The following is a 71,733-nucleotide window of genomic DNA, read 5'->3' as shown; positions in this document are numbered from 1 at the left end:
AATAATATCAACATCAACATTATAAGAATCACCCGAGATATAATGCTTGAGTCTTTGTCCATTCACCACTTGCGTGGCATTGCCTTGGAGAGAGCTAATTTTGATTGCTCCTGAACGATACACCTCCTCGACAACATATGGTCCTTCCCATTTCGAGAGTAATTTCCCTGCAAAGAGTCTGAGACGAGACCGATACAATAGGACTTTATCCCCAACATTAAACTCTCTTTTGATGATCCTCCTATCATGCCATTTTTTAACTTTCTCTTTAAAGAGTTTAGCATTTTCATAAGCTTCACTTCTCCATTCATCTAGAGAACTCAATTGCAACAACCTCTTATCACCAGCTAGTTTAGGATCTTTATTTAGTTCTCTAACAGCCCAATAAGCTTTGTGCTCTAGTTCTAAAGGTAAATGACAAGCTTTCCCATAAACCATTTTATAAGGTGACATTCCCATGAGATTTTTATAAGCAGTTCTATAAGCCCATAGTGCATCCTTCAATTTACTAGCCCAATTCTTTCTAGTTTTATTAACAGTCTTTCCCAAAATAGATTTAATCTCTCTATTTGATAATTCTACTTGACCACTAGTTTGAGGATGATAAGCGGAAGCAATTCTATGATTAATACCATACCTAGCAAGAGTTTTTCTAAAACCTCCATGAATAAAATGAGAACCTCCATCAGTCATAATATATCTAGGCACTCCAAATCTAGGAAAAATAATGTCTAGAAGCATTCTTAAAGAGGTCTCACCATCAGCACTTTTTGTAGGTATGGCTTCCACCCATTTAGTAACATAATCAACAGCAACAAGTATATGAGTGTTACCTTCTGAAGACGGAAAAGGTCCCATGAAGTCAAATCCCCAACAATCAAACGGTTCAATAACAAGAGTATAATTCATAGGCATTTCATTACGTCTGGAGATATTACCAACCCTTTGGCATTCATCACAAGATAAAATAAACTTTCTCGCATCCTTGAAGAGAGTTGGCCAATAAAAACCTGATTGTAGAACCTTTTGCGCGGTTCTTTCTCCGGCGTGATGTCCTCCATAAGCACTACCATGACATTTACTCAATATCTCTTGTTGTTCATATTCGGGAACACATCTTCGCATAATACCATCCACTCCTTCTTTATATAAGTGTGGGTCATCCCAGAAATAATGCCTCAAGTCGTAAAAGAATTTCCTCCTTTGCTGAGCTGAAAAAGTTGGAGGCAAATACTTGGAAACAATAAAGTTAGCATAATCAGCATACCAAGGATTGTCTCGCAAGCTCACCTTTATTACAGCCAATTGTTCATTTGGAAAACTATCATTAACAGGAACAGGATCATAAGCAATATTTTCCAATCTAGACAAATTATCAGCAACAGGATTATCAGCACCTTTCCTATCTACAATATGTAAATCAAATTCTTGCAAAAGAAGTACCCATCTAATAAGCCTCGGCTTAGCATCTTTCTTTGTCATAAGGTATCTAATTGCAGCATGATCAGTATGAATCGTAACTTTTGAATCAACAATATAAGATCTAAACTTATCACAAGCAAAGACTACAGCTAATAATTCCTTTTCAGTAGTAGCATAATTTATTTGAGCAGCATCAAGAGTTTTACTAGCATAATGAATAACATTCAGTTTTTTGTTTACCCGCTGTCCAAGAACAGCGCCTACAGCAAAATCACTAGCATCACACATAATTTCAAATGGTAAGTTCCAATCAGGAGGTTCAACTATAGGAGCAGTTGTTAAGGCTTTCTTAAGAGTTTCAAAAGCTTCCTTACAATCGTCATCAAAAACAAAAGGTACGTCTTTTTGAAGAAGATTAGTAAGAGGCTTTGAAATCTTGGAGAAATCTTTAATAAATCTCCTATAAAACCCAGCATGACCAAGAACACTACGAATACCTTTAACATCCCTCGGATAGGGCATCTTCTCAATTGCTTCAACTTTAGCTCTATCAACTTCAATACCTCTCTCAGAAATTTTATGTCCCAATACAATTCCTTCATTAACCATAAAGTGGCATTTCTCCCAATTAAGAACAAGGTTAGTTTCTTCACATCTCTGCAAAACTTTATCAAGGTTTCGCAAGCAACTATCAAAAGAATTCCCATAGACGGAAAAATCATCCATGAATACCTCTACAATACTCTCGCAAAAACCATGAAAAATAGCAGACATGCATCTTTGAAAAGTAGCAGGAGCATTACATAAACCAAAAGGCATGCGTCTATAAGCATAAGTTCCATAGGGACAAGTAAAAGTGGTTTTCTCTTGATCTTTAGTTTTAACAGCAATTTGTGAAAACCTTAATAACCATCAAGAAAGCAAAAATGAGTATTTTTAGACAATCTTTCTAGCATTTGATCAATAAATGGTAAAGGGTAATGATCTTTCTTAGTAACTTTATTAACTTTTCGAAAATCAATGCACATTCTATACCCTACAACTACTCTTTGAGGGATGAGCTCATCATTATCATTAGGCACAACAGTCATTCCTCCTTTCTTGGGAACGCAATGCACAGGACTAACCCATCTACTATCAGCAATAGGATATATAATACCAGCTTCAAGAAGTCTTAATACCTCATTCCTTACCACTTCCTTCATCTTCGGAATTAGACGACGCTGATGTTCAACAGCAGGCTTTGCATCATCTTCCATATTAATGGCGTGTTGGCAAATAGAGGGAGAAATCCCCTTCAAATCATCAAGAGTGTAGCCAATAGCTCCTCGGTGTTTCTTCAATATTTCCAATAACCTTTCTTCTTCAAACTCTGTAAGCTTAGAACTAATAATAATAGGATATATTTTCTTATCATCGATATGAGCATATTTAAGATTATCAGGCAAAGGCTTTAATTCAAAAACAGGATCTTCCTTTGGTGGCGGTGTTGTACCCAGATCTTCCACCGGTAAATCATGCTTAAGAATAGGTTGGCGAAGAAAAATTTCCTCAAGCTCATCTCTTTCTTTCCTAAAAACTTCACTCTCGCTATCCTCCAAATGTTGCTGCAAAGGATTATTAGGAACAAGAACAATAGATGCACACTGCTCCATTTTAAAATCATCACTAGGCAAATCAGCTTTATAAGGGGTTTTGGTAAATTTAGAGAAGTTAAACTCATAAGATTCACCAGCAAATTTAGTCAAAATTTTCTCTTTCTTGCAATCTATAATAGCTCCACAAGTATTTAGAAAAGGTCTACCAAAAATGATAGGACAATAATCACTAGCAGCAGAACCAAGTACCAAAAAGTCAGCAGGATATTTAATCTTACCGCATAAAACTTCCACATCTCGAACAATACCAATTGGAGAAATAGTTTCTCTATTAGCCAGCTGAATAACCACATCAATATCTTCAAGTTCACAAGAATCAATTTCGTGCATAATCTCCGTGTAAAGCTCATAAGGAATAGCACTAACACTTGCACCAATATCACATAATCCATAATAGCAATGATCACCAATTCTAACAGATAGCATAGGAACACTAACTTGTTTGGGTTTATTAGGATGTGAAACAATATTAGAAGCATCTTCGCAGAAAATAATATGACCATCCTCCACATTTTCAGTCACAAGATCTTTAACTATTGCAACAAAGCAGGTTCAACTTTTATTTGTTCTTCGGGTTCTACGGGTTTCTTTTCACTTTTATGAACCGCACTATTTATAACAGTACTCCTTCATTTTAGCAGGGAAAGGAGTTTTTTCAATATAAGCTTCAGGAATAACATGATCATCAGTTTCAACTACAACGCATTTATTAATAGATGAATCAATTTTATCTTTATACGGTTCATGATACTTATCAAAATTCTTCTTTGGCAATTCATAATGAGAGGCAAAAGCTTTATAAAGATTTGCAGCAACTTGAGAATCAAGACCATATATAGCACTCATATTACGAAATTTATCAGTATCCATAAAAGCTTCAATGCATTTATAATCATAAATTATACCTGATTCTCTATCCTTGTCGTTCTCCCAACCTTCAGTATTTTCTTGGATCCGATCAAGAAGGTCCCTCTTAAACTCTTCTTTGTTGCGTGTAAATGATCCAGAACAAGAAGTATCCAGCAAGGTCTTGTCTTGAAAAGAAAGTCTTGCATAGAAATTATCAATAATAACATTACCAGGAAGCTCATGAATGGGGCATTTGAGCATTAAAGACTTCAATCTCCCCCAAGCTTGGGCAATACTCTCTCCATCATGAGGCCAAAAATTATATATGCGATTCCGATCCTTGTGAATTTCACTTGGAGGATAGAACTTAGAATAAAACCGGGGCACAATATCATTCCATTCAAGAGAATCCCCATTATCCAGTAATTTATACCAATGCGCCGCCTTACCAGACAGCGATAAAGAGAATAGTTTCTTCCTCACTTCATCCATAGCAATACCTGCACACTTGAATAAACCGCATAATTCATGCAAGAACAATAAATGATCTCCAGGGTGGACAGTTCCATCCCCTTCATAGCGGTTATCCATAACACGTTCAATAATTTTCATAGGTATTTTGTATAGTATCACTTCCTCACCTGGTGACAAGGTATCAACTTGTCAATGCCTATGGATTGTAGGTTAGGGTTTAGTTGGAAGTAGAGGGTAAGTAGATCTCGAAGGTTTCAGCCGAAAAGTACTCGACGATTATGAAAACTAGGGTTTGTAGACAATGATTCGATTCCTTCTTCGTCCCTCGACTCCCCCTTTATATAGGAGGTGGAGCCGAGGGATTCGTGCTATACAAGTTATAGAGTCCGGGACGGTTTCTAACTCATCCCGCCAGATTACAAATAACACTTCCTATTACAACTCTTAACTTTCCTTAATATAGCTTGGGCTCCCGGATCTTCTTATTCTTCGGGTAGTGGGCCTCCAGTAAACCCCGGGTACCATCTCCGGCAGGCCCATTTGGGATGCCTATGTCAGTAGCCCCCGAGATTTTGCTTGAATCGTAGAATCAGGGAAAATCTCCACTGTTTATTTTTATTCGAAAGCTTTAACTTTTTTTTTATATTTCCTCACATAAAATTCTATATTGTACAGGGATAATGGTAGTTGGGGCTAGTTCATCTGACGGATCAGGTACTAGTTAACTGCTCTAGTGGCAATCCGCAAAAACCTACTTCAAAATCACGTCCCTGGACATGATCTCGGGATACTGGTGTAAACTTCGACAGGTGCCGCTTAAGGTCTTACCATTCTGTCGAGTCCCAGTCAAATTTATCGGGTACCTAACGCGTCCGTTAGGATTTTTCTTCGTATCTGTTGATACGGATAAAAGTAGCAGAGCGCAGTCTTCGGCGATGCCACGCCCAGCAGAACGGATCTGGGGTCTTACCTTCGCAAATTTGCGGCATTCAGAAATTGATCGCAACTTTGGCGTTCTGAGAATATATTGTCGAGTGCTTTTCTGGCTGTTGGAATGGCACATTTTATCGAGTCAAATATGATTTATATTGCTCTCCCGATGGGAGTATATGTAGAGTTAGTTATAACTCGAAATATACTCTCTTGCTTTTCTATTTTTCCTTTGTTAATTTCGTCGGGCACGCGAACAGCGTTCCCGATGGGAGTAGCCCCCGAGGCTACAACCAAGAACTTGTGCTTGGTTGTAGGCTCGACATTTTAGTCCACCTTGTCGCTATATTGTCATTATTTCCCAATATGATCTCTCTCTTCTTTTTTTATCTCTCGGGTGCGCGAACAGCGCTCCGATGGGAGTAGTTTCGAGGCTACAACCAAGGACTTGTGCTTGGTTGTAGGCTCCCGCAATTTCTATATTGCCATACTCGAAATTTTACTTTTTATCGAAGTAGCCCCCGAGCGTTTGGGCAAAAACTTGTATTTGATCAAAGGCTCCCGAAGTATTTAATAATTCCTCCTGTCGCCAATCTTCTTTTATTTTTCTTGTCGACATGCTTCCCTTAAACAAAATTGCTTCATCTCTGTTAATAGTCTTGATTTTTCTGCCTTGTGGGTCCATTGTTTCCACCATGTTGACACGTCGTGCAAGTGGGGGACACACGTCCTCCGCTTTTTCTGGCGCACGTACGGTAACGCCTATCTCAGTAAAAATACCTTTTTACCCTTGTATCTAGAAGATCTTTTTTCACCACACGATTTCTTCATCCAACGGCGCACTGCTTCACCCGATTCTTATATAAACCTTTCTTCAACCTCCGTTCACTCCCTCGCTTGCACCGCTCATCTGTTCCTCTTCGCAAAAGCTTCCTCTGCGCCCAACTCTCTCTGATCTTCCGCACTCACGAGCATTGCTCTGCCCATTGCCGTTGATGCCACCACGCACGCGACTCACTCGCCACAGTACTCCGGAATCCAAGATGGCCGCCGAGGATCTTGAGTGGGAGAGATCTAAAATCTCCAACCAGGACACCAACATGTCAAGAGGCTTGGCCTCATGAAGAAGGAAGACGCCATCCGCTTTCCCAGCGAAGAAAGCTACCCCAAGCCTCCCATGGAGTACCGGGTTAGTTTCGTTGATCACCTCATCCGCGGCCTTTCGGCCCCAATTCATGATTTCCTCCGCGGCCTTCTTTTTGTTTACGGGATTCAACTGCACCAGTTGACCCCCAATTCCATCCTCCACATTTCCATTTTCATCACACTCTGCGAATGCTTCCTCGGAATCCCTCCTAATTGGGCTCTGTGGAAACGCATTTTCTGCCTCCGCCGCAATGGCTCCCACAACGTCACCTATAACATAGGCGGCGTTGTTATCTGTGTCCGAACTGATGTCGATTATTTCGACGTCAAATTTCCTGATTCTGTCCAAGGATGGCGCAAAAAGTGGCTCTACATTCACGAAAAAAGCGCTAACTCTGTTGAACACAACATAATTCCTTTCGACGGAAGTGCCAGAATTCAGCGTCGCCGCTCCTGGGATGCCGAAGCTTCCGAAGAAGAGAAAAAGGCGACAGAGGCACTCATGTCTCGTATTCATCAGCTTCAAAACACTCGAGGCAAAGAGCTGTCTGGTGTTCAAATCACTGCCTACTTCCTTAGGATTAGAGTGCAGCCTCTTCGGGCTCGCAAAAATCCCCTTTGGACATATTACGGTGAAAACGACGCCAACGAGAATCTCCGGTGATCTTTTCTGCAAAAGACTTGGAGAAGTTGATTCGAAGAGTTTCTCGCCTGGGTAAGGACCCTATTCCTTCCTCTTGTCGCGTGGAACCATACAGCTCCGCCAATCCACTCCCCGAGGTATTTTGTCTTCTCGAGTTTCTGTCTTGTTCCGCACTTTCTCTGCATCTCATTGTATTGGTATCTCTTTAATTTTCCTTTTGTCATTATTTTTTACAGAACCATCCTACTATGACTTCCCTTCCTCCTCTTCCTGAGGATGGAGAAGTCGAAGAACAGGCTATCGTTGCCGAAGATACTCAAGGTTCTTCTATTCCCGAAAGTGAAGTCGCGGGTTCTCACAAATCTGCGGCTTCCCGTGAAAAAGAAATTGAGTCTGAAGCTAGTGAGTCGACGCAATCCCTTCCTCCTGCTGTTTCTCCAAGGAACAAAAGGAAAAGGAATGATGCCGAGGATTCTGGCACCTCTAAGGCTGAAGAAGTTGTTCCTTCTCATCCGAAGGCAGCTTATGATCCTTATATTGAATCCCTCGTCAGCTCGTAAGTCGTCTTTATTTCTCCCTATTTTTGTACTCGAAATATTTATCTTGCCTTGCTTTTTATGCTGCCGATTTTTTGATCAACAGTGATGACGAGGAAGAAGTACCAACTACTGACGTGGCTCCTCGGACAAGCACGTCACGTACTGTACTTGCCTCAGACACGCTAGTTGAAGGAGAAGAAACCTCGCCTCCTCAACAAAACGTCGTCACCACAACTCCACCAGCAAGCCCCCTTGCTCCTTCACCAAAAAGGTCAAGGGTTGAAAAGATTGTTGAACCTGCCCCTCAGTTGGGCAGTTCGTCGACTCTGCTCTTAGATGATGTAAGCTTGTCGACATCTATATTTTCCTTATTTTGTTTTTTTACGCCTTCACTCTCTTTTTCATGCCGATGTTTCTTTTTCTTGTGTTCGTCTTGAATAGCCCATGATCAAAGAGCTTCTCCGCATCGGATCCCAATTTATTGGGTACCGTGAATATGCTAACAGAGCCGAAGGTAACGACTTTTATACTTGCCGTTTTTCCTTGACTTTTTGCTCCTGTTGCTTGTCGCGATTTTTGATCTTTCTTCTCTCTTTTTTTCATATCTTTTCAAAGAAACTTGCAGAGGCCAACGAACGTGCCGACGCACTTGCTCAAAAACTTGAGCAAAGTGAAGCGGCTCGCAAGAAAGCCGAACTCGCTGCTAGCGAAGCCAAGGCCGAAGCTGATGAAGCCAAGGCGAAAGCTGCTGGTGTCGAGGATCTGCAGAAAAAACTTGAGGATGCTACATCTGCCTTAGACGAGCACAAAGCTGCGCAAGCTTCTCGTGAACAAGGGATCCTCAAGCGCCTGAAAACCCAAAGTCGCCGCACTTTCAGTAATATTGCTGACCCCTTCTATTTTTATGAGAATCATTGTTTCTTGTTGCTTGACCAACGCTTTGTTTCCTTGACAGCCCAAACAAACCAAGACTTTGATCTGACGAATCCTGTCGATGACCCTCTCCTTGACGCACTTTCTTATCTGGAGCTTCATGGGTCCGAGATTCGTGAGGGCGTGTCAAATGCTAATGCAGTATTGTCGGCATTGTTCCCCTACTTCTTCCCGAAGAAAGAGGAGCCCGCGACTTTCCTTAACCTTGCCAAGATGTTCAATTCACCGGAAGACCTTGGACTGAAGATGCGCCAAGAAAATATGAAGGTTGCCATTGAAAACACTGTCGCTTTGGTTGCTGACAGTCAACAGACTATTGACTGGATGAAAGTTGGCGACACCGAGCAGATAGAGCAATCAAGGTGGAAGTCGCTGATTAAGGCAGCCAAGCCCAATACAAAGAAGATCTTGGCCTATCTCGGGATTAAACCAGCGTCGACTCCTAGCTCATCAAGGCCGGAGGTCTAGTTGCATGCCTTTGTTTTTCTTTCTATGTTTCTTTTGCTCTTGTCGCCAAAGTAGTCATTTGGCGACACGTACTTCCTTAGCTCTTCTGTAATGCCTTTGTAATTATTCCGAGAAATTAATGAAAAACTCTATCTTTGCTTGCTGTTTGATGTTGTCTTGTTTAAATTTCAGTTGATATTTGATAACTATACTCCATCTTCCGCTCCTCCCAATATTTCGCCTTCTTCTTCTCGCTCGAGGAGAGCTTTTGCCGATCTGCACTGTCGACGATACCTTGTTGCAAGAACTGGATGAACTTCGACAAGAACTTCGGTATGCGAAGAAGCAAACACTTGTGATGATGGAGCAATCTCGTAAGTCATCTCGAAGCCGAAAAATTGCTCTTCAAAAGCTCACGAGGCCGTGGCTGCTAAGGAAATTGCTGCTTCCGAGGCTGAAAAGGCAACTACTCGAGAAAATTTCATGCTCGAATTAATGAATGAGGCCAGTGCAGATATGTCGGGTATGCTTGTTTCATCCTCCGATATCTTTCATTTTCATGCTATGTCTCTTAAAGGTTTCCACTTCGTTGTTTTGATAGGTTCCTTTACTGATGCTGCTGCCGAGGAAGAGAGGGTAAATGCTAGGACGAACCTCCTTGTTAACCTTTCCCTGGACCATGGTTCTTTGTTTTGGGCTACCCGCAGAGGACCCGCCAAATTGTCAGATTTCAAGATCGCACCTCTCAAACTCGCGATTTCCTTGACTTCTGTACCAAGACCTTGTCCATGGTTTACAACTCCATGTTTCCTCGGAACGTCCAACCAAAAACTCTTCCTGAATTGATGGAAAGATTCAAGGATGCTCGCAGTATCCATGATTTTGTCAAAGCTCAACTGGTAGCTGGCGCCAGATTTGCTCTTATCATGCTCCGGATCTGCCACTCAAATCTTGACCTTACCCAAGTTGTCGCGAAAGTTCATCGAAGGTAAAACGTCGAAGAGTTGGTATTGACCGAATTAACACGAAGGTTTCGCCGTAGCCGAAGAAATGATTGAAGACCTTCTTCGGATGGACGCCGACTTTTTGCCGATGGTCACTATGCTGATTTTCTTGGCGCTGCTCTGAAGAAAACGAGTTACCCTTGATGACATCTTGAATCAAGACTAGTTATTTTCCTCCGTAGATAATTCTTCTTTGTAACCCATGACTGTGATTATATTGTGAAGCAATCATTATATTTGTATGTTTGTCTAGCCCCGAGTATTTCGGTGACTCTTTCTTGTATTTGTATATTGCGAGGTTTTGAACCAAGGCATTTATGTATTTATGGCGAATATGAGCCCCCGAGCTTCTTTATTGAGTACTATTTTGTATTTTTACCGACTCACGAGGTATTTTAATACCAAGGCAAGGTTTTTCTTTTTGATGAATCGTATTGAAATTCGTCGGAGCGAAAACTTTGAATATGTCGATAAAGAGAAAGGTATATTGACACTATCTTTATTATATTGCAGCACCGCGAGCCCGCCTCATTAAAAACCTTTCCCGGCCCCACTCGGTGCCCCGAAAAAGGAAATGAGTGCGTACGAAAACTCGCGGGCGTTTCAAGACATTGAAGTTTTACAAGGACTATATTTCGACTCTAGGCATAGAACCGCCCGAGTTGCGCCACGTTCCAGGGGTTTGGCTCCTCCACCCCTGTCTTCTTGTCCTTTATCCGGTATGCTCCTCCACCGATTACTTCCGTGACAATGTAAGGGCCAAGCCACGGTGACTCGAGTTTTTCATGACTTTTTTGCGTGAGCCGAAGAACTAAGTCTCCCACCTGGAAAGATCTTGGCCGCAAACGTCGACTGTGGTAATTCTTCAAGTCCTGTTGGTATTTGGTTACCCGAGACAGTACTTCATCTCGAGCTTCATCAAGTGCGTCGACATCATCTTCTAGCGCTTTTCTCGACACTTCTTCGTCGTATTCGACGACGCGTGGAGAATTGTGCTCTATCTCGATTGGTAATATCGTTTCGCTCCATGAACCAAGAAAAACGGAGTTTCTTGTGTTCTTGTGTTTGGTGTTGTTCGGATGCTCCACAACACACTTGGTAGTTCTTACGGCCAGGTATGTCGAGCTTTCTCCGAGTGGTCCTAACAAGCGTTTCTTGATGCCATTGCAGATGATGCCATTGGCTTTCTCGACTTGCCCATTGGTTTGAGGATGTGCAACTGACGCAAAGTGCAACTTGATACCCACCTCTTCGCAATAATCTTTGAATTCACGGGATGTGAAGTTACTGCCGTTGTCTGTGACGATGCTGTGGGGCACTCCAAATCTGAAGACGAGGCCTTTTATGAATTTTACTGCGGATGCTCCGTCTGGTGAATTTATCGGCTTCGCCTCTATACACTTTGTAAATTTGTCGACAGCTACTAGCATATACTCCTTTCCTCCTGGCCAGGATTTGTGTAACTTGCCCACCATATCAAGTCCCCATTGAGCAAAGGGCCATGACAATGGTATTGGTGCTAGCTCTGCTCTTTGGAGAGTGAGGTTTTGCGGCAAACCTTTGACACGCGTCGCAAGTTCTTACTATGTCCTTGGCGTCCTCGATTGCTGTCAACCGGTAGAATCCGCCCGAAAAACCTTGGCCGCAATAGCTCGACTACTTGCGTGGTGGCCACATATTCCTTCGTGTACGTCCTTCGTAATTATTCTTCCTTCTTCGGGTGTAACACACCTTTGCAAGACGCCTGAAATACTTTGCTTATACAATTCTCCTTTGACCACCGTGAAAGCTTTGGAGCGTCGAATTACTCGTCTTGCCTCAACTGGATCGTCGGGTATTTCTTTCCTGAGGATGTATGATATATACGGCTGCATCCACGGTATCTGTATCACCATGACCAGGTCCTGATCTTCTTCTTCTTCCTCTTGCTTTTCCTTGGTAGCCCCCGAGGGTTTCTTCTCCTTCTTTTTTGATTTTGTCGACTTGGTGGATCTCTCTGTTATCTCTTCCCAGAATACACCTGGCGGGACTGCAAGGCATTGCGACCCGATGTTTGCAAGAACGTCGGCTTCGTCGTTGCTCAATCTACTAATATGATTTACTTCGCATCCATCGAACAACTTCTCGAGCTCGTTGTACACCTCCTTGTATGCCATCATGCTATCATTGATCGCGTCACATTGGTTCATAACTTGCCGAGCCACCAACCGTGAGTCGCCAAAGATTTTTAGTCGAGTTGCACCGCAGCTTTCGCCATCTTCATCCCGTGTATGAGAGCCTCATATTCTCGCTTCATTGTTGGATGCGTTAGGGAACGTCATCCGAAGGATGTACTTCAACTTGTCGCCTTCAGGTGATATGAGTACTACTCTGCGCCGACTCCTTCTAGTCTTTTGGACCCGTCAAAGTTCATGGTCCAGGTTCTCGACAAGTCTGGAGGTCCTGTGTTTTGCAACTCCATCCACTCTGCGATGAAGTCCGGCAAGATTTGCGACTTGATTGCTTTCCTTTTTCATACGTGATGTCCCGAGGGGAAAGTTCTATTCCCCAAAGGGAGACACGACCCGTAGCTTCTGGATTGTTCAGTATATTTGACAAGGGAGCTTCATTGACCACTATGATCGGGTGTGCCGAAAAATAGTGGCGCAATTTTCGTGCTGTTGTGAACACTCCATATGCTATCTTTTGGTACCGAGGGTACCTTTGTTTTGAAGGTGATAAAACTTCGCCGACGAAGTATCTTGGCCTCTGCACGCCATGGAGTTTTCCTTCTTCTTCCCTTTCGACAACTAGCACCGTGCTCACCACTTGGGGCGTGGCTGCGATATACACAGAGGGGTTCCCGTTCTTTTGGCGCCACCAAAATTGGTGGTGTCGAGATTGTGCGCTTCAAATCCTCGAAAGCTCTGTCGGTTTCTTCGTTCCACTTTGGAATTTATCTCCTTGCTTTATCGTAGCGTAGAATGGTAACGCTTTTTCTCCCGACCTAGCGACGAATCTGCTCAAAGCTGCGACTCGCCCCGTTAGTCGTTGTATCTCCTTCAACTTTGTTGGCTTCCTCATTGTTACGATAGCTTGTATTTTGTCGGGATTTGCTTCAATCCCTCTTGCTGAGACTAGAAACCCCGTAAGTTCTCCTGCTGGGACGCCAAAGGAACACTTCGTCGGGTTCGGCTTCAGCAGAATTTGTCGAGGTTGTCAAAAGTTTCTTTGAGATCCTCGATCAGTGTTGTCCCCTTTTTGACGTTATGACGACATCGTCGATGTATACTTGCACGTTTTTTCCGATCTGTGTCGCCAAACACTTCTGCATCATTCTCTGATATGTTGCTCCCGCATTTTTTAGACCGAAGGGCATTGTTCTGTAGCAAAACACGCCGTAAGGTGTAATAAACACGGTCTTTACTTCATCTTCTTCTTTCAATCTGATCTGGTTATAACCAGAATATGCATCCAGGAAGGAAAGACGTTCACATCCAGCCGTGGAGTCGATAATTTGATCGATCCTCGGGAGGGGAAAGTGATCCTTTGGACAATGTTTATTGAGACACGTAAATTCGACGCACATGCGAAGGACCTTAGTGTTTTTCTTCGGCACCGACCTTTGGGTTTGCTACCCATGGGGCTTCGTGAATATCTCTTTGATAAAACCAGCTTCTCGTAGTCGATTGATTTACGACAGCATGGCCTTGCGGTTTGGTTCGAAAACGCCGCAAAGGTTGTTTGATTGGCCTCGCTCTTTGGATCCAAGTTTAGGTGGTGCTCGGCAAGTTCCCTGGGTACTCCTGGCATGTCAGCTGGACACCATGCGAAGATTTTCCAGTTCTCACGGAGGAACTCGACGAGCGCGCTTTCCTATGCGATATCCATGTCATTTGCGATAGATGTCGTCTTTTTCGGGTCTGTCGGGTGAATCTGCACTTCTTTTGAATTTTTCTCGGTACTGAAAGTTGATTCTTTGTTTGGCCTTCCAACGTCCGCGATGCGTCGTAATCGGTCATGCTTTTTGACGCTAAGTACTCAGCTTGCATCCCGAAAGTTTCGACGACCGGTGAAAATCCTTGTCGCACTTATCGGCTAAGGCAAAGCTTCCTTTGACTGTGATTGGTCCCTTTGGTCCGGGCATCCTCCACAACAGGTATGTATAGTGTGGCACCGCCATAAATCTAGCATATGCTGGTCGTCCCAACAGAGCGTGGTATTGCGACGGAAAATCCACGACTTCAAATTCGAGCCTCTCGATTCTATAATTTTCTCGGGTCCCAAATTGAACGTCGAGATTGATCTTCCCCAAAGGATAACTTGGTTTCTCCGGTGTGATGCCGTGGAACGTTGTGTCTGTTGGTTTCAAGTTTGCTAGGGATATGTTCATCTTCCTCAATGTATCTGCATAAATAAGGTTTAAGCTGCTGCCGCCGTCTATGAACACTCGAGAGACATCAAATGCCGCGATAATCGCGGGATAAGTGCCGATCGCCCTGGTCGAGGAACTTGCTGCGGATGATCTGCTATTGTGAAGCCGATATCTTGTCCCGACAAATTAAGGTACTCAAGCTGTTGGTGGAGGCATTTTCTCTGCCATAAACACCTGTCGTGAGATTACTTTACGAGCTCTATTGGACGGCCTTCCTTTCTGAATCATCGACACTGCTCCGTTGGAGTTAGGATCAACATAAGGTGGTGGTGGAGGTGCTGCCGCTATTCTGAGCTGATGCCGATTGTCCTCTGTAATCGCGGGAGGAGGCGGCAAGTGAATCTCGCTTCTGGGTTCTCGAGGATTTCTCTGTGCTGCCCGCGCGTTAGCGTTCTCTGCATACCGCAACATTGCCTGAAAATTTCGACAGTCTTTCTGCAAGTGCCCTGACTGTCTGTTACCGTTCTTTGTCGAGGAAAAAGTGCATACGGCACGGTCCATTCATCATCTCTTCGGGGGATACGAAAGGCCTTGGGAACCTAGGCCCGCTATTTTGCCTATTGCGTGAATCATCCACTGTTATCACCTCGCTGTTCATTGCTTCTCTGGTAATCATCTCTGTTGCTTCCTCCCGTATTTGTCCGAAAACCTGCCGAAATTTGTCTGGAGCGTCATAGTTCGGTACCGCCGAGGAAATCTTCGCCTCGGTTGATAGTTTCGACCACGGTCCTCCTCTGGCGACCTGTGCCGTTTGTTATGGACAGCGTCTTCTCCATCTGCCCATTTATTTGCTATCTCCATTAACGCGGATACTGTCTTTGGATTGGTCCTTCCCAAGTCCTCGACAAAATCTCCACGCCTGACTCCTGCGACAAACGCATCTATTGCTCTCTCATCAGATATACTTTCTGTCGAGTTTTTGATGATATTCCACCTTTGGATGTACTTTCTCATTGGCTCATCCGGCTTTTGTCGACATGCTCTCAACTCTTCTAACGACGCGGGTTTTTTGCACGTGGATCTGAAGTTCTTGACGAACACGTCCTCGAAACTTTCCCAGCTGTCGATGGATCCTGGAGTGAGTTTCTTTATCCAAGATCGTGCGGCTCCACTCAAATGCACCTGGATGCTTTGCATAGCTGTTGCCCTGGGTCCTCTGTCGGCTTCACCGTCTCCGGATAGTCGACTAGCCAATCCTCGGTTCTTGGAGGCCGTCGAACTTCTTGAAATTATCGGGTAACTTGAATCCCGAGGGGACTCGAGTTTTCGGACTCTCCTCGTGAAGCATGGTAAGCCGCACATATCCTCGTCGTTAAGTTACGGAGATTGCCGATGATCCCTTCTCGCTTTGCCGTGCTCTGTCGACCCTTGCTTGTGCTGCTGTGTCCCTTGCTCCACTTGGTCCTTCAGTCTTTGCCGCCGTTGCTGCTGCAGGTCGTGGACTATTTTGCCTTGCCGCTCCTTCGGGAGGCGTTGATACAAACGCTGTCCCCATAGCTCCAACTCCTGCTACCGCCATATTGTACAGTGTTTCCCTTGGATCACCTGGAGGTGGTTTAGATGCAAGGATAAAAGCATGTGTCGCCATATACCCAGCCTCTGGTGTCTTAGGGATGATGTTTCCTCTTGTATCTATCGACATGAAGGACATGTCGAGGTTTTGGACCAAGTGCTCTCTTTCTGCTTCGGGTATGTGTTGCAGCCTTGATCTTGCTCTGTTCCGCGCCTCCCTGTGGCTATCACCCGTAGTTCTAGATTGTCGACTTAGATCTGCCCTTCTCCTGCTGGATGCGTAAGCTGCCTCCTTTCTCCCGTTCAACTCAGTTATCTGTTTTCCAATTCCCTGGCAGCTCGTGCGAGCCTATATTGATATGCTTGTAATTCCTCTGGTGTGGCCGTGGTAGCCATTGGTTCTGTACCGTTCATAGCTCTCGCGGCTCTGTCCCACGCTGCTTGTGAAAGTTGAACTCTATCTCGCGGCTCTGGCCCGACGTATTTGTTGCCCAGGCCTTGTCGCAGATTGGAGGGATCGACGTATGGATTTCCCAGACTGTCGAAAGCCTCAGATGTTTCCTCTTGATCTTCAATGGCATAAATCTGATGATACTTTGTACTCAGATCTATGTTGGGTTTGGTGACATCATCGTTGAGATTGATGAAGACCTTGCCCACTGTGATAGATTTGTCGATGAAGTCATAGCTGTCGACATCGCTGGAGCCATCGCTTATATATGAGTCCGCAGATGACTCAAACGACATGTCGCTGAAGATCTTGGCGAGTTTCTCTCTTGCTCTGGTGCTGACGTAGCGTGTCGCTGAAGTTTCTTCTTCTCCTGACTCGGTTGACGATGCATAGCTTGAAAAATCAGAATCGACCGCCGACGATCCCGACGAAATCGGAATTTCGACACGATACGATCCCTCCTTCTCGACGCGAAAGTGAAACCTTCCGAACGTCATCTCCATGGGCTCCGCCAGATACGCATATGCATCCAAACGGGAGGGTGGGTGAGGAACAAAATCGACAAGACCAGCAGCGATCTGTTTACCTCGATCCATTGTGTTGCTTGCGGTTGACGATGTCGAAGATCTTGAGCGTGCCATCGAGATCAGATCCTTACGCCTCTAGTTCCCACAGACGGCGCCAATTGACAAGGTATCAACTTGTCAATGCCTATGGATTGTAGGCTAGGGTTTAGTTGGAAGTAGAGGGTAAGTAGATCTCGAAGGTTTCAGCCGAAAAGTACTCGACGATTATGAAAACTAGGGTTTGTAGACAATGATTCGATTCCTTCTTCGTCCCTCGACTCCCCCTTTATATAGGAGGTGGAGCCGAGGGATTCGTGCTATACAAGTTACAGAGTCCGGGACGGTTTCTAACTCATCCCGCCAGATTACAAATAACACTTCCTATTACAACTCTTAACTTTCCTTAATATAGCTTGGGCTCCCGGATCTTCTTATTCTTCGGGTAGTGGGCCTCCAGTAAACCCCGGGTACCATCTCCGGCAGGCCCATTTGGGATGCCTATGTCACCTGGTGCCTCATCCACTACCGTTGCAGTAGTAGTAGATTTCCCAAATAGAAATTGAAGAGAAGATCTCTCCATAATGACTCATAGCAGCAGGCAGAAATAAAATCAGCACAAACAGTAAAGGTTTTCCTTACCAATTCCACTTACCAAAAGCGCTTCACTCCCCGGCAACGGCGCCAGAAAATAGTCTTGATGACCCACAAGTATAGGGGGTGTATCGTAGTATTTTCGATAAGTAAGAATGTCGATCCCAACGAGGAGCAGAAGGTGTTGACAAGCAGTTTCGATGAAGGATTCCCTGTTAATGCTCACAGACAAGTATTCAGGGGGTTTTGATGTAACAGTTGAATAAAGTACGAGTAAGTAAAGTGCGAGAGTAACAATTGCAGCGAGTGGCCCAATCCTTTTTAGCACAAAGGACAAGCCGGTTTGTTTACTTATAATGACCAAACGTTCTCGAGGACACACGGGATTTTAGTCTAGTGCTTTCGCTACATACGGCTAAATAATCTTCATTGTTATGATAAGTGTTGTGTGGGTGAACCTATGCTAATGTACCGCCCTTCCTAGGACTAATACATATTTGTGATTATACCCCTTGCAAGCATCCGCAACTACAAGAAAGTAATTAAGATAAATCTAACCACAGCCTTAAACTCTGAGATCCTGCGATCCCTCCTGCATCGATATACCAACGGGGGTTTAGGTTTCTGTCACTCCGGCGACCCCGCAATTGGCAAACGAGTACAAGATGCATTCCCCTAGGCCCATAAATGGTGAAGTGTCATGTAGTCGATGTTCACATGACACCACTAGAAGAATAACACCACAACTTAAATATCATACCATTGAATATTACTCAACCATAGTTCACTACTAACATTTAGACTTCACCCATGTCCTCAAGAACTAAACGAACTACTCACAAGACATCATATGGAACATGATCAGAGGTGATATGATGATGAATAACAATCTGAACATAAACTTGGTTCAATGGTTTCACTCAATAGCATCGACAACAAGTAGAAATCGATACCGGGAGAGTTTCCCCTATCAAACAATCAAGATCAAACCCAAATTGCTACGGCGGTGACGGTGTCCAGCGGTGGAGACGGCGGTGATGATGGTGGAGATGATGATGATGGTGATGGAGATGATGTCCAGCTCGATGACGGTGACGATGGCGTCGATTTCCCCCTCCCGGAGGGAATTTCCCCCGGATTCACGCCGCCGGAGAGCTCTTTTCTCTCTGGTGTTCTCCGCCCCGCAGAGGCGGCTGTAACTCTTCGTGAGGTACCCTCTGTGGCTTAGGTTTTCGGGACGAAGGGTTTCGCGAAGAAAAGGAGGCGAAAGGGGCTGTGGGGCCCCCACACCACATGGTGGCGCGGCCAGGCCATGGGCCGCGACGCCCTATGGTCTGGGCCCACCTTGGGTCCAGCTGGCTCCTCCTTCTGGCTTTCTTCGTCATCTTGAAAAATAGGATTTTTGGTATAATTTTCTTCCACAGTTGATCTTCCGAAATATTGCGTTCTGACGGTGCTTTTTCCAGCAGAATCCTGGCTCCGGTGCTCGATCCTCCAATAATGATGAAACATGCAAAATAGATGAAATAACATAAGTATTGTATCCAAATATGAAATATATCAATGAATAACAGCAAATTATGATATAAAATAGTGATGCAAATTGGACGTATCAGGTTGCAGGGTTGCATGAGAGGGATATCTTTGACCTCTTCCTCCCTGAGTTCGATAAACCTTGGGTGATCCACTTAAGGGAAACTTGCTGTTGTTCTACAAACCTCTGCTCTTGGAGGCCCAACACTGTCTACAGGAAAAGGAGGGGGCGTAGACATCAAATATCTATCAAGTTCATCCCCACTATGGTGCATTTAATGTTTGCAAGCTGAAATCTCATGCAGCCACATCATCTTAATTGCTTCTAGCCGTCGGATTTCAAATATACGGTAATTGGTTGTCCGTCCTGGCACTGCCCAGTTCTCATCTTTTGTGGGATGTATGCATTTGTCAAAAAATATGAAGTGTTTCTGTCAGGCCGTTCTACCTGACTTACTGATACGCGTACAGCACGCGTCCGTTGGGAACCCCAAGAGGAAGGTGTGATGCGTACAGCAGCAAGTTTTCCCTCAGTATGAAACCAAGGTTTATCGAACCAGTAGGAGCCAAGAAGCACGTTGAAGGTTGATGGCGGCGAAATGTAGTGCGGCGCAACACCAGGGATTCCGGCGCCAACGTGGAACCTGCACAACACAAACCAAGTACTTTGGCCCAACGAAACAGCGAGGTTGTCAATCTCACCGGCTTACTGTAACAAAGGATTAGATGTATAGTGTGGATGATGATCGTTTGCGTAAAAACGAGAACAAGATTGCAGTAGATTGTATTTCAGTAAAGAGAATTGGACCGGGGTCCACAGTTCACTAGAGGTGTCTCTCCCAAAAGATAAACAGCATGTTGGGTGAACAAATTACAGTTGGGCAATTGACAAATAAAGAGGGCATGACCATGCACATACATATTATGATGAGTATTGTGAGATTTAATTGGGCATTACGACAAAGTACATAGACCGCTATCCAGCATGCATCTATGCCTAAAAAGTCCACCTTCAGGTTATCATCCGAACCCCCTCCAGTATTAAGTTGATAACAACAGACAATTGCATTAAGTATTGCGCGTAATGTAATCAGTAACTACATCCTCGAACATAGCACCAATGTTTTATCCCTAGTGGCAACAGCACATCCATAATCTTAGAGATTTCTGTCACTTCCCCAGATTCACGGAGACATGAACCCACTATCGAGCATAAATACTCCCTCTTGGAGTTACAAGCATCTACTTGGCCAGAGCATCTACTAGTAACGGAGAGCATGCAAGATCATAAACAACACATAAATATAAATTGATAATCAACATAACATGGTATTCTCTATTCATCGGATCCCAACAAACACAACATATAGAATTACAGATAGATGATCTTGATCATGTTCGGCAGCTCACAAGATCCGACAATTAAGCACAATGGGGAGAAGACAACCATCTAGCTACTGCTATGGACCCATAGTCCAGGGGTAGACTACTCACACATCACTCCGGAGGCGACCATGGCGGCGTAGAGTCCTCCGGGAGATGATTCCCCTCTCCGGCAGGGTGCCGGAGGCGATCTCCTGAATCCCCCGAGATGGGATTGGCGGCGGCGGCGTCTCTGGAAGGTTTTCCGTATCGTGGCTCTCGGTACTAGGGGTTTCGCGACGAAGGCTATTTGTAGGCGGAAGGGCAGGTCAAGGGGCGTCACGAGGGGCCCACACCCTAGGTCGGCGCGGCCAGGGCTTGGGCCGCGCCGCCCTATGGTGTCGCCACCTCGTGGCCCCACTTCGTCTCCTCTTCGGTCTTCTGGAAGCTTCGTGGCAAAATAGGACCCTGGGCATTGATTTCGTCCAATTCCGAGAATATTTCCTTACTAGGATTTCTGAAACCAAAAATAGCAGAAAACAGCAACTGACACTTCGGTATCTTGTTAATAGGTTAGTTCCAGAAAATGCACGAATATGACATAAAGTGTGCATAAAACATGTAGATAACATCAATAATGTGGCATGGAACATAAGAAATTATCGATACGTCGGAGACGTATCACTTACCCGCTCACCTTCCCACTGTAGAAGAGGAAGCGATACTGCAGCCCGCATATATGAGGAAGAGGAAGCGGCGACATAAACCGTAATGGGTTACAGGTACTTCAATCGTCTTTCCTCTCCGCTTCCGAGTCTTCCAGTCTTTATAGCGTCTCCGGCTGTGTGTGTGTGTTGCCTCCTACTGGATGCACATGCCACCGCCCTATCCATTGCTATACCAGGGAAGCCTGTGTTGTGTTCCATCATCCAGCACGATCAATGGAAATCTGTAGCGATCGGGCGTCTCCATGTGGTCTCAAACGAGTAATCGCTGCCCCCTTTTCACTTTGTCTCATATATCCTATATTGCTGCCGTATGATCCATTTCTGTATGCTTCATCTATCATCTCATGGTATGCTCCCCAAATCCCTCTTATGTTAACTAATTAGATTTGACTATTTTTTGGGGTCAATGTTACTGTGTTCAGATCTGATTAGGTGCTCAAGAGACAGATCTGATTAGGTGCTCAAGAGATGGAGCTTGATTTTATTAATTGTATTTATATAAAAAAATTAACATACCCGTACACTTCTGTTGCCTGCCAAAACCCATCGGCGAGCAGCGACGGGCAACACGGAGAGCCGGGAGGCTCCCAGGACTGCTGGTGGGTCATGGTCCCTCGGGCGACGGCCCGCAATGCTCCGGCACACGTCCGAGCTGGTGCAAGGGCGTGCCACCTGACCTATACCTGGTCAGGAAGGTGATGAGTTGCTTCGATTAATTTCCTGCATGGTAGACAAGTAAACATTAAATACGAGTCTCGATCGGCTCTCAGGTTATCCTGTGAATCGGCTCAGGGAGCCGATCCACCCATGATTCGTATTGGATCTACGATAACATGGTGGTCCTGCTTGATCAATACTAAGCTAAAACGGTCTACGACGATTTAGGGTTTTCACCACATAACCGGAACGTCCTACACGTAGTTGAGCCTGGCAGATACGAAAGATCACGAGAAAACCAGCCCTAGAAAGAGCCTAAAAACCAACATGGAGTTGATTCCCGGAACATCCCTTCTAGGATCAGCAAACCGTACCTTACGCACTACTGGATCATTCAACCCGTTTGTAAGGCCTAACCATATGGATATCAAACTAATCCTTGAAGAACAATGAACAACCGTAACAGATCAAATCTACTAAATAAAGACTAAGCAAGGTGCTGCCCTTACACCTAAGATGGATGCAAGGGCAGCTAGATATCCAGGGGTAGCATAACTAAGTGGATATATCAAGATAACATCGATGCTAACCCTAATATATCTATGATAACAGCGTTGCTCGCCATCAACAAGGCTTCAGTACGAGCAACGCATGAACAACGAATAAACTCGATACTGCCTAGATCGCAAGATGCGATGCGATCTAGGCAGCATGGCGCTTACCGGAAGAAACCCTCGAAACAAGGGGTGGCGATGCGCCTAGATTGGTTTGTTGCGAACGTGATCGTCCTCCTTTCTCAATAACCCTAGATACATATTTATAGTCCGTAGACTTTCTAACTTGGGAATAAACCCAACCGTGTTCGAGCTAAACTCTATTTCTTAATTCTAACCGACACGTATCCTACTATAATTTACAAATACACGGGCAATCTAGCCCAAACTCTTGTACAAGACCGATTCATAAATATTCTACGTGCATATTCTCTAAGCCCATTTAATCACGGCCCATCTCCGGACTTGGTTAAAATCTGGTGATAACAACTTCAAGAATGAATTTCTAACAGCAATGACAGCATGGCGTACAGGTACTGGTCATACGCGTTATTGACAAATATTTTATCTGACCATATATATCATCGTTCCTGCAATGTACATGTGAGTATCACAATGTTTTCCAGTATCTAGCTTCTCAATATTTTCACGTCCCATTGCATAACTCTTTCCTCAATCCTCTGTACCTTCAGGAATGTTAGCACCAGCCCGCAAGTATGTACCTGCTCTTTTAATCAACTCTCCATCTCATTCCAGGATTTATAGGGTGGGAGCACCAAGTCCTGGTAAATCCTCATGTCCGCTTTCATCTCCCGGCTTTCGTTGTATGTAGCAGCGTTTCATAATTGAGATAGTTTTAAGATTTTTTTCTCCTACTTATTGCTCTTCAGCACTGAAAGTGAACCGGGAAGAAGGGACAAGATGAAGATACATGTTGGATTGCAAAGTTGTAGAAAATCTTCTCATCAAGAATTATTTTCAATTATGTGTTCAAGAAGAGATACACAGTTGACCACCAAGACTTGAATAAACAAAGCAATAGAAGGCGGCAATATGCTTGCACTTCATAACAATATATGCAAATGAGCATTATTAACATAGAATATTCATGCTATTTGTTGCATATATGAAAATCATCTCTAAATTCTGCGGCAACGCGCGGGGTATCAACTAGTTTTTCATAAGTCTTTACCTAAATGTTACTAGTTCCAGTGAATGTGCAACATGACCAAAGCAGTACCACAACTCCTACCTCCCCTTTTTTTGCGGGAAAACTATGTACTAATCAAGGAATAGAAGTGTCATCGTGATTACAAGCTAGACGAATCTCTTCTGGTCGAACGGACCCAGAAGTTGGAACAAGTTTGGACACGCCCAAACTGAGCTAGACTATGGCTAACACCATTTATTTTGTATTGATGTGCACAACTCACTAGCTGAACTACAAAGACGCTTCACTTCAGTGACCAACCCAGCTACAGGTGATCTATTCAAAGTCTCATCGTTGATCATCTGGACTGCCTCAAGGCAGTCAGTCTCCAGTATTATGGGGCAGTCTGTCCACTGCATGGCCAAGGTTAGACCCTAGACACATGCCCTCAGCTCTGCTTCAATCGGACTGCCGCAAGAGTCAAGGTGCTGACAGGCGGAGAATATAACAACACCTTGATCATGGGATATTCACTTTGGCTCATAGGAGCATTTGCTCTCGTTGTGTGAATCAACATTTTGAAGTGTCAAAAAATTGTAAAATAAAATTTTTCATGTACATCTACATATTTTATATTCGTACACAAGTTTTCAAAAAAAAACTAAAAACAATTGTGTCTCCTTAAAAAAGACAAGTTTTGATGCTATAACACAACTACGTACAGGATATTTTTTGTCTTTTTTGTACACGCCATATAAAATGTTGTTTCTCCACGAAAATTTGTGCACTAACATAGAATGTCACGATGTACACCAACAAATTTATATCAGATTTTTTTATATTTTAAAATTATTTTTTATTTATTTTATATAATGAGAGTATTTGCTCCTATGAGCCAAATTGCCTCCTCCCTTGATCATCCCGAAGTATCATGCCAATACCTCCTGAGTTTGCATCAGCCATCCAAGACCCATCTACATTAAGCTTCGACCAACCTGGAGCAGGTTTGGACCATTTAATTTGGTTGGCCTGCTTCTGATCCAAAGCTTTCTTCTTCCACAACTTGGCTGCATTGTGTTCATACTTCACCACTGTCTTCCCCTTTGCTGGATACGTAGTCGGATTTTGCTTGATACATAGGAGAGAAATCAACATAGCTGCATAAAAATCGGCGTGACGCCTCTATCGGTGGAGCTGGTTTTAGGTGTACAACCTCATTGCGAACATGCCAGATCCGTCACCATGTCATCATCATCATCATTCGCGCCTGCTCGGATGTTGATGAGAGGGCGTGTAATATCCATTCTGAGCCGGTGTTCTGGATATCTTCACATGCTGGTAGAGGCCAGACCTCCTTCATTGCACCCCATAGATCCATCGCCATAGGACATCTGCAGAAGACGTGGAACGTATCCTCCCGTTCCATGCCACAAAGAACACAAATGTCAGAGGTGACAATCTTACCATTCATTTTATTCTCCCATGTAGCAAGGCCATTTGTGGCGACTCTCCAGGCAAAGACACGTACCTTTGGGGGAGCAGGGTACCCCCATACCGTATCCCAGACGGCACGGCGACCGTCCGGTGCCCTGCTCGCGGCGCACATGGTCGTGCGATGAATCAAGTCCCAAGCCACCTTGTACGCACTGCTTACAGAGAATAAGCCCCGTCGGTCCAGGGCCCAAGCGATGATGTCTGCCATATTGCGCGGCATTAAATTGATCTTCAGAATCTTCTCAATGTCCGCCTGCTTGAAGTGCTTCTGTAAGAGGATTCTATTCCATTCGCCGCTCTGTGTAATCAGAGCCGCGACCCGACGTAGTCAGCAATCTCCCTGCACTGAAATGGGCCGGTATGAAGGAGGCCTTGGCAGCCATGGGTAGTTTCTTCCTCCCCTTGTTCTCTCCTACCTAGTAGTTTCTTCCAACTCTTTTTCGCATTTCCAGTCTCTAGTGCTAGATAATTCACTATTCATTGAATCCTATTTGACTATGATAAATGGGTTGGATGGACATGATGTGAATGGTTGAATGTTGGTCCAATGGTTATTCCCAAAGGTAAATCAGGTTTGTATCACTTAATAACGTCATACAAAAAGTATTATTACATAATATATGTCTTTTCTTATATGTCTTTTCAGGAAAAAAAATCGACCATGGGGAGAGATGGTCACGTACATAGTCATTTTATTATGCCACGGATTCCAATACAACTTGCTAGTATTTCATCTGATGCTATCATCGTTTTGATTTCTAATGTTATGAGGCGGGATTGAGATTTATAGAACCATCAAGCAACTTTTCTCCTGGATAATTTCAGGGTAAGATTTTATCTAATCGCCACCGATACTACTGACCAGAGGCAGAGAATCTTCACGTTTGGATGCTAGCCGGCGACCAAGGAGCAACCCATCCATCCGTAGGCTCGGTCCACGGGAGGAGGCTTCCCTTGGAAGGGAGAGACCTTTTCGATTGTGTATTAAAAAAACACCAAACCAGCTCGGCTGCAGGTGTAGTGTCCTCTAAAGCATGACTCGTGGGGCCAGTAAGATGCCACGGCCCACACGTCGGTGTCGGACGATGAATCGCTTCCGGCGGCTACGAAAGAGAAACGGAGCTGGCTTCTCCGAAAAGGGGCTACAGTAACAGCACTGGCGCTTTCAGAGCAGCGACCGACGTTTTCGTCCGCTGGCGCCGGTTTGTGCTGCGAGTCTGCGTCCGCGGCCGCTGACATGTGGGGTTAGAAAACTGGGGCCCGATTGAAAGCGACCTGGAGTCGGGAAGCGCTTGGCGCGGCGCGGTCCGGTTGGGTGGATTTCGGCGTGGCGCCCAGCGCGCTTGAGCTGTGGCCTGTGGGTGTGGTGGCGGAAGCGGAGCGTGGGGTCCAAATAATAGTTGGCCGGTGCTGCGGTGGGATGATCCGGTGGGTGGATATGATCATCTGTCTGGATGAGGAGATGGCTCGGGAGTCGGGAGCGGCGCCACGCGAAAAGCCGGATCCGCCCGAGGCTGCTGGTAGGGGAACCCCTGGCCCACGGAGGCCCCGATCGCCCCAGTTTGGCGGCTCCTTCCTTCCTATCGGCCCCATTGCACTTCCTCGCTTTGACCGCGACGTCTCTTCCAGCCCGGTATAAGAAAGGATTCGGTACACATGATCAGCAGTGCTCGTCTTGGAGCATCTTTTCCGATGCTTGTTGGCGTTGGACTGAATGGCAGTAGGGCTGCCGTTCCGCCGCTGCTCTGCTCTGCCCAACAGTGTTCTTCTGCGCTTCGTCGCCAAGTGGTATGTCCTCGGAGATGAATTTGTAGTCCGTAGGCCGAGTCCGATCTGTAGGAGGAAGGCGGAGGACTGGATCGCGTTTTTTTATTTTTCTTCAGGGTCCTCTTTGTATAATCTAGCCCCCTATGTAATTTGTGTATCTTTTAGGGTCTTTTTGTACTCCAGTATTAATAGCAGCTTGTCGGGTTTCCACCCGACTGAATTTCAAAAAAAAAGCAGTGCTCCTAGTTTCTAAAATATTTAAAATTTTCTAAATCTACGTTTCGAAAAATTGACACATTTATTTCATGATACATACATATGTTCTGAATACTCGTGTGAAGATTCGGTACAAACTGTATGTATTTTAAGCTACAGTAAAAATAATTAACGGCTACCTATAAGGGTGGATATTTGTGAGAAATCTGTCTTCTTGTATAGCTTAAAATATAACATATTTTTCTCTGAAACTTCTATTGTACTTCGAAATGTTTATATGTATGTGGGTATTTAATTTTTAAAAAAATCCAAAAAATATGATTTTTAAAAATCAGGAGCACTGATGCTAGACACTTTTCGAAACCATGACAATTGTTTTTCTAGGAGGAGATTTCACTCGGTGGGATAATATTGGACCTCAAAAGAAAAAGGAAAAAATACAACCATGCCCTCAAACTTTTACGAAAATGACCCCACCAAAAGATAAAAAAGCAACCTGATCCCTCTCCATCTGTGAGGAAGAAGGGAGGAACCTAACAACCAGAAAACATAGAGGTACTAGAAACAAGATCCCCCTCGCACCAATCGTAGGCCACCATGCAGCTCGCGGAGAGAGAGAGAGAGAGAGAGAGAGAGAGAGAGAGAGAGAGAGAGAGGGGGGGGGAGGGAGAGGGAGAGGGAGAGGGAGGGCTCAAGTAGAGAAGTCGCCACAAGGGCACAAGGGGAGAAAGGTTGAAGCGTTAAGCATTCTATTCTGATGCTCTTCTTTTCTAATTCGTGTGCGAGAGAGTGAGCTGTATACATTTAGAAAAATAAATAAAAGGCAATCAAGATCTTGTGTATGGTTGATTCTTGAAGCCAACTAAGAGTATATATAAAATCCACTCGAGAGTAAAGTATGCTTTCGAGATGGCCTTATAGAGTATGTTGAAATCAAACCGCAAATATCAATCTTTAGGATCAACACCGTGTACCTACTATCATGGTTAACGTTGAGATCACTTAAATTTCGAATAAGTGTTCCACGTGTATTAAATGCATCACATTTTCTAGTAGATGCTACCATGCTGGTAAGGGAAGGAGCTTAGAGCAACTCTAGCAAAGGCAAAAATTAGGCAAAATCGCAAAATAACTGCGATAATATAATAGGAATGTTCCAAAGCATGGTGGGATGGAAATTTCAGCACCAACCGCTCCCGCTCGCACCGCCACGGCCACCCCTTCATGTAACTCTCCTGGTGTCATGCATATCTCACGAAGGTGCGACAGTCCTATCCTAGTGGACCTAGACTGCTCCGGCTTAGTGGATTCAATCATGGAGAAGTCGCAGGATCGCCCGTCGCTTTCATATCTCATCTTAGAGATTAAGGCTTTAGTTAATGGTAACAAAATTATTTCTTTTGTAAAAGTGGATCGTATACAAAATAGGGCTAGTCACTGCCTCGCGAAATCTGGACCTGAATGTTTGTTACAGGAGCTCGACTATGACCGTCTTGTAATCCCTATGGAGTAATAAAATTCCCTTTTAACCGCAAAAAAAAACTAGATATTTTCTTCATCAAATGGTAACGAGTTTTTTTTTTTGAGGAATGGTAACGAAATATCTGTGTCAACTTCATCCAAAACTAAAAAGGCCAGTTTTCAGTAGTTGCAACATGGGTATAGCCCAGCTTCCTATCTCTTCAGCCCGTTTCGACCCATCATTAGGTACGGCCCGGTCCAAAACACGAACAACATCACGCTTAACCCTAGAACTTGGCTTTCCAAAGCGCCTCCTCTCAGAACACCAACGTCCCCTTCTCCCCTCGCTCGTGCGTCTCTCGGAAACCTCTCCGGCGGCCGGCCACCGTCCTCGTCAGCGATGGTCCCCCGTAGGCATGGTGAGTACCTCCTCCACTCGTTCCCCCATTTTCTCTCCTTTATTGGAGACAATCGCCGTCGAATTTGAGTAGCCGCTAAGTCGAAGTCCGCCCGAGCTCGCCTGGCCCGCTTATCCTTTCCCCATCTTCCTGTTCGTTTCTGTCAGCTGCTCTGTAGCTGTTTTAGTATCACTTTGGGTAATGCGTGAATCCAATAAGTTGTGTGGGATATGAGCCGTATGCTTTTAGCCAATTGCAGGTCCAACGTGTGCCAGGCCCAGGTGCTGAATTTGATTGCATCACCAAAATACTGGTACTGCATCCGGCTCTTCCCTGTAGTCCAAAGATTCATGATCCTACCTGGACGTTATAGATGACCTGTGGATTGTTTGCTCCCATATATTGTCTTGTGAACATAGTCATCAGCGTGCTCACCCCTGATATTGCTCTACAAGGTCTTGGGTGCCCTCTTGGTGATGTTACATTTTCCATTTTACCAAAGAAACTACTCCCTCTGTCTGGAAATAAGTGACTTGGATATGTCATTATCGCATGTATCTAGACTGTTTTTAGTGTGTAGATACGTGCGAATCTAGACAAATCCGAGTCACTTATTTCCGGACATAGGAAGTACCTATAATGTTGTGCACCTTCCCCGGAATCACATTGTTTTACCTTAGTTGTTTCACTAGTTCCTTGGTGTAGCTGTCAAAGTGCCTATGGGATGGCCAATGTTCCAGTCCCCAAATGATTTGCTTGTTCCCCAAATGATGCTGATAATTCATGGCTGTGTCTTTCCCTGTGCTTAAAGGAAACAAGTAGTGTGAATTCACCATTTTTGGTTTCCGCTACATTTTTCCATCAAAATCTATATTCTGGTGATAACGAATTAGTCACTTCATGTGTAGACTCACCAAGCATTGACATACGATTTCTTGCATGCACTTCACTCGGTCAATGTTTAATCTGCTCGTCCTGTAGCTAACACCATAACCACATCCTATGAATACAAATTGTGGAAATCATATGCTTCACCAATTGAATCGAACAAAATTTCTGCTGCCGGTCCAATAACTTCACCTTCCCCCTTGTGGGTAAATCACAGTGTGTTTGCTCCAATTCACTCACCTGAGAAGAATTTAGGTCTCCCAGTCCGACTCCTGCAATTTATAATATTTTTTCATCAGTGGTTACATCTTTTTTGCACTGTTGAGTCACGTATATTAGATATAATTTCCTTGGTCGTTATAAATTTAACAGAACATCTATTTCTAAAAAAAAGTTTGGGGCAATTCTGTGCTGAAATTTCATCTAATCTTTTTACTACGAACATGAATCGCAATAGACACCACAGCAAATTTCGCAGGAGTAATTGTCCGTACTTAATTGAAAATTCTAGTGTCATTTTAAACAATATACCTGATGCAGATTCTTGAAATACATGCATCTCTAACCTCATTTCCTGACCTTAGCATCTATTAATTCACTGAATTCAAAACGAAGAAAACTCCCTATAGTTAAAACACAAGAACTAACAATTCGAGAATCATTACCTCTGTCTCCTAAAACAAATGCATTGTCCCCTTTTTCTCTAACTTCATAAGCAGACCCCTGTGGCGAAAAATCTGAATTAACCTGTCTTCCAATTATTCATTCAGCCCCCAACAGCCGTCTGATTCTCGACTGTAGATTACGCTTACAAGGCTTGCCCGCACCGCTTCCGGTGGGCAGTAGGTCAACCAAGATTGAGCACTCAATGTTGAGTTATAAATTCTAACTGCACATAGCGCAACAAACCTGAGCAATCACATCTGCCAAACTGGGGACGAAAACAAAACCTAATTTTACCACACCTAGAGAGTTAGAAAGGGATTGAAAAATACTTGACCTCCCAATACTTGGCTCTAGATCTTGGAAGAAATTTCCTAGCTTCTGCTTGTGTTATATTGGATCTGTCAGTTAACGCCCATGTTTTCTTTGCTGCAGCGAAGATGGTGGAACTTGAAAGTGACGAAGAACCCTTGGTTCATGAAGAAGCCATGCTGGAAGATGATGATACAGATGATGAATATGTAGAATCAGAAGATGATTCAGAGGAAGAAGAGTTGCAGGCTGAACCTTCGAAGAAAGCCATATACAACAAGGAGCGGCTCCTTGAGAAACTTGAGGACATAGCCTGGCCGGAGAATGTGGACTGGATGCACAAGCTTGCCATTGATCATGACCAGGGGGAAAAGGTTGATGTGAATGATGACCTTACCCGTGAGCTTGCTTTCTACACACAGGCTCTGGATGGCACGAGGCAGGCCTTTGAGAAGTTGCAGTCTAAGAAGGTCCGTTTCCTCAGGCCGGCAGATTACTATGCAGAGATGGTCAAGACTGACTCTCACATGCACAAGATCAAAGGAAAGCTCTTATTTGAGAAGAAGCAGATTGAGGAGGCTGAGGAGAGGAAGAAGGCGAGAGAGTTGAAGAAGAGGTCAAAGGAGGTGCAGGCAGAGAAGCTTAAGGAGAGGGCCAAGGAGAAGAAGGAGAACATTGAGTCAGTGAAGAAATGGAGGAAGCAGAGGCAACAGGGGGGATTTTCCAAGGGGAAGGAGGATGGGCCAAATATTAACTTTGAAGTCGAAGAAGGACTCAAGCAACATAAAAAGCAGAGGCCTGGTGTTGCTCCTGGTGATAGGTCTGGTGGAAAGCGAGGTAAACAAGGGAAGAACAGTAGGTCAAAAGATTCCAAGTTTGGGCATGGTGGTCGTAAAGGGATGAGGAAGCAAAACACTGCTGAGACGACGAATGACTTCAGAGGATTCAACAACCAGAAGGGCGAGTCAGGAAACAAGAAGAGGAAAATGTTTTGATACATGTTGCAAGAGTCTGTTCCTGCTTCCTTGTGACGCTATTATGTTCATGCTGTTATGCTGTTATGCTGTCTAGCTGCAGTGCTTTATCACTTGATGCAAACGTTAGACTTTTGGTTATGAAATGCAGTTAATCTTAATATGAAGTGTACTAAGCTGCTTGTGTCTTCCTGTTGTTTACTTATGCAGCTTTTTATTTTATCAGTGTACAGCCAAGGTGAACGGAGTAACACTCCACTAGTTTTGTTGGCTGTTAAAGTCATGTCTTGGTTTCTTAGATTACCCTAACTGGCTGTTGTTTTTGTTGGGAATGGTTTGTTTTTCAGCCTTGCTCAAATTGAACTAACAGGTTTAATTATAATGTATTGTTCTTTCTTAGTGCTATTTCTTATTATCTCTTGTTCTTTATTGCTATCCATGACCAGATGCAAATCATTCTTTCCTTGCTATAATTCTGAACTTGGAAGAACTTTTGCATTAGCTGCATTTCTATTGCAGCTTTGGATGATCTACACTGTTTGCGATGAACTCATATGTCTACATTCTCCAGGCTGCCTTTTGTGGTTGTTGATGGTTCAAAGTTTTTACGTGATTTGCTTATTACAGTGTTACACGTTCTCTAAAATATGGCTATGGTTGCATGTCCTTTCACTCTTCCTTTTTGTCCAGACAGCAAACTGTAGTGAGAACTGTCATTGCTGATGGTCTGGACTTGTGGCTCTGTGAGCAATGCGGTTCCCTGGCAAAACAAGTCTTGTTTTAGTGATTGAAAAACTTTGTGGCTGGACGAGAACAGTCAGTCGAGCAGCGGCAACAGTCGTCCAGTTGACAATCATGAACTGCAGGTTTTGATTTGGCTGTTTCCTCACTTAGGCTGGTTATAGTGCTAGTATCATAGCTAGCATCATGCATACCAGGCCCACAAAAATGATGATGTGACATCTAATTAAAGAGAAGAGATAGAATTAGAGTAACATAGTAGGTGGATACTGTATCATAGCGCACGTTACGAGAAAAGTAAATACCAAATTGATCATGTACATAGATTTACATTGGAATTCTACAAAACAATAAATTTAGAAGTTTATGATACTACTCTATAATACCACCCACTATATAGATAGTATCATAAACAAATATCATATGCATGATATACTAGTATATGATACTATGCACTATGATCAGTCTTAGGTCTATGCGCATGCGGGCTGCTCCGTGTATTGCCGCTAGTCCAAAATATTCGGAGTGTAGCCTCCACATGTGGCATTAAATTTCTGATCTGTTTACTGCCTCAACTCCCAAACGGGAGATTTGATGATAACCCCCCCAAGTTGGCGCGCCTTTGATCATAACCCCCCCTTGTGTGACTGACATGTGGGCCCGGACCCCACATGTCAGCGACACAAAGGGGGGGCTTATGATCAAAGGCTCACCAACTGGGGGGGTTATCATCAATTTTACCCTCCCAAACCAGTGTACACGAGTACTCCCTCCGTCCCAGTTCGCAAGACAAAGTTTTAAAAAATATTTGTCCCAAAATGCCTCACCTCCTAGGCACATTTGCATTTAATGTGGGAGTAAAACTGATTCATTATTGCAAAAGACTCCTCCTTTCATATCCCACCAATTAAAGGGTAGAAAATAAAGTTCTTTTTAATTTCCCAATTAATTGCAGCGTCGATGTTAACGTTTTTACGTGAAAATTTAGAGTCAATGAGAATTCACCTTGAGCCAAGATATTTGAAAACTTTGACTTGCGAACTGGGACGGAGGGAGTAATAAAATTAGCAAGGCCATAAATTTTACGGAGTTGCCAAGCAGTAGATACTAGGTACAAGCAAGAAAAGATTGTCTAGACTTACTCAAAGCCGAAGGGCTTCAAGATGCTTGCATCTCTCTTTACATGATTAACAAACATCATTCCAGATTGATACACAAAATTGTGTGCAGAAACGAAATAATGAAACACAACACAAACAAACTGTTGGCTTGTGCGGCTTTAGTACTCCTCCATGACGCTCCTCACAGTTTCTTTATTGCTGAACACTGGATCCACCATATATAACACCTAAAGTTGAATGCACCATTCAACTTATTCTAATTCACCGAATCCTCTATATAACCAGAGCAGGAGGTGTGGTTACTAAAGGAAAACTGTGTAACTAATCACGAGAGATGAAGAAGGCATCAGCTTGCTTTAGTGAGGCTTTCATATAAGAGTATGTAGCTGTTACGTGTTACCACTGAACTCATGTGCTGAGCCAAATAATGTCTATACCATGGACTCATCAGTCATCTCAAGATTCTCGTCATCGAAGAATAACGAGTGGTTGTGGCTCTTCACCAAGCTGATGTAGTGGCCATGGTTTGGCGCACTTCCGACATGAACTAGCATGGCAAAAAGGGAATATTACAAGTCCGAATTGTCGAGAGTGTTGATGAGTTTAAGCTCCAGTAGGAAAACAACTCGATATGATAGCGGCCAAGCTGTTCTATGTACTTGAAGCGCTTGAGATGAATTACCACAGTGTTTGGTGGTTTCTTTATCTTCATTATTTTCTGTGCTTATTATAAACTGTAATCTACAACATCAATCACAATCCAAAGTATATGGATAATCCAAGTAGAAAACTGCACAAGTAATGCAACAAATTTGATTACTGAACATCACATCAAAGTATGATAGGCAATATGAAACTGAAGGCCTGCTGGCATTCAACAAACACAGTTTTAGTGAAATAACTGCAACTCAGAAGTTTGATATGCTAGTGCATACATAGGGTCTTATTGGTTGCTCGCATGGTTTTTCACGTTTCTTCACCTTTCATGCAATTTGGCCTAATAGTTACCGTACGAGAGGAAACAAGCTTTGGGCCAACTTTTTTTTTTTTTTTTTTTGAGAAATGGCCAACTTTATCACTATGTTTGGATGCCAACAATTTTACTTGGGCTCAAGTGAAGAAACTAGAAGCACTTTGTTCGGTTGTATGCAGGTTGAGGAGGATAGTGGTTAACTAAACTAGTTCAGTCATAATCACCTCTAATCTGCCTAATAGTTCATCGATTCGTGATAAAGTCTACATGGAAAGAGATTCGCCTCGACGTTGTGATTCCATTCCCGTCATCGGTTCGTCGTTTCATCGAGTGTTTCAAATTCGGTTTCGTGTTCCTTTTTGAGTCATTTGTGGACGAGCTTACTCAAATTTTTGCACACGGTCCACCATTTCAAAATTCTCGGAGAGTAGCTTCACCTCACCATTTCATACTACTTTCGTGCTCAAAGTTTTCGGTTTCGACATTCGTAAACGAGTAGATCTACAACAACGTACAGTATACTTGGAAGATGTAGAACTATGAACACAAAAGTCACGCGAGGCTACTCGCCGAAGGAATTTTGAAACACTCAAACAATTGCGGAATTGGACTAAATTCGGCCAAAAAAGCTTCAAACGGGACAAAAAATTGCCATTCAAATATTCCACAGAATCCAAAACTGTTCATGAAAATTGATTTGTAGCATCAATACGTATTTTTTTTCGTGTTCAACATATTTTGAACCAATCCACCATTTTATAGATCGGGGAGATTGCCCTAAGGATGCTCGCAAGCGAGGACCCACTTTTGCGCTCGCCACGGCCCCCCACTCATTTTTTTGAATTGATATAGTAATTGTTCATATTCGAAAGGAATTTCTTCAGAATTTGCAAATTTATACGACGAATGCTCACTTTACTTGCATCCACTCTTTATTTTCGCCGTCTTCTAGAGGAGCAAGCAAAAAAAAAAACCTGAAAACACTATGGAACACGCTCACTTCGTTGTCACACAGTCTTCCCGATACGGCGGCGCCTCACCGGCCAATCCAACTGTTCCCGGTACGGCGGGGTCGCCTACCGCCCGGCTCCAAGTCGAACCTCTCGTCCACGCTCTCTCCTCTGATTGGTCCGTGACAGTGACACGTACCTCCACGTCGTTAATCGGCCAATCCAGAGCGGGGCCCGCGCTCTCGAAAGTTCGCAACTGCCCGGGCCCGCGAGCTATACATACGATCCGACGCGTGGAGCTTCTCAAACAGTTTTCAGTCCCAAAATAAACACAGTCAAATTCCGTTTCATCTGCCATCTTCCTCGCGAAAGGATTCCGGCCGAATTGATACGAGAGACGACGAGGAGGAGCAGCGATGGCCGCCGCTCGAGCCCGATGGCGATTCCTCGCGCTGCCCCTGGCGCTGCTCCTCGCGATCGGCTCGTCGCGCGGCCTGGACCCCGCGCCCAAGCCCCCCGTCCCCAAGGCCATCTCCGTGAGTCCCCCCCCCGAATCTCTCCTCCCACGGCTTGATTGACTGTGGCCCGATCGGAGCTGACGGTGTCGGATCTTGCGGTGCAGGACCTGAGGGACGCGATCGTGAAGGGGCTGGGGCTCCAGTCGGAGGAGCTCAAGGTGTCCGGGTTCGACGTCAGGGACGCGCTGGTGGGGCAGGCGGTGGCGTACGAGTTCGACATGGAGGTCGGGAGGAAGGCCGTGCCCGTGCGTCTGCTCGAGGACGTCAGCCGGTGGGACTTCGTCGACCTGCCCATCTTCCGCTCCCAGGCCGACGCCGACGACACGGCGGCGCTCGCCGAGATCGGACGCGGCGCCCGAGGGAGCTTCGAGCCGACGCTCCCGCCCTTCCAGCTCGCAGGGCCTATGGAGCTCTGGATCCAGGACGGGGACGATGTCAGGCTCGCCTTGCCGGTAAGAGCATTTTTCCTTTTGCCGTATACTGTACTTTGTGAATGTAGTATATTGACCTCTCTGCCAACACCTGAAATCTCCAGAAAAGGAGAAGTGGTTTTTCAAAAAGGGACAGGGCATGCTTACCTTTAATTATCCTAGTTTAATCTTAGACATTAAGATGTGGACAACCGTATGGGGTTAAGAGATAGTGATATATATTTGTCATCATTCTTCATGTCAGATAATATGACCTGAATCTAAGCTCAGAAAGTTTAGCTTAATATTATAAATGTACTCGTCTCAAACATCCAAAGGTACTCCCTCCGTTTTTTTTAAATTGACTCGGATTTAGTACAACTTTATACTAAATTTGAGTTTATTAAAAAAGACAGGAGGGAGTAGCTAAGATCAAAGGTTAGGTTGAGTATGAACCAAATAGATTTGGGGTCAGGTAACAGTGTCCAAATTATATCTTTGCTGTCTTAAAACAATAAAACATCAAACATGGCTACTTTAAGGGGATAGATGTTAGAGCATGTCTAACAGACCCCCTACTTTTCTGCCCCATAAAACGCGAGTAGAGGGCCCTGTATCAAAAAAATGCTCATAGCTAGATCATTCAATAGCTAGATCATTCTGTCTAGCAGACCCAGTATTTCATCCCGTATATTTGAAAATTGCAAACAAATTGCAAACCCCGGGAAATTTGTTCGTTAGTTCATCATAGTTCATAGTTGATCATACATACGGATCATACAGAATTGCGCAATCCTAATGGATCGCGACTTCTACGAACCTATCTAGTCGTCGAGGACGACGATGGTCGCGTTCTCCTCCGCCTCCCGCGCCTCCATCTCCTTCACGGCGGCGATGGCCGCCTCCTTCTCTTCTTCCTCCGCCCTCTTCTTGTCGGCATCGTCCTTGAGGGACGCGGACAGCGCCTGTAAGAAGAGGGGGTCTTCCCCCTCCTCCGCCTCCTCGCCGGCTGGCGGCGCTCCTTCGCCGCTGGTGCTCGCCGCCCACGCCGCCTTCAACCGGCGGTTCATCTCCCAATCGGCGCGCCATTTCTCGAAGACGGGGCCGCTCATCGGCTTGAGCGGCGCGGATCCGCCCTGTACCAGAGCCCGCCCGGCGTGAACTCGCGGAGCGACGGCGGCACGTACAGGGCGTCGCCTTACCTGCACGCCGCGTGCCGACTCCCGGCGGCGGACAGCTTGCACTGGCGCCGCCACGCCTCCTCGAGCGTGTCCGGCGAACGGGATCGCTTCGATCCGCTCGCGGACGACGCAGAACTGCTGCGGCGCACGGACATGGCGAGTGGCGGTGGTAATGCGGAGGCGAGTGGCGCGGAATTGCTCGCCGGAGCTTAGCGGGGAGGCGGCGGCGCACGGCGGAGCTAGGGTCCCCTCACTCGCAACTTCGCCCAGTATTTGTAGGGGGCGGCGGTGTGGTTTTGCTGGGCCGTATCGGCCCGAATACGGGGCCTGTTAGACGGCCCAAACTGCGCTCACCCCCTATCCCGCCGGAATTTTATGGGGTGGGCGCGTTTTGAGGGGCCTGTTAGACATGCTGTTAGCTTAGAAGCAGGGCATATCCTACCAACCTCACTCTGAAGGTTCTTTTTGCACAATGTGGTTATGAACTTCATCCGTAAGAGTCCTTCAAAAAAAAAATCATCCGTAAGAGCTTTCCGAGAAAATGTTCATTTACCTACTGTGTTTTTGCTTGCTTAATTTCGCTATCACGTGGTATACCATGGAACCCGTTCATCTGACCACTGATATGGCATTGCCATACATGTCAACCATTATGGTGCAGCCTGTTTACAAATATTCTTTCTTATTGAATGTTTTTCATATATGCCTTTTTCTAAATTTTATCTTATCAAATATGAGATGCTAATCATGTGTTCCTGTACAGCATGACGTGGAAGCTGGAACTCTGAAGAAAGTTGTTCTTGCTGATGGTGCGGTCGTAACAGTAAAAGGTGCCAGGGCAGTGAGCCTCCGTTTGCCCCTTGAACTGCCACTTCCTCTCAACCGTACCACTTACAAGGGTCGCCTGTCAAGCTTGCTTTCCATCGCTCAAGCTCTACGTGGTGCAGCTCGGTCTAATCAGAAACCCCTGCTCTCCCTGCGAATTGAGGGTCCAACCTCCCTATCCTCAACTCCTTCTATGTCTCCCAATGACAAGCTGAAGCTCAAAAGGTTGGCCCCAGGTCAAGTGGAGCTCTCCTCGCGTGCAATCCCTGCTGCCACCGATGATGAGGATGAACCACATAACACTGGATTGTGGCCTCTCTTGTCATTGAATGCATCAGATGGCAGCCTGCAGGGGCTTGAGGATCTGTTGGCGTCAGTTCTCGCAAAGAAGGCAGGTGAGAAGGGCACATTCAAGTTGTTGAATGCACGGGCGGCGGCACAAACATATGTCAAAATGGGCTTCACGGTAGAGAAGAGTGTAGCTGATGGGGAGGTAAACTGGTCTAATTTGCCCGAGTGGAAAACAAAGCCCAAGAAGCTGAGGGCGCACTATGAAGTTCTTGCCCGTGTGGAGCGGGGCCAGGCTATCCCCGAAAGGATTGCCCAGGTGCAGCCTTTCCATGCCGAGGAGGCCATGTCTGAGAGCATGCTCAACGGGAATGTCTCGAGATCAAAGATGGAGGCAGTCAATCCGCCACCTATTTATTTCAGTCTGTGAGATCTGTAGGTGCCGGAAGCTCCTTTGGTTGACTATTATAGCAGGAGATGGCAAAAAGGATCACAAGCGGCAGAAGCTTCTTTCTTGTTACTGACATTCTGCGTTAACATCATACTCTTTGTATTCTATATCCTGGCTAGCTCTGTAAATTGCCAATACGAATGATGAGCCCCCACAGTAGAAATGCAGAAATAAGCAAACTGTATATAAATCCTCCTCGAAACTCAAAGCAAAAGTGCTTAGTTCCCAGCCTCTGCACGAGTTTTACACAATGCTGTTTTTCTTTTTTCAACTTCATGCATTAACATTGTGGGTGGTTTCGAAGTACTAGAAATTCCAACTAAACTTGAAGTGAGATAGAGGCGAGGTTTCGATTGCCACCAAGAGATGTTTCTCTTTGCACCTCATATCAAGAGAAAAAGGTAGCTTGTCAGGTTGGTCTCATTATTGATCTCAGGAAAGTTTGATCACTTTCGGAGCGAACAGGTGGTAGCAGTGGTACTTTGAATTAGAACCCTGGTTCAGGTTAAATATCGAACGCTCGCAATCCCTGAGAATCTGCAAACGTGAATCCACGAATAAGTGGATGCTGTTGTCGGAGAAACATATAGATCATAGGAGAACGGGCAACAGCAATCACGTCAACATTTTATCGTAGAGTACCAGTACTTGCTCTTGCTCAGCAAACACACCAAGATTTGATTATAGAGTACCAGTACTTGCTCCCAAGATCCCTCCAGCCTCGTCCTTTGTTTCTTGAGAGCATCTCCAGTTGCGTCTCCCAAAACACGCCGGATCATGGCGTTTGGGGACGTTGTTTCTCCGTGCCGTGTTTGATGCGCGTTTGTTTCCAGCCGCGTTCGCTAAAACCACTCTAAACATAAATTCGAATAGTTCACCTTCAAAAAGATTGTTACCGCTGAAGTCGTCGCATCAAAGTACTGGATGCGGTCGTATTACAAACCGGGGTGCAAATTGAACATAATTTAGAAGAAGGGGTTCGACGACGTCGACGATGCATCTCATCCTGGACTCGTCATGCTCTGCTAGGTCTGGCTGTTCCGTCGCTGATGCCGATGCTGACGTCTATGCCAGCGCAGGTGTACTAGCAGACGCGCCTGCTGGTGCCGCTGCCGCCGCTAGCTCTAGGTGTACTAGCAGAATTCCATGGGCTCGCGGCGGTCGCAGCGACATACGCGGCCAGCGCGGCCTTCTGTTGCGCAGCACCGTCGTCGTCTTCTTCGCCTGCTCCACCACCCACCGCTCCACGTCGACAAGTTGCACCGTAGGCAGTCTTCCTGCCACCTTTCTTCGGTCCAGTCGCCCGGCTTCGTCTTCGCCGCCGGCGTTTTCCGCGGCTTCGCGAAGGGCGCCTTCGGCCCCTTCATCAATGCCTCCTTGCCCGGTCGCTTGGTGGCCGATTTCTTGGCCAGTTTTTTTATGCCCGTCTGCACCATGACTGGTAGAGAGTAGCGGCAGCGGGTGGGAGAAATGAATTGGCGAGAGAGGGTGCAATCTTTTGATAGGGTAGAGAAATGTGCTGCTGGCGACGCGATGTGGCAGGAGACTAGTTAAATTTTAATGGGTCAATGACGCATCTAGCCTGCCACTCCCCGTCTCGCTTCTCGCTCAGTCCGACACATCCGAAACGTCCCCTGTGAAGCGGGTTACAGATTCGGGACGCCAGACAGCATATTGAGCCGCGCCGCCAGCCCTGAATAACTTTGGAGTGACGCGGGGACGCGAGTGGAGATGGTCCTCTCCGGCCTTCTCCCGTGACAGTGAAACCGTGGCAGTGGCCCGCTTGAAAGCCTTTGAACAACCCACCACGTGGCCCGTTACACCTCTACCCACCACGGCCCGCTTCTCACCGACTAACCATGGCCCGTATACCATCTCTCTCCGCCGGCCGCTCCTCCCCACCGCCACCGCCACGCCCTAGGCTAGGTTTCCCCTCGCTCCACCGCACCACCGCCACGCCCTAGGCTAGGTTTCCCCTCGCTCCACCGCACCATCGCCCCCACCACCAGAGCGACCGCAGCGGGGAACCGCCGAAGCAATACCCGCCGCGCCGCCAAGGCACCACCGCTCCGCGACGGGATGGGGCGGAAGAAGCCCAATGACGGACCTCCACCCGCCGACCTGCCGGAGGAGAAGATGTTGCGCTTCAGGGCAGTGCTCAGGGACTTCAAGGCCTCCCACGAACAGGGTTCGCGCCGTCTGCTCTGTTTCCACATCGGGTGTTCCAATTATTTTCGCATTTCCTAGCGCGCGGGGTCTGCTGATTTCGGTGCGATTCCGAGGAGATGGAGCGAGGGGTTCCGTTCCTTCGGGGTCGGTGGGAGCTAGGGTTTCAAACGTTCCAGCTTAGGGTTGAGGCCCATGCTCTTTTTTTTTTATATCATAGTATCTCAAACCCATCCCCGATCTAGTCCCTTACGCCTGGTCTCTTCTGTTTTCTTCTATTGAAGCATGCATAATATCCTTTTCTGTGTTTTACTTTCAGCAGAGAAAAATTAATATCTACAATTTTTAAATGTGCAGTGTACAAATTCGATGCTAGTCTATCCAAGGCAGAGCGTGGCGCAATCCATCAAATGTGTAGAAAGATGGGCTTGAAAACGAAAAGTACCGGGTGAGTAACTTTTAACTATAACGGATTTGCTAAGCTAGAGCTATGTTTGGTCCATCTTCTCTTCCTAATCAACCATCATGCTGACCTATATTTGTAGTAGCAACTTTTTATTCGGTGTTTGTTCTGAATTCTATTCATTATCTGTAGGAATGGGGATGCTCGACGCCTTGGGATTTACAAATACCAACGTAAAAATAATAAATCCACACAGGAGCCTGCAGAAGGCCCTAGCAGACTTGGATTTTCTAAAGAAGCAACACAGGTTTTGCTAGATTTGTTTACGCATTATCCTCCCGATGAAGCTGAGTTAAATGGTGATGCCGTCAAGAAATCTGGCAAGAAGGCTGCAAGAATTCCGTGGAAAAGAGATGGTGCCTTTCGCAGGCCAACTATGAGCGGACGTGATATAGCAAAGAAGGTTGAGATGCTTACATCTAACACAAGTGGACAGCTGAGGAAGGTTGTATATTCTGGCTTGATATCTTTCTTTTAACACCCTCTTTTTTTTGGCCAATCCCAGAGTTCCCACCTTTTATACCTGCCATATGTAGTATCTTTAAGTGGGTGCTGAGAGTTTGTACACATGTGTACAGATCGCTGAAGACAGATCCAAACTTCCGATATCATCCTTCAAGGATCACATTTGTTCTACTCTGGAAAACCACCAGGTAATGTTCATTGTGCCGAAGCTTGATCGCATTTAAATATGCAGTATTCCAGAACTATTGAAAGAGGTAAGTCAACTTGGAAATTAGGTTGCTCCACACTAGCTTTAGTGTGATGCATGGATCAAGTCGATGCTGGTTATGTCATTTCCCATCATGGGGAGGTTTAATATTAAGTTATCTGGAATTCAGATCCTTATAATCCAGAGTTACTGATAATGTGCTAGTGCTTTCTGTACCACAGCTTCAATTAATTATAGGATGACTGGCACAAAAATGATGGGCATCTGTTTCAATTATTTTCCTGACACTAGCTTTTTATTTTGATCTATTCATATGCTTTAACATTTGCTAGCTTTGCTAAGGGAATATTTTTGTTGGCATCAACTGATGGCAATGTGATCCTCTTGTATTTTCTACCAGGTGGTTCTTATTTCTGGAGAAACAGGCTGCGGTAAAACTACCCAGGTGCCGGTTGTTCTGATCCCTTCCTGCATTTGTTATAGAAGTTCTGCCTGTTATTCTTGGTCTGTTGGCCTAACCCATTGACTGTTTTTTCACTGTTGTTATATGCTCGTATGAACAATATACACTGTATGTGCTTCAGCAAATATGGAATATCTTATGTTTTAGATATGTGTAGCTCTTATGAAGAGATGAATGGTCTTATGCCACTCAAATGATGCGTCCATTTTTCTTATAATCAGTAGAAAACATTTCTATGCTAGTCCGTGGGCTGCAAATTAATACAGCAGGCTTTAGATCGTAGATAACATATTCAGTCTGAGGTGACATGTTATAGATACTATCTTCACATCTTTCTGCACTTTACTTGGTTTTTATTCATATAATAATATCTTTATTCTAACAGGTTGATTCAATTAAAATTCAACTGATGCATAGTTTTCTGTTCTTGTGCATAACTGCATATGAAATGACGAGAACAGCCTTGCTTGATTATGACTGGTGGGTGTAATACTTTCATTTGTTTCTCACTTATCATGCTGTTTGTACTTAGGTTCCTCAATATATCTTGGATTATGTGTGGGGCAAGGGTGAATCATGTAAGATCATATGTACTCAGCCGCGACGGATATCAGCTACTTCAGGTATTTGTAGTAATTTCGTTATGTCATTGGCCATTGCTTTTCAAATTTAGTGTTTATCCATTGGCTCAATGTAAGCTGTTCTGTGTTCTGTGTCCGATGCAGTTGCCGAACGAATATCTGCTGAAAGAGGAGAGGCTGTTGGTAACACAGTTGGGTACAAGGTATACAATTCTCTAGAATTCACTGATACATTCGTAGATTTAATTGCCTTAACCCTAGCCATTTCAAAGCAGTTGTCTGTTTGATTTTAAATTGCCTATGATATTAAACTTTCATCATTTGTTTACACTGCAGTACAATCAATTAAAGTTACAGTAACAATATTATGTCAATTATGATAATGTAGAAGTTCATTCTAAAATTAAATTTAGATTGCTTAGTGTGTGTGATGATCACATGCATGTTTTGCTTGGCCATTTGTTGGTCAAACTGCGAAGTTACAAAGTTGGTCACCCTATATATAAGCTCCCGTCCCCTTATTGAACAGTGGGACTTTTTGTGAACATCATTTTCTTTCCGTTCAACACCTAGTTCTTTTTTTTTCTTTGGAGTTCGCCTATCTTTCTAGGAGCTGTAAATTTTCCATCCATGTTATTCTTATTATGTTGTTCATTATTTGATTATAGATACGTTTGGAGTCAAAAGGAGGGAAGAATTCGTCAATCATGTTCTGTACTAATGGTGTTCTTTTGAGGCTGTTGATAGGCAGAGTAACTAACGTTCAAACAGCACAAAATGTGACACACTCATTTGATGATCCCATTATGGAGATAACACACATCATTGTGGTAAACTTCGAAATACCTTGTTACATACCATTTCCTTTTGAGTTATGGCATACTTTCCTTATGTGGTAATACTGAAAAGAGTGTGTACATACTTATTTACAAGAGGATGAGACGAATAGTTAGCCAACCCGCATCTAACTTTGTGAAACTTGGTATTCTAACCAGGACCAATAAATGTTTTTGGCATCTAGATGCAACATGTTATTTCATATCACGAAACTGCATTGTATTGGTCTTATAATTTGCTTAACTGCATTTAACATAAACGCTTTCTATGTAGTACCTAGAGTTTTGTGAAGACATAGTGCAGGGGTAGTAGCAGTGACAAAAGTTTTTTTTTTACCAAAACTTTTGTTACTTTCCATTTCAAATAAGATATTTGCTTTGTACAGTTTTTACACCATTTTCCAACATATACCACACATGAACATCTTTATGGTATTATTATTGAAAAGAAAGTGTGTAGATCCTCATAATTAGAGTGAGGCAAGTTCATCGTAAACTAGCCATGAAAGAACTTGTTATGAGCTTCACATATAATCTGGCCAGTGTCTGCCTTTTAAAAATATCTGTAAAAATCATGCTTCCTTGTTCATGTAGAACCTTCAACATCGTTGCCAGCAAAACTGCAGCTTGTGTGCATAATGTGCTTGGCCTTTTCATTAGATTAGTACTTTACTGGATTTGTTCTGGGTAGCGTATGCTGGCAGTGTATTTTTTGTTGGGCTTTATGTTGTCCTATATTTCTATATGAGTTAATATTCATTTTTTCTTTGGCTAAAAAATATTCATTTTCTCTTCAGGATGAAATCCATGAAAGGGATAGGTATTCCGATTTCATGTTAGCTATCCTGAGGTATTGCTACAAAGAAAATTGTGCACATATTACTTAAATTGCATGTGTAATCCACTAATATATTTTTCAAATAATTATATGCAGAGATTTGCTGCCGATGTATCCGCATCTTCATATAGTAAGAAGTATCTCTTTTGTAATTTATTATGCTCATAAGTAGTCAGGGCCTACTCAAGACTATTTTATGCTACTCAACTATTGCGTAAAGACTGGACATGCATTTTTTGCATGTGCAAGACATGTCTTGACTAACATAAATGGAGTAGTAAAAATAATAGATGAAACTTTCATATAACACCTTAAGAGTAATAATATGAAAAATTTATTAATAAAAGAATATCATGTTAGTTGCTGATGAAAAACTAATTATTTTTATACTTGACAAAAAATAGCACGTAAGAAAATTATTTGACCAAGAAAAGATCAACTCTAGCGTATACATAATGAAGACAATAAGTATAATTAAGGGGCTATAAGTGTAGCAGTGATCGATGGATGAACTAATATTTGTCAACCATTGTTGACAAATCATGGATTTGGATGAAACACTGCGAATGGCTGAAATAAAAATTGTACAGCTTAGCTCGTGCCTTTTGTATTGGTATTGTAAATCCATCTCTTGGTTCTTAGGATGACATTCCATTGCCATAGCTCAAGTGAGCGTGTTTTTCATCCGGTTACAAGAGTATTCACTGATGCAATTAACAGGTGCTCATGAGTGCAACAATCAACGCTGACCGTTTTTCTCAGTATTTCAACGGATGCCCGGTTATTGAAGTCCCTGGCCATACCTACCCTGTCAGTAACACTACATTTACATTCTATGACTGGGGCTCTTGGATTTTTAGCTTAAAGCTTTGTTGACAACTGCATTTTCCACAGGTTAAAACTTTCTATTTGGAGGATGTGCTTTCTATTCTGCAATCTGTAGATGATAATCATCTTCATCCCGCATCAGATGATCTGGAGCTGAAGACTGTGTTAACCGATGAGTACAAAAGCTCACTGGATGAAGTAATTAGTATGGCTTTGGTCAATGATGAATTTGATCCTCTCATTGAGCTTATTTCTGTAGAGCAGAACCCAGAAGTCTTCAACTACTCACATTCAGAAACTGGTGTGACACCTTTGATGGTTTTTGCTGGAAAAGGTCAACTTGGGGATGTCTGCATGCTTCTATCATTTGGTGTGGATTGTTCTGCACGTGATCACGATGGAAAATCTGCATTAGATTGGTCTCAGCAAGAGAATCAGAAAGAGGTTTATGAAGTAATAAAAAAACACATGGATTGTACTCCAGCAAAATCACCTGAAGAGAATGATCTTCTTAATAAATACTTAGCAACTATCAGTCCAGAGCACATAGATACTGTGCTGATAGAACGCTTGCTTAAAAAGTTATGTGCTGATTCAAGTGAAGGAGCTGTATTGATCTTCCTTCCTGGTTGGGAAGCTATAAATAAAACAAGAGAGAGGTTACTTGCTTCTTCCATCTTTCGGGATTCATCAAAATTCCATGTGCTGTCTCTCCATTCCATGATCCCATCTTCAGAGCAGAGAAAGGTTTTCCAACGTCCACCTGCTGGGGTTCGTAAAATTATTCTCTCAACGAACATAGCGGAGACTGCAGTAACAATTGATGATGTTGTATTTGTCATAGATAGTGGAAGAATGAAAGAGAAAAGTTATGATCCGTATAATAGTGTGTCCACGCTTCAAACTTCCTGGGTTTCTCGAGCTAGTGCAAGGCAGCGTGAAGGGCGTGCTGGTCGTTGTCAGCCAGGAACTTGCTACCATCTTTACTCTAGATTGCGAGCAGCTTCACTGCAAGAATACCAAACTCCTGAAATTAATAGGATGCCAATTGAAGAACTATGTTTGCAGGTATATGCCTAGCTTATACTTTTGTTGTACCTAATGTCTGAAAAAGCTGATGCTCCTCAATGTTTCACTTGGCTGCAATAATATTATCATTTTGTACTGGTAGGTACCTTATGCTTTAATAGTTGTGGCGCAAGTCAAATGCTTGGTCCAACGAGTTTATCATGTTATTACTGATAGCTGTTCGATGTGTCTTTGTGGTGCAGATCAAACTGCTTGATCCAAACTGCAGAATAGCAGACTTTCTAAAGAAGACCTTGGATCCTCCAGTTTCTGAGACTGTAAAAAATGCTATTACTGTGCTTCAGGATCTTGGTGCTTTAACACAAGATGAACAGTTGACAGATTTGGGTGAAAAGTTAGGTTCTCTTCCGGTTCATCCATCCACAAGCAAGATGCTCCTGTTTGCTATATTGATGAACTGCCTTGATCCTGCATTGACATTGGCATGTGCAGTAGATTATAGAGATCCTTTCGTCCTTCCAGTCGATCCAGATCAGAGAAAAAGAGCCGATGCAGCCAAAATCGAGCTTGCTTCATTATATGGTGGATTTAGCGACCAGCTTGCTGTTGTGGCAGCATTTGATTGTTGGAGATGTGCTAAAGACACGGGCCAAAAAGCTTTGTTTTGTTCACAATATTTTGTCAATTCAAACACCATGACTATGTTGTCAAGTATGCGAAAACAGCTTCAGAATGAACTAGCTCAAAGAGGATTTCTTCCTGCTGAAGCATCTGCCTGCAACTTAAATGCTAAAGCTTCAGGTACGTAAGTTTGTATGAAAACAAATTCTGAAACACTGTAATATGCTGTGGTTGCTTTCTTTCTATTTCACACTTTCAGATGTGAACAATGTTTAATTCTATAAGCAGTATGTCATTAGATTTGTCACTTACGCGTAGGTTTTTCTGTACATAGAAAACTGCGTATGTTGGTTTGAAGAATTAAAATCTTGCAGTAGTTACTTTAGTGGTGTCCAAACATAGGGAATAGATCCTTGTACTAGTTACAACTTGGAAACTCATGGTAACAAGTGTAGCTGGAATAAGAGAATTTTGCATTCATTACCTATAAAGCTACTTTCAATGTGTGTAGGTTTATAAGTTATTTTTCAATCTTGGCAGTAAAAAAAGCCTTGTTATGTTTTAATTTAAACTATTCTCTTGAACTTACTACCTTGCAACTATGTTAGGTATCATTAGCGCAGTCCTTATGGCTGGTGCTTACCCCATGGTTGGAAAGCTGCTTCCTCCTTGCAAAAATGCCAGGAGTACAGTTGTGGAAACAGCAAGTGGTGCCAAAGTTCGATTGCATCCGTCTTCTGCAAACTATAACTTGTCATTAAATAAATCTTCTGGATATCCGCTAGTCATATATGATGAAATTACTCGAGGTGATGGTGGGACGTTGTCTATAAAGAAATGTTCTGTCGTTGGGTCATATCCACTACTTCTGCTTGCTTCCGAAATGGCTGTTGCTCCACCTGATGGTGATAATGATGAAGAGGAAGGTTCCAGTGGGGATGAAGTGATTATGTCTTCTCCTGATAACACTGTTTCAGTTGTTGTTGACCGCTGGCTCAGATTTCATGCGACAGCTCTTGATGTTGCTCAAATGTACTGCCTAAGAGAACGTCTAGTATCTGCTATACTTTTCAAAGTAAGAATCATTTACCATGTAACTGCATTTTCCATTTTAATCTGCTGCCAATGCGCTATAATTTTCTCTATCTTGCACCTGATGAAAGCATGTTTTCTACAGGTCCAACACCCGCAGGATGTTCTCCCACCTGCTCTTGGAGCAACGATGTATGCCATTGCATGTATCTTGACATATGATGGCTTGCCTGCTATGGTTCAATGTAACACCGGTGCTTTTGATTCAAGGCCAGCAGAAAGGAGAGGTGGTGGTTATATTCGACCTAATGATTTCCTTACGTCATTGCTAACGGACAGAGTCGCACCACTTGCCGAGTATCTTTCTCCGGAGAATATTCTGCCCCCAAGTGCTGGTGATAGTCTACCCAGCAAAACTGTACCAGGGCCTTCAGCACCACAATCTTCCAAAAGGCAGCGTGACAGTGCTCGGCGCCGGAGGCCTCAATAGTGTGTTTCATGTACTTCCACTGGTACTGGATATCACGCTTGGGGTCTCTGAAGAAAAGAGCTTTGTTTGAAAATGACAAAAGATTTTGCTTTCCTCTAGTTAAAAGCAAAATGTGAAAGCAAGCATGGATGAAGAGACCATAATCCAGAAACCAGTGCATCTTGTTGTTCTGTTCACCTCTCTCTACCTTGCTCTTTTGCGTGCCGGCACTACCATCTAGTGCCATGGTGTATCTGCGTTTCAGAGAGCAGCCAATTAGGTTATGTGCTGTACACAGTGGTTGTTTCTAAGATTTAGGATTTACTAGCGTCTTGTTCAGGACATGTATGAAATGTACTTACTTGTATCCTCTACCTTTGTGCCATGACATGAGCACAGGAGGGAGGCGCATTTCGGAGATTGGGTGGGTTGTACTTTTGTCCATCCGATCACCTTTTGAGAAACTAGGTCGATACAGTTCAATACGAAAAACACAAAGTTCTGAACTATTTTACGGAGCAAATTCTTGCTAGCTGGTGACAGAGTCGTTTCTGACCTTTTAGCGGTCTACTCCAATTGTCTGTACTATTTTGCTGTTTTGTGGCTCGAACATGGATGATATATTTACGTTTTCTGAACACTTGTTAATCGAATTATTCGAAAGTTCTCGGTAGTGTTCGGATGGAACATTTTTCCGAATATAAACTTTGACCGTCGGTTTTTGTAATCCCTTGGTATTGTTTCCTGAAACGTGCTCTGCTAAGTTGAGGTCTTCCGATTCCGAACCATCATACTCCCTGAAGTCGCGAACGCGCTTAATTCTTCGCCTGTCTACCTGCCCTTCAGATAACGACCAAGTAAATGGTCGAAACGCAGCGTCCGGACGTGGTGGATGGGCATCGCGGGCTGCCTCTCCTTAATTGAGATTGGAAGATGAGATCAGCAGTGTACATCCCTGGGGAAGTTGTACAAACGTGCTACGCTCGTACCGTACGTGTAGCACGTGGGGGCAAACACCAGGGAAGAGTACGTGTAGCACGTGTCGGTCCGGACCACGTGGGGGTTTATCACGCCGCGCAGCATTCAGGACCTGATTTGTCGCTCACAACCTTTTGCTGCTTCGTGGATGTTGTCTAGTTAGATGTAAACCCTAATTCGCATTCTGTAAGTTGTTTGAATGCCAAAAATTTCTATTTCGTATCAATTGGAAGCAAAGTTCTCGGCGTTCAGTTGCCCACAAATTGGGTTTGAGCAAATACACGGCTGTTTGGTTAGTTAAGCGTGCGGAATACGATCATCTCCTAGACTCCTTGCTGAGCTTACCTAGTTCATCGGAGATGCCCACAAGGTGTTCGACGAAAAAAAAATAACACGACAACAACTATAGATCACGTAGATCACATAATTAGCAAGGATATCATACAAATATTAGTTCTAGCAGTGAAGTTACACCACGAGGGCACGAGCGGCAGCTCATGATGCAACTTAAGTTCATCAACCCAGGGGTTAAGTAAATACTAGCTCGCAAAATATACGGACATGTCATTAGTGCAGATCAACCCTAAATACTCTGAAAATGTATATCATGGATGCGGTGTTCATCATTAGCAGCAGAACACCAAGACAACAAGCATCCAATGCTTCAGCTCCTCAAAGGTAATACTTCGTTAGGAAGGCGTTGAACCAGTCCATCTTGGCCCCAGGGGTCATCGTCAGATACTTGGTCACCTGTGCCTTCTGATCCATGAGGTGACTCAGAGCACGGTGGACCGCGGCTGGAGTGAGAGGCCGGTGTAGATCCTCTTCGTTTGAGCATAGTTCTCTATGGATTTGTGATGGGATTCGTAGCATAGAAAACAAAAAATTTCCTACCGCAAGAACGAATAATAAGCCAAGATCCAATCTAGAAGATGGTAGCAACGACAAGATCATGAGACTAACCCTCGAAGATTTCCAAAGCATACGGGATTAGATCTCGTTGTTGCTGTAGTCGATCACTTGCCGCTTTTGAAAGCGCGTAGAAGATCTTGACGGTGCCACAGTCGGCCAGCACCTCCGTACTCGGTCACACGTTCGGTGTTGATGACGACGTCCTTCTCCCCATTCCAGTGGGCAGCGGATGTAGTAGATCCTCCTCGGAATCCCGCCAGCACGACGGCGTGGTGGCGGTGGTGGTGGAGATCTCCGGCAGGGCTTCGCCGTAGCCGTGCAAGAGGGAGGAGGAGGAAGGGGCGGCTAGGGTTTGGGGAGAGGGGCAAGGGCTGCGACTTGTGCACCTCTTGGGGCTCCCCTTGCCCTCCTTTTATAGGTGGAAAAGTTCCTTGGGTCGTCCAATACCTGCCCCCAAAGTTTGGGAGAGTTCCGGTAGGTTTCTGTCAGCCGAAACCTACTAGAACTAGCACTCTTTTGCCAAATCCGAATCTGCCTTAGGGGAACTTTTAACCCTTAAGGAAAACATGGATACACCTATTATGGAACCCTCCAGACTTCCTTAGACAGCCCGGGTCGTCCCGGACACTTCCGGAACCTTCCACAATATTCCGGACTATTCCGGTCCTTCCAAAACCTTCTAGAAGCTCCGGTCAAAACACCGGATTTTTTCCGAAACCCGGAAAATGACTTCCATACATGAATCTTATTCTACGGACCATTCCGAACCTCCTCATGATGTCTCGGATCCCATCCGAGACTCCGAACAACATTCGAACTCCATTCCATACTCCATATCTACTTAAAACGACATCAAACCTTAAGTGTGTCACCCTACGATTCGTGAACTATGCAGACATGGTTGAGACTCCTCTCCGACCAATAACCAATAGCGGGATCTGGAGATCCATAATGGCTCCCACACATTCAACGATAACTTAGTGATCGATTGAACCATTTACATACGATACCGATTCCCTTGGTCACGCGATACTTTACTTGTCCGAGGTTTGATCATCGGTATCTCCTTACCTTGTTCAACCTTGTCACCAACAAGTACTCTTTACTCGTATCGTGGTATGTCATCTCTTGTGACCTAGTCACATGTTTGCAAGCTAATCAGACGACATTCCACCGAGAGGGCTCAGAGTATATCTATCCGTCATCGGGATGGACAAATCCCACTCTTGATCCATATGCCTCAACTCATACTTTCCGAATACTTAATCCCATCTTTATAACCACCCATTTACGCAGTGACGTTTGATGTAATCAAAGTACCCTTCCGGTATAAGTGATTTACATGATCTCATGGTCGAAGGATTAGGTAACTATGTATAGAGAGCTTATAGCAAGTTGAACTTTAATGACTTGATCTTATGATACGCTTATATGGGTGTGTGTCCATTATATCATTCATCTAATGACCTAACCTTGTTATTAATAACATCCAATGTTCATGATCACGAAACCATGATCATCTATTAATCAACAAGCTAGTTATACACGTAGCTTACTAGGGACTCCTTGTTGTTTACATAACACACATGTATCAATGTTTCGGTTAATACAATTATAGCATGGTATGCAAACATTTTATCATAAACACAAAGATATATTATAATAACTACTTTATTATTGCCTCTTGGGCATATCTCCAACAGTCTCCCACTTGCACTAGAGTCAATAATCTAGTTTACATTTGTAAAAATATAACACCTTGGCCTTCTGGTGCTTATCATGTTTTGCTCACGGGAGAGGTTTGAGTCAACGGATCTGATACGCTCAGAAACGTATGTATTTTGCAATTCATTTGCGTCTCAACGCATCACTCATTTTCCAAATGAGTCGGCATTAATCATATATGTTCAGTTTTCTGGTGGAACCTTAATTCCGCGGTGTGAAATATGTCACTAATATTGTCACACACAATATAGCTTCAAAGTTCTGACACTATCGGAACTACACCAAGTTCTCAAAGAAGTTCTTGACTTAACATCCTCAGTCATTTGTCAAAACAATGACATACTCTGCCTTCGTTTGTAGAATCCGTCACAATATTTACAACTCATCAAAATCTAGCATAGACTTCTTCTAGCTCATTGTGCTACCTTTTAAACAACACTTAGCCTAATTGAGATTGAAATTTTATTTTTATATGTGACCAAACTAATATCGGTGCAACACCTTACAACGATTTGTTTGTTATTACCCCATATAAAACTATATATACCCTTAGTTCTTCTAAAACACTCAGGAATATTCTTATTGTTGTCCAATGATCATTACATGAATCATTCTGGTATATGCTCTTAACACTTTAGAGCACATGACATCTGATTTTGTACATATTATTCGTGATCTAAAATCACTCATGTGTTTTTACTCATCGATTGCCAAATACACTCAAGTCTTGTTAAACCTTCACATGAAAAGAATACCTTCTTAATATTTTTATATTGAACTTCTCCAATATACATTATATTTACTTTGACTTAAAATTATTATGTGTTTCAATCTATCTTCATAGATCTTGACACTAAATATGTTTCAGTCCATATCCTTTCATTGAAGTTAATTCTCAATGAAACCTTTTAACCACATCAAGTGACGAGGCGGTTCCTCGGCAATGCCCACCATGAGGGGCTTGGGTTTTAGAGAAAGGCGACGACGGAAGTTCCGGGAGCGAGGCGGTACACGACGTACCCAGGTTCACGTCCCCGCGGTGGAGGACTTGGGTTTTAGAGAAAGGCGACGACGGAAGTTCCGGGAGCGAGGCGGTACATGACGTACCCAGGTTCACGTCCCCGCGGTGGAGGATCGCTACGTCCTGCTAGCAATCCACTTTATGAATATATGGGTACAGGGGGCCGCCATAGGCGGAGTTGTTGGATCTAGTCTAGTTCTAATCCGCGGGTTGCGGTGTCTAGGCGTGTCGCCTCTATGATTATGTTTCTGAATATGCCTGTCTAAGGGGTGCCCCTGCCTGGCTTTATATATCAGCCAAGCTAGGGTTTACAAGAGTCCTAGTAGGATTCATATTGGAGTCTTCTTTCCTTGTAGTCCAAGTTGAGGCGCGTGCAGGTCCAGCTTGTTGAGTCCTTGAGCTGGTCCAGCTTCATAGTTTGCACCGGGTATGGTAATGTCGAGTACCCGAAGGGTTATGCCCACGTCAGTAGCCCCCGAGTGTCTGGCCGAAGTGAAGCTTCGGGCAGGGACTAAAGTTGTCTTCGCTGAATGTCTTGATCATCTGTTGAATCTTGTGCTTGATGTAGAGTCGAAGTTGCTTTCTGTCGGGTGCGCGAAGCGCTCCCGATGGGAGTAGCCCCTGAGTCTATGGGCGGGTGCTTGCAGCCACGCATAGACTCAAGTTGTACTACTCGAAGATCTTGATTTTTGATGTCGCCGTCTTCAACTTTATTCTTCTTTGTTGGCGAGGTTGCCATATTTTTTATCGGGTGCGCGACTAGCGCTCCCGATGGGAGTAGCCCCCGAGCCTGTAGATAAATATGAAATAGTTATGTATAGGGTGTAAAAAATGCTAAGTCAAACACCGTGGACTTTTTCAAGTTCCGAGAATTTGATGCCGATGACTCTGGTGATGCCATAGATAGAGGAGTTGATGATTCAGATGATATCCCAGAGGAGCCGATGATTGAGATGATGGCCCTGAGGAGACGATGATTGAGATCATGGCCCAGAGGAGCCGATGATTGGGATGATGGCTGATACGTCCAAAACGTATCTACTTTCCCGAACACTTTTGCTATTGTTTGCCTCTAATTTGTGTATTTTGGATGCAACTAACACGGACTAACGCTGTTTTCAGCAGAACTGCTCTGGTGTCTCGTTTTTGTGCAGAAATCCAACTTTCAGGAAAATCCTCGGAATTTATGCCAAAGGTCTTATTTTTCCAGAAGAATTACGGAGCCAGAAGGGCAAGCCAGGTGGAGGCCCGAGGCCCCCACACGCTAGGCCAGCGCGGCCCAGGAGGGGGGCGCGCCGCCCTATTGTGTGGCCGCCTCGGCTGGCCCCCGACGCCCTCCTCTGGACTACTTAACGCCTTCGACCTAAAAACGCACGGGGGTTAGACGAAATCGCCAGAAGACATCCAGTACGCCGCCACCATCGCGAAACTCCGTCTCGGGACCAGAAACTCCGTTCTGGCACTCCGCCGGGACGGGGAATTGGAGGAGATCATCGCCATCATCACCACCGACACCTCTCCATCGACTAGCCATGTTTCCCCCATCCATGTGTGAGTAATTCCCCCGCTGTAGGCTGAAGGGGATGGTAGGGATTGGATGAGATTGGTCATGTAATAGCATAAGATTGTTAGGGCATAGTGCCTAGTGTCCGTAATTGGTACTTTTATGATATTGTTGCAACTTGTTATGCTTAATGCTTGTCACTAGGGCCCGAGTGCCATGATCTCAGATCTGAACATGTTATCAATTCATGATGATATTCATTGCTTTATGATCTTACCTGCAAGTTGTATACACGTATTGTTGTCCGGAACCCGAGGCCCCAAAGTGACAGAAATTTGGACAACCGAAGGGGAAGGCGGTGATATGAGGATCACATGTGTTCACGGAGTGTTAATGCTTTGCTCCGGTGCTCTATTAAAAGGAGTACCTTAATTTCCAGTAGATTCCCTAGAGGCCCGGCTGCCACCGGCTGGTAGGACAAAAGATGTTGTGCAAGTTTCTCATTGCGAGCACGTACGACTATATATGGAACACATGCCTATTGATTGATTAGTACTTGGATACCGTTTTATTATTATATGCAAATGCCCTGCTTTGATTGTTACATGAGTTTCTCTCATCCATGCAACGCCCGTTCATCCATCCCTGTGCCTACAGTATTTTAATCCTGCTGTTTACTATAATCACTACTGATGTCTTTGTTACTCTGCTGCTGTTATTTCACTACTGCTACTGCTGTAAAACTGTTACTACTGATAAACTCTTGCGAGCAAGTGTGTAACCAGGTGCAGCTGAATTGACAACTCCGCTGTTAAGGCTTACAAGTATTCTTTGTCTCCCCTTGTGTCGAATCAATAAATTGGGTTTTACTTCCCTCGAAGACTGTTGCGATCCCCTATACTTGTGGGTCATCAAGACTATTTTCTGGCGCCGTTGCCGGGGAGCATAGCTTTATTTGGAAGTTCACTTGGATTGATATTGTTCACTGCAAATTCTCCATCATGGGTAAACCTCGCGATACTAAAGTCGCCATATTACCATCCACTACAAGAAAAGGTACAACTCTGAGTACCTCTGCTGCTCTTGATTCACCATCTGTGATAGATAAACTTGTTTCACCACCACAACCTTCACATGCTGGTACTTCCGCTAGATCTGAAAATTCCTCTTATAATTTTGATGATGCTTCTGCTGTGCTTGATAATGATGGTTCATTAGGATCTTTTCTAGATGCTACAATTGCTAGGTCTAGACAAATTGAAAATACTGAAACTCCTAATGAAAATGCTGCTACACCTGTTAATTCACCTGAGTCTGTTGAATACTCTAGTGATGATCTTGATGAAGATTATGTAGAACTTGATGATGATTTTATTGATAAATGCAATGCTACTACTGATGCAAGAAAAATTAAAAAGTTGCTTGCACAACATACTGATAGATATAAACTGTCTCCTGATCCTAAATTTGCCACATCTCCTATAAACATTAAGGATAAGGATTATGATTTTTCTCTTGATTTGTCTCATATATCTATTGTTGAGAAAACACCTTTTTGTGGTACTGAAAAAGAAAGTGTTGTAGAACACATGATTGAGCTGTCTACTCTAAGTAACTTGTTTTCTGATGATGTTAAGAAGCGTACTTATTTCGTTGCTAAAATTTTTCCTTTCTCATTAAAGGATGATGCTAAAACTTGGTACAATAGCTTGCCACCTAATTCCATTGATAGTCCAAAAGAGTTGCTTGATGTTTTCTTTCGGAAATACTTTCCTGCCAGTGCTCAACATATTGCTTTGCAGAGAATTTATAATTTTGACCAGGAAGATGGAGAGAAATTGCCTGAGGCTTGGGCTAGATTTTGCTCTCTTATTAGAGCTCGGCCTGGACATGATCTGGAAAAGCATGATTTACTTGATATATTTTATAGTGGACTAACCATTGAGTCTAGGGCATACCTGGATAGTTGTGCTGGTTGTGTTTTCAGAAAAGAACTCCAGGGCAGACGCTGAAGAATTATTGGCGAGAATAGGCCGGAATCATGATGATTGGTCTACACCTGAACCAACCCCGACACCAATATTGAAGAAGAGGGGTATGATTAAATTAAATGATGAAGATATGAGGGAAGCCAAGAAATCTCTTAAAGAGAAAGGTATTAAATCCGAAGATGTGAAGAATTTACCTCCCATAGAAGATTTATGTAAGATAACTCCCCCTTCATCCATGATTGAGGTACACTCTCTTGAACGCTTTACTAGGGAAGATATTCCGTATTCAAAACCTCCTGCTCAATGCTTAGATGAGTTTGATAATTATATTGTTAAGCAAAATAATTTCAATATGAGAGTAGAGAATCATTTAATAGAAAATTCTCGAGCTATTGGTGAATTGCATGGTATTGTGGAGAGAACCTCCAATGATGTTAAGATGCTTTGTAAACATTTTCATATGGTGCAAACTCAAATTGATCAACTCACTAAAGTGCAAAATGACTTGTTAAAAAATAATTCTAAAGAAAAACATGCTTATGAAGTAACAACTAGAGGCGGTGTTTCTACCCAGGATCCTCTATATCCTGAAGGGCATCCCAAAAGAGTTGAACAAGATTCTCAACGAACTGAAACTAGTGCTCCATCTAAGAAAAAGAAAAAGAAACATAAAACTGTTGTAGAATCCTCTGAGCCTGTTAATGATCCTAATAGTATTTCTATTTATGATGCTGAAACTGAAAGTGGTAGTGAACATGATAAAGATAACGATAAGAATGATGCTTCTGATAAAGAAGAGGTTGAAGAAGAACCTGAAAAGCATGCTAAAAATAAAAAGTATACTAAAGAAGATTTTATTGCTAAGAAACATGGTAATGAAAGAGAACCTTGGGTTCAAAAGCAAATGCCTTTTCCTGCTAAGAAACTAAAATCAAAGGAAGAAGAACACTATGATAAATTTTGTGATTGGATGAAACCTTTATTCCTGCAAATCCCTTTGATTGATGCTATTAAATTGCCTCCTTATTCAAAGTATATGAAAGATATTGTCACTAACAAAAGTAAAATTCCTAATGAGGAGATTTCCACTATGCTTGCTAATTACTCTTTTAATGGCAAAGTTCCAAAGAAGCTTGGCGACCCAGGTATACCGACTATTCCTTGTTTTATTAAGAATAATTATGTTAGAACTGCTCTATGTGATTTGGGAGCAGGTGTTAGTGTTATGCCTTTTTCTCTTTATAAGAGACTGTATTTAGATAAGTTGATACCGACTGATATATCTTTGCAAATGGCTGATAAATCTACTTCTATTCTTGTTGGGATATGTGAGGATGTTCCTGTTCAAGTTACTCAGAACTGCTTAATATTAACTGATTTTGTTGTGTTGGAAATGCCTGAAGATGATAATATGTCTATTATTCTTGGGAGACATTTTCTTAACACCGCAGGGGCTGTTATTGATTGCAATAAAGGAAAAGTCACTTTCAATGTCGATGACAAGGAGCATACTGTTTATTTTCCCAAGAAGATCGATAAAATATGTGGAGTCAATACAATTTCTAATGTGAGATCTATCAAAGTGGGAGATATTGATTGTCCAATATATGAGCCTAAAGAAGAATATCAAACTCTTGTGATTGGATCCATATCAATACAATATAAGGTAACATTATTGATTTGAGGTTTATTTCTTCTTATGCTATGTAAAATTTATTTGGTGGCAAGACTTGATCAACCTTGTTAACAAATTCATTTTATATGCATAGAGGAACTAAACAACATTTCTTTCTTCCTCCACTTGTTCTACTTGCTGTAGCACTTTTGCTTTGCAAAGTTCTTTAGTTGATTAGAGATTTCAAAAATCTTTTTCTGCCCAGTAATAATAAATTTGACACCCAGAAATGTGCATTTTTCAAAGTTTTCAAAAATTCACAAAAATTATACCATTGGTCTTATTTTTCGAAGAGGCACCTGGGAACACCTGCGGATGACCAGTGGGGCACCCCAGGGTGGCACCCCACAGGCCGGCGCGGCCAGCAAGGGGGGCGCGCCACCCTGGTGTGTGGGCCCCTCCTTGCCCCACCACTTCATCTTTTCCTCCTACTCTCTTCTCTCTCCCGAAAAAACTCGCACCAGATTTCTCTCACTCGCGTTTCTGCTCAAGAGCTCAAGATTTCTCGATCTCTTTGCTCAGCCCAGATTTCTGTCTGAAATTTGGCACATTTGCTCTCCGGTATGTGACTCCTCCGATTATCGAAGTAGAATTTTGTTTGGTTGAGTATATCTTGAATATTTTGCTGCTATAGGTAACATGTTTAGTGAGCTTGCATGCTTGTTCTAAGTCGTAAAAACTAGTTTTAATACATGATTAGTACTCTAGCAAGTTCCTATAGTAGTTTCCCTCAAATATATGTCACCAAATCAAATTTTATAATGATCGTTGAAAAATTTCAGAAAATGGAATGGAGTAGGCACCAACTCAACCAACAAGAATTGGAGGTGCAACAGGTTATGAGAGTTCACCACGAAGAAGGAGTATACCCCTCCTACTACCCGTGCGTTGATTTTATGAGAAGTGAAGGAATCTTGCAAGATGTTCAAAATCTGATTTCCAATGCAGGGTTGGGAAATTTTGCTGTTGGTGAACCATACCAATATGCAAAACTGACCATGTCTGTAGTGCAAGATTTTGAATTTAATTGGTCGCAATCTAACCCCATGGTTCGGTACAAAATTTATAATAAAACTGTCAACTTGCCATTCGATGATTTTTGTGCAGCAATTAGAGTGCCGCAATGGGGATCATGCGAGAAGATAAGGGGATCGCCGCAAGAGCTCTTGAACCTCTTCAAGATGATTTGTCATGGAAGAAGCTTCTCAGAGGATGGTGGTAAAATCAGTAGTATTCAACTCCCAGCTATTCGTTACTTTGCTTATTTCATCACCAAGTGCGTTCTTGCTAGAAAGAATGCAAGTAAGTTATCTATCCAGGATTTAGCCTTTCTAGCTGCTGCATTACAAGGTGATAGGACTTATAACTTGGGTGCTTTGATAGCCTATAGACTTGCTACTAACCGTGAGAAGGGAGGAATTTGTGGAGGTCTCATCGCCTCTCGTTTATTAGCTTTGCATGGTGTAGAAACTCACCATCTTGATATTCAGCTCCCCATAGAGAAACTTGACATAGTCTCCATGATTAAGCATGAATTTGTTTCTGATTTGTCTAATTTGAGTAACCTGTCTTACAAGATGACATTTTACAAGAAAACTTGGAGAACAACTAAGAAAACTGAAAAACTAGTAGGATTGCATGCACCTGTTCTATTTAACCTTGATTCCAGGGAGGATTGGTCAGTCACGGAAGGTGCACTGAATGCATACATAGAGGGAGGAGGCCATCATGCAAGAGACAACACGGAGGAGGCCGAGGAACGCCTCGACTCGTCATCCGATGCAGCAAGTTCTTCGCATCAACAAGTTGGGCATGAGGAGCCTTCGCCCTTTTCTTCTGCACCAGGACCTTATTATGACTACGCCATGTATAATCCACCGGCGTGGAACCCTGACCCTCGCTGGGGTTGATCTCCACTTGGGACAAAAGCCTAAGCTTGGGGGGAGGTATACCGGCATCACTCATTCTTTGCATATTATGGTTGCTGGATACATGTATATACTTGTTTAGCTTCTTAAAGTGGTTTCTAATGAGAGGGAGATGATATTTGGGGAAGTGCTGTCTAAAAAACAGATTCTGGGCTGTTACTAAAAAAAATCCTGTGCGCAGCCAGAACGTTATTTTGAGCTGCCAAATTTTGTGCATGTTCCCCAGGTTGTTATCTAACTTTCATTAGTTGAACACTTTTCGAACTGAGCAGCGGAAGAATTTCTTAAAAATCGATTACTGTACTGCTGTCAAGTTTTGGCAGATTTCTGCCATCTTGCTTTTCTGTGTTTCTTTTAGTTTTCATTTTCTTGTTTTTGCTTTGTTTCTTTCCTAAAACACAAAAATACCAAAAATATTTCTGTTGTTTCTCTTTACCATTTGTTTACTTTGGTTTCTTGTTTTTATTTTGCTTTGTTTGCTATCGTTGGTTTGCTATAAGAAAACCCAAAAAGATTTTGCTTTGTTTGCTTGTTTCCTTTTGTTCTTGTTTCTAATTCAAAAACACCATAAATATTTGCTGTTATTCTTCGGTTTTGTAAAGTTCATTATGAGTTCAATGGTCTTCGGTGGCTGGAGCGTGGTTTTCATTCCATATTATTCAAGCTACACAAGTGAAAAGGCAATAATGACGATCTACGACAATCCGATTGTGGTGAGAGGCTGGTATGAACTCTATTTGTTTTCATTTTTGTACATATACTCATCCATGTGAGCATGCTTAGTTGGTTCATGTGAGGTATATGTCACTTAAGAAAGTCTAGTAGTTCATGATCTCTCATGATTAGTTCCAATTTATTAATATGAGTAGCATGTCACATGACATTGTGGTATCCTCCTCTGAATAATTCACTTGAATCAACTTGGCACATGCTCACGCATGCGTATGACTGAACAAAAGCCAATGAAGCCTCGATGATTTACTTCACCTTAGAGTTCTTGTATCACTTTTATGCCTCCGTTAATTTATTTTGTCGCAAGCATGATTATGACAGTTACTGCTCTCTTGATTGTCGCTTCCCAGCCTATTGCTAGCCTTCACTTGTACTGAGCGGGAACGCTGCTCGTGCTTCCAAACCCCTGAAAACCAAGTTATTCCAAAGTGTCCACCATAAATACCTATGCATGGCATTTCAAACCATTTCAAGTAAATTCTCATGTGCTACCTTTAAAACCTTCAAAAAAATGGTTCTCAATTTGTGTCAATGTTTTATAGCTCATGAGGAAGTATGTGGTGTTTTATCTTTCGATCTTGTTATTTACTTTTGACAGACTTTCACAATGGACTAGTGGCTTCATCCGCTTATCCAATAATTTTGCAAAAAGAGCTGGCAATGGGGTTCCCAGCCCCAATTAATCAACTTTCATTAATAATTCTCTTCACATGTTTTGCCCTGATTTATCAGTAAGCAACTTAAATTGCAAATAGACACTCCTCCATGGTATGTGATTGATGGAAGGCACCCGAGGATTCGGTTAGCCATGGCTTGTGTAAGCAAAGGTTGGGGGGAGTGTCATCCATAATGAAACTAAAATATATGTGTAAACAAAAGAGAAGAGGGATGATTTACCTTGCTGGTAGAGATAACGTCCTTCATGGGAGCCGCTCTTGAAAGTCTGGTTGACGAGGTAGTTAGAGTACCCACTATCATTCGTTGACAACAACAAACACCTCTCAAAATAATTTTACTCCTGTTTTACAAATGAAAAGCTCTAGCACATGTTAATCCCTGCTTCCCTCTGCGAAGGGTCAATCTTTTACTTTTACATTGAGTCTCCATCCTTTCTTTGAGCACTTTCTTGAGAGCACAACTGTCATTCTTAGTATAATATGCCTGTCCCAAAATGTGATTAATTGTGGTATAACTTTGATGCTTTTGTCTTTGATAACCTCTACTTCCAGTCTTCCCATGAACTTCAAAGGTGCCCAAGCATTTATGTTTTGCTGTACAAACACGGGCAAGCGAGATACCACTTTATCATATCCTTCTATGAATATTGCAATCCTGCTTATAGACATGATTCATGATGCTCATTATTAATTTGTTGGTACCTTTTCCATGATTGACATAGCTATTAGATGATTTTATTTGCATGTACCTTATTATGAATTGCTTAAGTACTTGCCATATCATGAGAATATTTACATCATATGAACAAATGTGTTCGTGAAAGTTCTTTTATCGCACTCAGTTGTTAACTGAATTGCTTGAGGACAAGCAATAAGCTAAGCTTGGGGGAAGTTGATACGTCCAAAACGTATCTACTTTCCCTAACACTTTTGCTATTGTTTTGACTCTAATTTGTGTATTTTGGATGCAACTAACACGGACTAACGCTGTTTTCAGCAGAACTGCTCTGGTGTCTCGTTTTTGTGCAGAAATCCAACTTTCAGGAAAATCCTCGGAATTTATGCCAAAGGTCTTATTTTTCCAGAAGAATTACGGAGCCAGAAGGGCAAGCCAGGTGGAGGCCCGAGGCCCCCACACCCTAGGCCGGCGCGGCCCAGGAGGGGGGCGCGCCGCCCTATTGTGTGGCCGCCTCGGCTGGCTCCCGACGCCCTCCTCTGGACTACTTAACGCCTTCGACCTAAAAACGCACGGGGGTTAGACGAAATCGCCAGAAGACATCCAGTACGCCGCCACCATCGCGAAACTCCGTCTCGGGACCAGAAACTCCGTTCTGGCACTCCGCCGGGACGGGGAATTGGAGGAGATCGTCGCCATCATCACCACCGACGCCTCTCCATCGACCAACCATGTTTCCCCCATCCATGTGTGATTAATTCCCCCGCTGTAGGCTGAAGGGGATGGTAGGGATTGGATGAGACTGGTCATGTAATAGCATAAGATTGTTAGGGCATAGTTCCTAGTGTCCGTAATTGGTACTTTTATGATATTGTTGCAACTTCATGCTTAATGCTTGTCACTAGGGCCCGAGTGCCATGATCTCAGATCTGAACATGTTATCAATTCATGATGATATTCATTGCTTTATGATCTTACCTGCAAGTTGTATACACGTATTGTTGTCCGGAACCCGAGGCCCCAAAGTGACGGAAATTGGGACAACCGAAGGGGAAGGCGGTGATATGAGGATCACATGTGTTCACGGAGTGTTAATGCTTTGCTCCGGTGCTCTATTAAAAGGAGTACCTTAATTTCCAGTAGATTCCCTAGAGGCCCGGCTGCCACCGGCTGGTAGGACAAAAGATGTTGTGCAAGTTTCTCATTGCGAGCACGTACGACTATATATGGAACACATGCCTATTGATTGATTAGTACTTGAATACCGTTTTATTATTATCTGCAAATGCCCTGCTTTGATTGTTACATGAGTTTCTCTCATCCATGCAACGCCCGTTCATCCATCCCTGTGCCTACAGTATTTTAATCCTGCTGTTTACTATAATCACTACTGCTGTCTTTGTTACTCTGCTGCCGTTATTTCACTACTGCTACTGCTATAAAACTGTTACTACTGATAAACTCTTGCGAGCAAGTCTGTTTCCAGGTGCAGCTGAATTGACAACTCCGCTGTTAAGGCTTACAAGTATTCTTTGTCTCCCCTTGTGTCGAATCAATAAATTGGGTTTTACTTCCCTCGAAGACTGTTGCGATCCCCTATACTTGTGGGTCATCAATGGCCCAGAGGAGCCGATGATTCGGATGATACCCAAGAGAAGCCGATGATTCGGATGATGGCCGAGAGGAGCCGATAATTTTATCGGGTGCGCGTCCAGCGCTCCCGATGGAAGTAGCCCCCGAGTCTGGGCACTGATGCTTGCAACCGTGAGTAGACTCAAGTCGAGCAACCCGATGTTTATAGTTTTCTTCAGGTGCCGTTGACACATTGTTGTATATTTCAAGGGGCAATCCTTAATTCACTTTGAGCATCGTTGATGCCATTATTTGTAAGTTTTTCGGTAGGTACATATGTATGCACTTTTACCGTGTCAATGCCGTTGGCAAATTTTGAAGGAGCAAATCTTAGTTGCCCGTTTAAGCGTATGTGTATTCGTTGGTCAGCAAATTGTTTGAGTGATCAGCTCGTGTTGCAGGTCTTGCTAAACCCGTTGTATGTGCAACTTTGCTTTCAACCGATGTATATTCTGACAGCAGCTCCCGACTGTATCGGAAGCACTAACTCTGCCGATGAGCCCGTTGTTCTTTGATATTTCCATAAGTAAAATATCGAACATGGGTTGTTTTATATGTATTTCCAGACTCTTGCTATTTATGGCGCTCGTAGAGGCATCTGTAGCAGAGGGAAAGGTCAGCGTCCTTGTTTGTTTCATGATCCTTGCTATTTGCGGCACTCTTTGAGGCATCTATAGCAAAGGAAAAGAGTAAGGTTCCCGTTGTTTCATGATCCTTGCTATCTGCGGCACTCTTTGAGGCATCTATAGCAAAGGAAAAGAACAAGGTCCCCGTTGTTTCATGATCCTTGCTATCTGCGGCACTCTTTGAGGCATCTATAGCAAAGGAAAAGAACAAGGTCTCCGTTGTTTCATGATCCCTGCTATCTGCGGCACTCTTTGAGGCATCTATAGCAAAGAAAAGAACAAGGTTCCCGTTGATTTTGCATCATAGCACTCGTAATTTCAGAGGCTTTTTCAGAGTGCAATCTCTGGACGTATTTTCCATCGCACCGATGTTCGTTGAAATATACGAACAAGGTTCCTGACGATGTAGTTCGGGTGTCCCGAATTACTGTAATTGTTCAAAACTTGAGTCTTCATATCTTCTTGGGTTCCAGCGAACCGGCGCTCCCGATGGGAGTAATAGTCTTCATATCTTCTTGAATTCCGGCGTGGATTCCAATGAACCAGTGCCCAGCGAACCGGCGCTCCCGATGGGAGTAATAGTCTTCATATCTTCTTGAATTCCAGCTAACCAGCGCTCCCGATGGGAGTAACCGCAATAGTTCGAAGATATTCCAGGAGCCCCCGAGTAATTCTAGCGCTCCCGAGAGTGCATCAGGAGAAGATATATCCAGGGCCGAAGAGGATAAGTTCATCGAGTAATCATAAATGATGAAGCCATTGACCCGAGGTAATCCATGCGGCGGACGCATTCGAAATAATTCCGCCACCCGAGATAGTCCATGCGGCAGGTGCAGCCGAAATAATTCCGCGGACAGAGATGGTCCATGCGACAGGCGCAGCCGAACTAATTCCGCAGGCAGAGATAGTCCATACGGCAGGCGCAGCCGAAATAATTCTGCGGACAGAGATAGTCCACGCGGCGCCTAGCTGACGTGGCAGATGAAGAGGACGCGGTTGACATAGCCGATCCGCTGCGGGTGAGCATCCGAGTATATCGGTTCCGTAATGTTGTGTCCGCGGCAGGTGAGCCCCCGAGTAAGAAAAGTGCGCGATGGCGGGCGCGGTCAGCCGAGCAGGGCAATCGACGGGCGAGCTCCCGAATATATCAAGTCTACGATGCAACGAGCGAGCTCCCGAGCGTGGCGACTGTGCGCGGTGAAGCAGTCGAAGCTTGTTCCGATCTGCAGTCATATTACAGCGCAAAAAACTGTGCACAAATAATAGTATGAGCCAAAAATATTTGACTAAAATAAATTTTGCATAATTAGAATTATAGCACCTGGTTATTTTGTCGGATGAAATCGGACTGTCGTGCGAAATCGAGTTCCGCTTGAATCTGTATCTCTTTTTTTAAATCTCAATATAGGAGTTGATCTCTTCTTAATTTTCCTTTTGAGCCAGCTTGCGTGTATTCTGCTTCCTTTCCAGAAAACTTGTACTAAATCGGGTTTTCTTTCCTTAGATTTGAAAACGTCCTAGTGCTGATGCCTCCCGATGGATCAAGTGAATTGATCGGCCAGCCGACCACCAACAGCTTGAGGCGCCCGATGCTTTGAGTTCCCCTGAGTGTACTTGAAGTCCTGTTGCCAAGTAATAGCCACGCTACGTGAATCAGAATTTTTATCCTTGTACTGATTTGCCAGGAGACATCATTAACCACGCCGTGATCATATGGCATGAAACTGCTTTTGTCGTGGGTTTGTCATGTGTCCTGATCCAATGCAAGCTGGTCTTCTTCTCTTGCTATGCAGTACTCGACGAATCATGTAACGCTGCTGGCGGCCGCGCGCACCCGTACACGAGTAGATGTCCAGCGTTGTCCCCAGCTGCGTAACTCATCTGATCGAACCTAAACTTTCCGATTTTTTGATCTTGTTGTTGATGAACTTGATGGATCTTGCCCGGATCACAAAATCCAGTCGTCGCAATTCCCACAGACGGCGCCAATTGACGAGGCGGTTCCTCGGCAATGCCCACCATGAGGGGCTTGGGTTTTAGAGAAAGGCGACGACGGAAGTTCCGGGAGCGAAGCGGTACACGACGTACTCAGGTTCACGTCCCCGCGGTGGAGGACTTGGGTTTTAGAGAAAGGCGACGACGGAAGTTCCGGGAGCGAGGCGGTACACGACGTACCCAGGTTCACGTCCCCGCGGTGTAGGATCGCTACGTCCTGCTAGCAATCCACTATATGAATATATGGGTACAGGGGGCCGCCATAGGCGGAGTTGTTGGATCTAGTCTAGTTCTAATCCGCGGGTTGCGGTGTCTAGGCATGTCGCCTCTATGATTATGTTTCTGAATATGCCTGTCTAAGGGGTGCCCCTGCCTGGCTTTATATATCAGCCAAGCTAGGGTTTACAAGAGTCCTAGTAGGATTCATATTGGAGTCTTCTTTCCTTGTAGTCCAAGTTGAGGCGCGTGCAGGTCCATCTTGTTGAGTCCTTGAGCTGGTCTAGCTTCATAGTTTGCACCGGGTATGGTAATGTCGAGTACCCGAAGGGTTATGCCCACGTCATCAAGTATATAACAGATGAATCCTGGTGTCAGGGGGGTACGTGAACACCCCTAGCTGCTCGACACGTGTCTAACACCGTCAATTAATCCGTTAGCATGCGTGTGATGCGTGCAGTTAACACACGTCCGTTGGGAACCCCAAGAGGAAGGTGTGATGCGTACAGTAGCAAGTTTTTCCTCAGTAAGAAACCAAGGTTATCGAACCAGTAGGAGTCAAGGAACACGTGAAGGTTGTTGGTGACGGAGTGTAGTGCGACGCAACACCAGAGATTCCGGCGCCAACGTGGAACCTGCACAACACAATCAAAGTACTTTGCCCAAACATAACAGTGAGGTTGTCAATCTCACCGGCTTGCTGAAAACAAAGGATTAACCGTATAGTGTGGAAGATGATGTTTGTTTGCAAAGAACAGTAAAGAACGAGTATTGCAGTAGATTGTATTTCAGATGTAAAGAATGGACCGGGGTCCACAGTTCACTAGTGGTGTCTCTCCCATAAGATAAATAGCATGTTGGGTGAACAAATTACAGTTGGGAAATTGACAAATAGAGAGGGCATAACAATGCACATACATATCACGATGACTACTATGAGATTTAATCAGGGCATTACGACAAAGTACATAGACCGCTATCCAGCATGCATCTATGCCTAAAAAGTCCACTTTCAGGTTATCATCCGAACCCCTTCCAGTATTAAGTTGCAAACAACGGACAATTGCATTAAGTATGGTGCGTAATATAATCAACACAAATATCCTTAGACAAAGCATTGACGTTTTATCCCTAGTGGCAACAGCACATCCACAACCTTAGAACTTTCTGTCACTGTCCCAGATTCAATGGAGGCATGAACCCACTATCGAGCATAAATACTCCCTCTTGGAGTTACAAGTATCAACTTGGCCAGAGCCTCTACTAGCAACGGAGAGCATGCAAGAACATAAACAACATATATGATAGATTGATAATCAACTTGACATAGTATTCCATATTCATCGGATCCCAACAAACACAACATGTAGCATTACAAATAGATGATCTTGATCATGATAGGCAGCTCACAAGATCTAACATGATAGCACAATGAGGAGAAGACAACCATCTAGCTACTGCTATGGACCCATAGTCCAGGGGTGAACTACTCACACATCAATCCGGAGGCGATCATGGCGATGAAGAGCCCTCCGGGAGATGATTCCCCTCTCCGGCAGGGTGCCGGAGGCGATCTCCTGAATCCCCCGAGATGGGATTGGCGGCGGCTGCGTCTCTGGAAGGTTTTCCGTATCGTGGCTCTCGGTACAGGGGGTTTCACGACGAAGACTTTAAGTAGGCGGAAGGGTAGGGTTAGAAGCGGCGCGAGGGGCCCACACCATAGGGCAGTGTAAGGGTACATTGCCCCTATGTGTGGTTTCGGTAATTAATGACAACCCCTATGGACTAATGTTTTCATTGAGTTTATATGAAGGAATATTCCATAGGTACTACTTGTACTCCATGTGTTGGATTCAAGTATGGATGCCATGAAGATAAAGGTATATCTTGTGTATTGGCATCAAGATCATCGGTATGAAGATACATATGTGATATGATCAAGAAGAAGAAATGAAGATGGAGTTCTTATGTGGAACTCAATATTAGCCATGCTCTATCTTATGTGAGTATGAGAAGATACAAGGATTGAGTTGGGCAAGTTCAAGATGAGCATCTCAAGTGGATCACATGCTTGAAGCTTGCCGTCCATTTGGTGATAGTGGACATGTGAAGATGTGCATCAATGGAGCTTTCCCATCATAGTGTATGGGGGAGTATTTGTGAGTCTTCACGAAGCAACATTGATCAAGTGAGGCATTCCGGCTTGAGTGAAGCTTGAAGAGTTATCATCAAGATCAAGCGGGATGCGCAAGGCAAAGGTATGACCTTGATAGGTTTTCCTTTTACCGGTCTCGTGGTGGTTGATGGGAGACCGGATTATAGGATAGATAGCCGCACTATTAAGAGGGGCTTTCGGTTGGGTAACTTGACCACATCGTCTTAGGGAGCTCAATCCTTGCATGCGTTGCATATTCTTATTGCTTCTTGGTATTTCTCGGTGTGAGGTTCTTGAGCTTGTTGCTAGCTTTACAACAAGCCCAAGTTCATCAAAAACGGAGTTCACATGCATCTTCTATTGCGTTTTCGAAGTTGGGTGATTTTACCGGTTATTCATGATATAAGGTTCTACCTTTTATATTCATGATAAAATCCCCTCCTACAGATTCTTGGGTTTTCACTTTCTATAAGATAGCATTCGTTGTTATCTTCCAAACAAAATTGGTTTCATGCGATTCGGAGTTCGGGAGCAATAGTTATTAAAGAAAAGGTAAAAGAGAAAAAGAAAAAGAAAAGAAAAAGAAAGGGGGGGAGGCGGCCGGTTGCCGCCCGGCCTGCCGGACCGCATGCCGGCCCACCCGGTCGACCGGGCGGCCACCGGCCCACTAGCCGGGCAGCCCAGCTTGCCCTCCGGTCGGACCGGACACTTGACCGGGCCGCCGCCCCGTCCGGCCCACTCCCCGTCGCGCCCCCGCGCGGCCTGCGCTCCACGCCGCCGCGGCCGCTGCCGGGCCGCCGCAGCCCTGTGCGGCTCGCTGCTGCCCCCGCGCGGCCCGAAGGAGTTCGCCGCACGTGCGTGCCTCTGCCCCACCCGGTCGGTGGGCCGGCCGGACCGGACGCCTGACCGGCCTCCCGGCCCGAGCTCGGTCGGCCGGCCTGCTGGCCGGCTGGGCTGCTTTTTTTTGCCCGATTTTAATGCGATTTTCACCCTTCTTTTTCCCCAACGGTTATTTTTCTCCCTAGACTATAAATAGCCCTTCTTCCACCTTGAGCAACTAGTTCTTCACTCTCTCTCACCTCCATTGTTGCTATTTGAAGAACTTGCTCTTCCTCTTGATTCCTCCAATCAATCTTGCCCATATTTGAGGATTTGAGAGAGGAGATCTAGATCTACACTTCCACCAAACCATTTCTTCTCTAAGTGAGGGAATCTCTTGGGATCTAGATCTTGGAGTCTTTGGTTGACTTTCCCCCTTGTTCTTCCTCTCCAATCTCATCCTAGCATTCGTTGCTTTGGTGGGATTTGAGTGTGAAGGACTTGAACACCTCCGGTGTTCTTGCTTTGCATCATTGCATAGTGTTGAGCTCTCCACCACGATTTGTTCGAGTGAGAGACCGTGAGCTTGTTACTCTTGGAGGGTGACCTCCTAGTTGGCTTGGTGATTGGTGCTCCGGTGATCTCTTCAAGAAGATTGTGAAGAGGCCCGGGCTTCTCCTTCGTGGAGCTTGTGAAGTGGTTGTGGAGCTTGCCATCTCCGGAGCGGAGGAAAAGCTAACCATAAGGAAGGGGCCATTATCCTTCGTGGGTGTGGTTCGGAGAATAGGGTGAGCCTTCGTGGCGCGGGGAATCCTTCGTGGGACCTCCACTCCTCCAAACGTGACGTACCTTGTTGCAAAGCAAGGGAACACGGGAATACATCCTCGTCTCCGCGTGCCTCGGTTATTTCTATACCCGAGCTCTCTTTCCTTGTGATAGCCATCGTGCTTGAAGTATATATATATATATATCTTGCTATCACTTGTGCTACATATATCTTGTGCCTATCTTGCTTAGCTCTAGTTGCTATTGTTACACTTAGTTGAGCCTAGCATATTTAGGGTTTGTGCTTGTAAACTAAACGATAGTTTAATTCCGCATTCTTACAAGACAAATCCGCGAGAGTTTGTAATTGCCTATTCACCCCCCCCCCTCTAGGCGACATCTCGATCTTTCAATTGGTATCAGAGCGAGGTCTCTCCTTGTTTAAGGCTTCACCGCCTTGAGAGTAAAGATGTCGGCTAGTTTAGTGCACAATGACACAATTATCTTTGTTGG

General features: G+C 44.1%; 3 protein-coding genes across 5 annotated transcripts; all 3 read left to right on the top strand.

The window, feature by feature from the left end:
* The first annotated feature begins 28,793 nt into the window (after positions 1 to 28,793).
* LOC127344624 (probable rRNA-processing protein EBP2 homolog) lies at positions 28,794 to 31,903 on the top strand. Of its 2 annotated transcripts, XM_051370938.2 has the most exons (3): positions 28,809 to 28,920; positions 29,159 to 29,212; positions 30,886 to 31,903. In XM_051370938.2, the coding sequence occupies exon 3, from the start codon at positions 30,891 to 30,893 to the stop codon at positions 31,755 to 31,757; it is 867 nt and encodes a 288-aa protein (XP_051226898.1). In that variant the 5' UTR covers positions 28,809 to 28,920; positions 29,159 to 29,212; positions 30,886 to 30,890; the 3' UTR covers positions 31,758 to 31,903. The 2 variants fall into 2 exon arrangements, with proteins under 2 accessions (XP_051226897.1, XP_051226898.1); XM_051370937.1 differs by lacking the exon at positions 29,159 to 29,212 and having other exon boundaries at positions 28,794 to 28,920.
* A 3,923-nt stretch (positions 31,904 to 35,826) lies between these two features.
* LOC127344623 (protein TUNICAMYCIN INDUCED 1) lies at positions 35,827 to 39,465 on the top strand. Its single transcript, XM_051370936.2, has 3 exons — positions 35,827 to 36,057; positions 36,144 to 36,491; positions 38,394 to 39,465. The coding sequence occupies exons 1-3, from the start codon at positions 35,938 to 35,940 to the stop codon at positions 39,171 to 39,173; spliced, it is 1,248 nt and encodes a 415-aa protein (XP_051226896.1). The 5' UTR covers positions 35,827 to 35,937; the 3' UTR covers positions 39,174 to 39,465.
* Positions 39,466 to 41,062: 1,597 nt separating this feature from the next.
* LOC127344622 (DExH-box ATP-dependent RNA helicase DExH6) lies at positions 41,063 to 49,702 on the top strand. 2 transcript variants are annotated; one of them, XM_051370935.2, is made up of 16 exons: positions 41,080 to 41,120; positions 41,164 to 41,382; positions 41,718 to 41,808; positions 41,956 to 42,268; positions 42,402 to 42,476; positions 42,897 to 42,941; positions 43,492 to 43,582; positions 43,685 to 43,743; positions 44,209 to 44,370; positions 45,174 to 45,226; positions 45,311 to 45,344; positions 45,935 to 46,024; positions 46,109 to 47,110; positions 47,314 to 47,872; positions 48,301 to 48,767; positions 48,870 to 49,702. In XM_051370935.2, the coding sequence occupies exons 2-16, from the start codon at positions 41,274 to 41,276 to the stop codon at positions 49,212 to 49,214; spliced, it is 3,495 nt and encodes a 1,164-aa protein (XP_051226895.1). In that variant the 5' UTR covers positions 41,080 to 41,120; positions 41,164 to 41,273; the 3' UTR covers positions 49,215 to 49,702. The 2 variants fall into 2 exon arrangements, with proteins under 2 accessions (XP_051226894.1, XP_051226895.1); XM_051370934.2 differs by having other exon boundaries at positions 41,063 to 41,382.
* The last annotated feature ends 22,031 nt before the right edge of the window (positions 49,703 to 71,733 follow it).

This window comes from Lolium perenne, chromosome 3 (genome assembly GCF_019359855.2).
Source record: "Lolium perenne isolate Kyuss_39 chromosome 3, Kyuss_2.0, whole genome shotgun sequence".
Taxonomy (NCBI): Eukaryota; Viridiplantae; Streptophyta; class Magnoliopsida; order Poales; family Poaceae; genus Lolium; species Lolium perenne.
The sequence above is the reverse complement of the archived record's forward strand: the minus strand, read 5'-3'. Positions and strand labels throughout refer to the sequence as shown.

Excerpts from the sequence above, each read along its gene's own strand:
- LOC127344622 (XM_051370934.2), top strand. The coding sequence starts at position 41,274 with ATGGGGCGGAAGAAGCCCAATGACGGACCTCCACCCGCCGACCTGCCG. Across the intron at positions 45,227-45,310 it reads TTCATGTTAGCTATCCTGAG|AGATTTGCTGCCGATGTATC; the intron begins GTATTGCTACAA and ends AATTATATGCAG. Across the intron at positions 48,768-48,869 it reads TATCTGCTATACTTTTCAAA|GTCCAACACCCGCAGGATGT; the intron begins GTAAGAATCATT and ends TGTTTTCTACAG.
- LOC127344623 (XM_051370936.2), top strand. The coding sequence starts at position 35,938 with ATGGCCGCCGCTCGAGCCCGATGGCGATTCCTCGCGCTGCCCCTGGCG. Across the intron at positions 36,058-36,143 it reads CCGTCCCCAAGGCCATCTCC|GACCTGAGGGACGCGATCGT; the intron begins GTGAGTCCCCCC and ends CTTGCGGTGCAG. Across the intron at positions 36,492-38,393 it reads ATGTCAGGCTCGCCTTGCCG|CATGACGTGGAAGCTGGAAC; the intron begins GTAAGAGCATTT and ends GTTCCTGTACAG.